The sequence below is a fragment of the Eleginops maclovinus genome, chromosome 16 (assembly GCF_036324505.1).
Source record: "Eleginops maclovinus isolate JMC-PN-2008 ecotype Puerto Natales chromosome 16, JC_Emac_rtc_rv5, whole genome shotgun sequence".
Lineage (NCBI taxonomy): Eukaryota > Metazoa > Chordata > Actinopteri > Perciformes > Eleginopidae > Eleginops > Eleginops maclovinus.
This window is the reverse complement of record NC_086364.1, coordinates 9,349,872-9,410,028: the sequence shown is the minus strand read 5'-3', so window position 1 is coordinate 9,410,028 and position 60,157 is coordinate 9,349,872. Positions and strand designations below refer to the sequence as shown.

Sequence of the window (60,157 nt, the reverse complement as noted above, 5' to 3'; positions counted from 1 at the left end):
TAAAAATGTTGTCAAAGTCATAAATGGTCACTAGACATCTCTAAATTCATTATATAGTATGTAAAAAAATCCACAGTCAAACATTTAATAAGAAATATTGGGGGAAAAAATCACAGAACACTTGCATGTAGTATCACGTATGTGATAGTATAGTCATTTTAAATGTCTTTGTACCATATCCTTAACAGAAGGCTAAATAGAAAACAAGTATCATGTTTGGGCATACAGAGTTCCACAATTTAACAAAGTTAAACTGAAACACTTTTATGCACAATTAAATATGGAGATTAGTCCTTGAACAAGTGTATGTTGAAGGGTCTTAAATGTATTGCCTTTGGGGATTGTAATGTTATAAGCTGTCTTTGGCTCTTTCTGCTTTACAAATGAAAAATTCCCCTCTGTGGGACGGATAAAGGTATTCTGATACTGATCAAATGTACTCGATCTAACGACAAAGTGTTATCAACGTACTCTTAAAAAGTGAAGTCCAACAAAACAATAATACACTTTAAATGGAACCATTTGTTTTACAAAACATCTTTAATTGCAAGTGATGACATTAGCATTTCTTACATCCAATATAAGCACACAATGTCAGAACCATCACATGCGAAGCAAATTACATAGCATATTCCACTTTATATTGCAGTGCTATTTATGTTGGTCATAAAGTGGAAATGAATATCATTTCTGCGCTCTGTAACCTTTATGCTGTGATAAGCGCTGCAAGGACAGCGGGAATCTCTGAATGTCAGTCACAACACATTAATATAACAATCTGGTTAGCTTTGCCTATAAGTCTGATTCTTTTTCAACTTATTTGTAAGACTCTTAGGAGGGTGAGGAGACCACAGAACAACATAGCAGTTCTCTAATATACACCCAACTGTAAGGGAAGAACAATAACAAGGTTCAACATGATATTTAACGTTGGAAACAAATCTGCAGATAATGATAACATGTTATTTTTTCTTCAAAAGACCAATACTTATTGAGTTTGCTGGCCAAAACAAAGCATTTCCATTTTACAATCACCTTGTCTGATAACAAACAAATTAAATAAGTAAAGTCAAAGTGCGGTGGCAACTTAAATCCCTATGCTTCTGTAAGACTTAAACAATTGGATACGAAAAAGTGCAGTTGTAGAGAAGCCCGCACTCGCAAGAAAAATAAACATTTTCAATGTCTTTTTCTTGAGTGAATGAGAACACACTGAGCAATGGATTGCTGAAGTGCAAATGAAAGGAATGATTGTGCCATTGCCAGTGATAGACACCAAATGCAGTGGCTATATATGTTTTTTTAAATGTTAAGATAAATCAAAGGATTTGTTTCATTCAATCTTATCACATTTTTTCAACATCACAGTTCCCTCATACTTTCCCCATGTCAGAAACCATGAGATAAATTACTACTATATTTTCAAATATTAGATGAGCAACAAAAATGAAATTACAAATAAATACACAAAGTACAACTGTTGAAGGGGGAACTGTAATCTAAAAGTAAACTAGTCTATGGGATTTAGACAGCCTTTCTTAAGGATTTCACATGTAGCTGTTGAGGCTGCACTTTATCAAGCAGTTCTAATAAAGCAGTTATGATATACAAGTTAGAGTTAAGACGTTTGGACAGATGATCTACTGGCATGAGGAGATTGTCACAGTGTTAGAATGGAATGAGACTTCATTAAGCGAGTTGGATTGAATGTAGGAATGCAGTTATTGGTAATGTCACAGGCATACAATTAAGGAATGTAAAATATCCATATAAATGTTTACATATACAGCTTTATCGTATTTATGTACAAACAGATAAACAGAATCTATACCAACATTGACAAAGGGATATCCAGTTGTTGGCTGCTATAGTATATAACACTCTTATTCACATGTTTACATTCCCCTTGTCCCTCCCTCACAGACCACCAGACATCTGTCTAAACATTTCATGGCTTTCCACGAATCAGCCATTTACACAACACAGCATGGGAGCTGATGGCAGAGTTCAGTTTAATGTAATCCAGTATGAAAGCCAAACAAGACCCACTGCAGGATGTCATGAATGAGAGGGGGTCAATGAAGATGGCTGTAATGGAGATAATGTTTGCAGTGTAGCCTCGGATAAATTGTGTAGTTTTTAAATTAAGCATTCCCCGACTTGCTCAGCACTCTATCTGCGACTGGAGCTGCCGGCGTAAGGTGAGCGTGCGCCGGTGAAGCTGCTGCATCTGCTGCATGCGATCTCGCTGGCGGGCCAGGTTCTGGGGCATGGGGTAGCGCTGGCAGCCATACAGGAAACGGTAGGGGATGCGAACGTGGCAGGCGGTGGCTCGGCAGCGAGGCTGAGGCATGGGCGGAAGCAGCATCCAGCGTTTCCTCTCAGCACAGTAGCGGTAAGCCTCCTTGCGGTACTGCTTGTCCACATCATCACTGTTCTTCCAGCCTCCGATGATGAAGACGTCTTCATCAAAGTGGCAGATGGCAGCACCCTCGATGCTGGTGACCTCTGGTGGCAGGCTCTCCAGGATCTCATCAGAGATGCGCCCACTGATCTTTTGCTTGGCAACCTCATCCCGCACCGTGTAGCTTTTGGGGCAGCAAGAGGCCGTGTGGTAGAAGTTAGTAGAAGCCACAGCCATCTGGAAGATGCAATAGTTGTCAATAAGTGGCAAGGAGTCAACGTCTTGCCACTGGCGGCTCTCTGTGTCATAGCGAGTGGTCACCGTCTTCAGTCCATCCTCATTATCCGTATCGACAGGTGTGCGTGCCGTAACGTACACATAGCGGTCCTCCACACTCACTGCCTTCACATCCCGCAGGATTTTGGGAGCTGATTCCAGATTGTGCCACTTGTCCTGCTCTGGCTCATATATGCTGACGTCTTTGAAACCTGGACTGAAGTTACCATGGCCACCAATGCTGTACAGTATATCTTTTATACAGGTGAGGCCAAATGAGTGCTTGCGTGTGGTCAGGTTGCTCACTTGCTCCCAGGTGTTGCGATTAGGATTGTACCGCTCTACGGTCTTAGCGAAGCCAGGTTCCATAGAACCAGCTACGTAGACGTGGGACTCTGTGGCAGCGATGGCATGGCCGTCCAAGTGGTTGTGTATGTGCGGCAGGTTGACCCAACGGTCCTCGTAAATGAAGTAGCCGACACACTCACTCAGGTAGTCCCCTCCTTCTGACACACCGCCTACAACCATAATAACATCCATGTTCTGGCCAAAGCGAGGCTGAAAGGAGGCCATGTGGGAAGACCAGAACTCCATATCAGTTGACTTGAGGTTCTCAAAGCGAATAGCGTGGCCCTCCACAGCCTCTGACACCAGCCGTAAGCAAGCCTCATTGGCGGCCACCAGCTGCTCAGTTTTGACTACCCTGGTCAGGTAGGTGGGCTTGATTTGAGGCAGCCTCAGAAGACGGAAGAGCTCCTCAAAATAGCGACTTCGCTCCTCTGTGTTCTTCTGCACCCATTTCACTACAGCCTCAAAAAGCACCTCCTCAGAATCCACTGTGATCTCTGCATCCGACAGCCAGTCCCGGACCAGGTGAAAGGGCAGCGTGTAGAACTCGTCATCCTGGATGACCTTGTGGAAGTTGCGACGGATCATGTCTGCAGCCCGTAGAGCAAGCTGGTCCAAGGTGTACATGTGGGCTAGACTGTGCACCGCCACGCAGTTGGTCAGGCTCAGCTTCTTCTTGAGGAACTCCCCACAGAAGTCCTTCAGCTGCAGCAAAAGGAACCTAATACAGAACCAACAGAGAAAATACAGTATAGGATGTCATCAGAATGAACTGTTCCTGAAACTAGATAATACTACTCTGTTTCAACCAGTTGGGCCAGACAAGTTTTGCTTTCTGCAAGCAGAGCACAAAATAACAATAGTTTGGACAACAGAGTGGCCACAAAAGGCCTCATGCGTTAAGTTTTAAAACCCATCTGTATTATATGTTATCATCTCTATACTTGTCATGACATAACTGACCACAATCCGTATTAGTTTGAATGTGATGATGCTGTGGAGCTCCATCAATGCACCTGACATGTACTGACACTTGAACTGTAAAAACATCATCGTAAACATGTTACCTGTCAGCTAGCTCCAGTACTTCATGTACATTGCAGGTGCTAACGCGTATTTCTCCTGTGTACATGTACTGGATGACACTCTGCACCGTATCCGGGTCCGGCCCCAGCTCTGAGCTCCATTCCTTCATCTCTACCCGTCCGGACAGGGACTCAGAGAACTGTCCTCCCAGCAGGGGGGTGAAATAATCGGTGGCCGCAGCCAGGACGGACCTGTGGGCTGAAAACTCGCAGCTCTGCACGCTCCCGCTAGCCGCCCCGCTGCTGAAGGCCAGCGTCACGTCGCAGAACAAGCCCTGCTTCCTCTGCTCGTTCTGCCGCCGAGACAGCTCTGAGCAGTGGGAGGAGGATGTGAAGTCCTCAGACTCCTCGGCGTCCCCGTCTCCGGCAAGGGCGCTGGGTGTGCTGGTGCCGCCGGTACCGCTGCTCCTGGCTGAGTCCTCCGGGTTCGGGGCCGCCGCTGCCATCGTGCTGCAGGAGCTGGAGGTGAGCAGTGGGGGGAACTGAAGTAAACTAGTGCAGTAGAGGAGGTGACATACGCAGCCACACATACATGTAGTCAAAACAGACAACGACAGTGAAGCGCGTTTCGTATTGGTATCTTCGATTAAGAGAACATGGTTAGTTTAAAAAAAGTCATTCAAATTACACATTTTCCTTACAAACTGCAATATTATGATGGCAATATTATGTTCTTAAATGAAACAAAGGGTTCATTTCATGTCAAACTAGTAGTAGATATTTTAAAAAATAACAAGGATTATGCAACACGTACACAGAGCTCTACATGTAATAATATTGAGATATATATGCACAATGTCTAGGGCATTAAGCTATTTTTACAAAGGCTTTGCCATTCATTCACGAGCTAAAAACATAATTAATTTACCTTTTTTACGTCAAAGTGATTAAAGCTTTGGGAAACGACGAATACTGAACCAACTTCGGTTTGGTAAACACAGCTATAATCCCTGACATGCGCAATGGGTGAAAGGCGTAACCGCGTCGTTGACGTCAGTGGCAGTTCCCTCTGCTGAATGTAGCTTTGATTTGCACATGGCGTAAAACTTGCACTGACACGTATGTTGTTCCCATAGCAAGTAAAGGGAAGGTCGAACCACTCAGGCTTGCAAAAAATGCATATCCACATAAATCTTACTATATTGCAGTGTTTAAATCTCAAGCTATATATTGTGTATGTGTATTGCCTTTTCGTCTGATTTAAAAAACCCATATCAGATACTTTAATTTAAATACTCTAATTGAGACATAACAAGTAGGCATCTAACTGCAGACATTTGGCTTGTTAGGGCAGGAATAGCTCAAGTGTAATTAATAATGGCTCTGTGGTTTGGTGTGCTACCAACTGGGCCTGATGCACAATGGCATTATCCACCTAAGGGCACACCAACATAGATTGCAAACATTAGTATCAAATGATTAGTAATTAAATCTAATAAAGTGCTTATTAAACATAAGTCTTTAACCATGACACATATGCCCACTTGCAAATGGTACATTGTATTTAAAAGATAACACTGAAGACACAATAATTACATTTTATTTTACTCAATTACACAGTTGTCAACTAACCAACAGAGGCACATTCAGTTCACATTGAGACAGTTAAAGACATACGCTTATCAACAACACTGGTGAGGTTATTAGTTGTCAGAAGATTTGTTTCACTGTTATGTTTACATTAGCACAGGTGATGGCTTTCACAGATTTTCTTTTGGACCATGTACATTTTGGGAGAATGTTACATTTTGTCTGTAACTCTAATGGTAATGAGCAGATTGTCCACATAAAGTTTGTTTGCAGATTGCAACATGTTCAATATTTGCCATGTAATGACATTCAAAGTCCCACCCTAACAGAGAAGTTAACAATATTAATGCCAAAAAAGATGTACAGACATAAAATAATGAATAGTATTTAACTGATAACATAATTTGCTGTCCTATTATAGTGCTGACATCAAAGTATTCTAATAACTGACGTTATTGTTATGGCGATAGTGCATTCATGTTAACACGAGTGAATGTATCTTTTCATTCATTTCTCATACAAAATCATACTATAACCACATCCTGGGGCTATTGGCAAATGCCCTAATCCACTTAATAACTTCAGAAAGAAAAACATATTTTCTTTTTGTTATTAAGACTCAACTTCCATTTAAACCATTTTAGAAAGTACTCCCACATTTTTCACCAGCTGAGATATAATTTTGCTTGCAAATGTCAACACGTGCCAGGAGTGACTCATAAAATGGTCCCTTTGTCACTGAACACAGCCGAGGCTTAATATTTTTGACTTCAAATACTTGTAAAAAAACAGACAATAACATAAACTACAACATACTTGTTCCATTTAATTTTCACCAACAATACAGCTATACATAAATAAAACTCTGATCTACAGTATTTTTTCCTATGACGGGCATTATTGCACTACATTTTCACACCGTTGTGGAAAGATCATGATCTAATTGGCACAATGATGAGAGCTGCACAGAGACACAACAGTCTGTGAGACATGCTAGGTTAATACGACAATGATACATATTTGGGGTAAACAAGTAATTAAAAAGCCATGGATTATCCCATTTTACTCCTTCACTTGTTTCTCTGATTTATTTTAAAATCTCCCTCAGTTAGACCCTGACTCTGTTTACTGGAGCTTCACAGTTTAGCAGGTTTTTTAATATTCACAGAACTGCAGCACTGACAGGTTTCCAAAACTCAAACATACTCTTCTTTTTAACATTTTCAATTTACAGCTATAGTAATAGTAACATCTTCCCTATATAACGGCACTGCTTAGCTGTTAGAGATCACAGTGTGGGCGGGGAGTTGAATGTTTGGGTGACACTTTATGGTTTATACCCTCTGATTACATGGACATGTGTTCTGGCAGCACATAGGAGATGTCATCCCAGGGGTGGCGATACAGACCCTGCTTCAGCCTCTTCTGGTCCAGGTAGTGTCCTGAAGAAATACAAAGAGGAAGGGTTATTGTCCTACAGGGTAGAAGTGTTTGCCGCCTTGCGTACTTTGGCGTATCAGTGTGTCTGCACACAGAAGTGACTCACCAATAAATCCCATGCTGCGCCCCAGGACAAAGATACCGTTCAGAGCTCCAATTTCCACAAACTCGTCAGCTTCATCCCTGTGGTGAGCATGACAGATTACATGGATAAGAGTCGATATATGATATAGTGATAATATAAGTGCATTAAAGTGCAGAATGAACCGTTGAATTTAAAGGAATACTTAAAAATTCCAATAAATTGCATATTAATAACCCAGCCAATGAAACCCTGATTTCTTGAAGAAAATTAAAGCACGGCTCCAATTTACTTTTATTATTAAATCTGAGTTTTCTCTAGAATTCAAAGTATTGTTTAGTTGAAGCATGAAAACAAGGATCTCTTCTCCCACTACATGGCTTCATTATAGAAATGAAAGTGGAATGCCTGTTTCTCTAATTTGTCTCAAATATAGTACAATTTTTAATCATGTGTAAACTGTAAGAGACATAAATGTCCAGTATTTATTGAATTACCTTGTAAAACCACCACAAGTCCTGAGCAGGTCCACAAAGGCCACACCAATGAAGCCATCCACATTCAGGATCAGGTTGGGTTTCTAATACAACAAATAAACACACAGGGGGAACATTTCTTTAATTAAAAGATGTATCATGTGACTATTAATAAAGGCTGTGATTGGCAGGATGAAGTGAAAGATCTTACTTTCGAAGTGGTGATCTTCTCCACATCTAGAGCGTAGTCAAGCAGCTGGGTGGAGGGGAAGTGCTGCTTCACAAAGTCCTTCAAGATCTGGACTCTCATGTCTGGATTGTTAATCTGAGGAGAAAACAGATAATTCCATTTAGTCTAAAGCTTTATTCTCCAAATAAATCTGGCTTCCCTCATCCTTTACTTGTCCTTTACATGATATTTTTAGCCCCAACACTGGCAGTGTACTACACCCCTGTTCACTATGTAATACAATAATAAATCTAATTTAAAAGATCATTCTGTGTCTGTTCACATGCTAAAGAGCCATGGGACTCACCGACTTTACTCTGTGTCCAATGCCCATGATCAGCTTGCCATCTTTCTTCATCTTGTTGACAAACTCCATGGGCAGCATGCCGCTGTCAAAAGCTTTGCTGAACTGCTTCGCTGCGGCATCCAAAGCACCCCCAAAGCGATCACCCTGAAAAGTGACAGAGGGATAAAAAAGAAATGGTTAGGCTCGGTTTTTGCAGGTCAGTAAAACAAGTACATGTAACAGAAGAGAGCTACAGATATTGAAAACAGAACTTTTCTGTTTTTGTTGTTGTATAAGTTTGTGACCAAGCTGAACTAAACCAAACATGAAACACAGATGAAAGTGTCTCACAATGGTAAGAAGGCCGGAGGTGAGGCTCGAGATGAGGTCTTTGCCAGCGCGAGCACAGACGATTGTGTTGTGTGCTCCGGAAACAGCAGGGCCGTGATCAGCGGTCACCATCAAACACATCTCTATGAACTGGCAGGCATATCTTGGCAACCTGCACACAAAGGGATAAACAACAATGGTTTATAAGGTTTAAGGATTTCTGAATTACAAAGGGTTAAGGTATAGAGGTTAACAGGCTGACCTCCTCTGGAACCACAGAAGTCCCAGAGTTCCTCCCAAGCCTATTTCTGACTTGAAGACCTCAGTGATGGGCATGCCTGCGTAGATGAGCTCCTGACCTCTCTCATCACAGATGCTGGTCATAAAGGAAGCAGGCTTACGGATCAGTCCCAGCTCCTGCAGGGCAATTTCAGTTTATTTTAGTTTAGTTTTGCCCTCAACTGATCCGACAATGTTCAGATGTGTTCAGAGGCGTACTCACTCGTGCCCAAGAGTAATCCATCGGCACAGTGGGGGGAGGCATCTCTTCGGCTGGCACAATAATTCCTTTGGCAACAAGGTCATCATAAACAGAGCTGCATGGAATAAAAACACAAAGAAGGCCCAGGAATCATAATTAAATATACTAACAAATGTTTTGTCAAACTGAATATTTATGCAAGCACTGAAGGAATAAGAAAGGACAATGTGCACTGACATGATGATCTCTCCCAGCTCATCAAAGCTCTTGGGGACGAAGGCTCCGGCCTCCTTCAGAGCTTTGTTCTTAGCCATTGCTGTCTCAGAGGCCTGGTTAGCACAAGCTCCTGCATGGCCAAACTGAACCTGAGGGAGCAAAAGTTGCAACATGGGTCAGAAATATCTTAAAACCAGACAGTAATCCCCTTGATCTATCATTGTGCAAAGCTCCGAAAGGAACCAGACTCCGCCCTCCCACCTCGGAGGAGAACATGGTAGCACAGGTGCCGATACACCAGCACACCACCGGCTTTGTGATCCTGCCCTCTTTGATAGCCTGGCAGATCTTGTACTCCTCTGTGCCTCCGATCTGTGGAAGGCAGAGATCGATTCAGGATGAAACTAAATCAAATACTGTTTCAAATCTGCAGGCAATAATGTGTGTGGATTTATTCCTCACCTCTCCCAGAACTACGATCATCTTTACTCCTGGAGAATCTTGGTAGCGCAGCACATGATCAGTAAACACCGAGCCTGGGTATCTGGAGAAAAGTCAAAGTGTAAAGACCAATTCAAAGGAACAAGATCACATTCTGCAGATCCAATATGTTACATACCTGTCCCCACCGATGGCTACGCCTTCAAATACACCGTCGGTGGTGCGGGAGATTATGTTGTTGAGTTCATTAGACATGCCACCTGAGCGGGACACATACGCCACACTGCCCGGGCGGTACAGCTTGGACGCCAGGATGTTATCCAGCATTCCTCCGGTGTTCCCAATCTTGAAACAGCCTGGCTTGATTCCTCCCACCTGGGAAACACCACAGACAGAGAGGTTTGCTGGTTTTCTCAGATAGAAACACAAAGAGGGAAATTGTAATAACTCTAATAACAAAAAAAGGGGGGAAAGACTAACCGTTGCTGGTCCAATAATGTTAACACCCTTCTTATCTGCAGTCTTGATGATCTTCCTGGTGTGGGCTTCAGGGATTCCCTCAGCGATGATGGCAATGGTGTGAATCTGAAAACAATCATTAGAAAGGCTTAACTTCAACGGTTTTATTTATCTGTACACAGCTACAGTGTAGTTGTGCAATGACAATCATGGGTAACAGGTTCCTCAACAAAGGCAACATAAATATATATAAGACATTAAACAAATAAAATATCTGAGCTGTTGTGTGCCTTGCAGATGGTTACACTGGTATAATTAAAAGGTTTTGGACCAGTTAAAGAGAGAAACAAAAAATAAAAAACATGCTTAAAGACATGAAATAGAGGATCTCTCTATGACTGACAAACATTTTTAAACTACACAGTTTTTCTATAAAGTCTGTCACATTACAGGTATGAAGGCACTAGTATGATGATAATGTAAACCATAAAAAGTGCACTACTATATAATACTTTATAAGTTTGTAACCTGATGGCCAGGTGGTAAAAACTGTTAAAATAAAGTACGGGATGACGGTGCATTTACCTGAGGGTACTGCATGGTCTCCATCGTGCTATCAAAGGCCGAACGCAATGACGCAAAGTTGATGAGCACGTCCACGTCCGGGTGCTTCTTCATGGCATCACTCATGTTCTTATAGACAGGGAGGAGGATCTCTTTATGGCCCCAATAGTACTTCTGCTTGTGGTCTCCACTGAAAGGCAGCCATGCAGAAAAAGCATTTGTCACACAGTGAAAGGACCCAGTTTCTTAGGAGATTTTTATTATATTAAATAACTTATTAATTTATTACTTCAGGTAATAAGAGCATTCAGACTGCTAACCGAACAAACTATGCATCCACAAACTAAAGAGGAAGGACAGCGCTCACTCACGTGAACGGGTAGACCATGGCGGCAACAGATGGCTCTTCTCTGGAGCAGACATAGTCAAAGTCCAGCATGCCCTGCACCGCCCGAGTCTGCATACCCCACACAATGGACTTGGTGTGTTTGCTGAAGAGGGTAGTTGCCTTGGCTACAGGGAGAGAGAGCTGTTACATATGCAATCTGAATAAGCAGGTCAAAAAATATGTATACACTATCCCGTTCTCTAATTCCAGTTTATGTACACAAAGTTCTGTTGTTTCGTGAAAAAGGTTCAAATAAAAATAAAAACTGTGATTTGGGTTTTTCCAAAGGTCAATGACACGTTTTTGGCCATGAATAAGAATATTAGGCACACAGAAAAAGTGTGTCAGCACCTTAAAGCCCAGCAGAGGGATTTGAGATCTAAAACAAATTGGCTAATTAAATTTTGAATAATCAGCATTTTAAAAATGTACAGGGTTAGATGTGTATGTGTCCTAAACTACAGTATATCAGTACACTGAAGCTCCATTTTAGTGAGTGTGGATTGCACTCCTCTTTCTGTCCAAAGGGGGGGCTAGCATACCTAAACTCTTTCATGCATCACAAAGCTATTCCAGCGGTGGACTCATGCATGATAACTCATCAAAGCCTCAGCATTCCCAGTGTGCATTTCTGTGTGTGTGTGTGTGTGTGTGTGTGTGTGTGTGTGTGTGTGTGTGTGTGTGTGTGTGTGTGTGTGTGTGTGTGTGTGTGTGTGTGTGTGTGTGTGTGTGTGTGTGTGTGGGGGTGTGGGTGTGGGTATGTGTTTTCTCACTGATGGGAGCTCCAGCTTTGGCCTTCTTGGCTGGTGAGTCCTCAACTTTGGCTTTGTTTTCAGAGAAAGACGCTGTTCTGCTGGATGCTGGGGTCTGGAAACGACAAGGAAAATGAATAATTATTTGATCCTGCCCTGCACATTTCAAAAGTATGTGTGCTATTGTGGACAGCTCTGTTGAGAACTGATCTGCTTCTGTGCACAAGTTACACAACAAATCTTGTCATTTGTGTATACCAGCGGCCACTTGAGCTTTAGTGTGGACACTTTTATTTGAATGAAAATCAAACACAAATCTAATTATTAATATTGTAGTACAATGCAATGTTAAATATGCATTTGTTATTTCTGACAATGCGCTCTATGTTTAAATATAGAGAAACTGTAATGTAACCCAATTTCCCCATTCCCCATTTTTGGTTGTTATTCTCATACAGTAAAAATATTAAATCTTCCATTTGTATTTTTCTTTCTACCTCTACATTTGAGGCAAATACGTGCACACATGTGTAGCCGTTTGCAGGAACACACATAACTTCGCTGAAAGCCTACGCACTACACAGTCTTAATGGATGCCTCGGGGCAGTCGCAGTGCGTTACAGACTGCAGTCTCACACTCCCTGAGTGAGAGGAGTCCACAATGCACTTCAATGCTTTTATACAAAAGAGCCGTTGGGCTTCTGAAAATCTGGTTCACTAAAAGGGCAAGACAATAACTGAAACGGAGGCTGAGGCCTTCAAGTATTTTTCTCACTCTGACTTTAAACTCTACCACACTATTTGGGGAGCTGATGATGTTAAAACACTACACAGCGAGCGGACACAACATCACCACTACCAGTTTGTCTCGGTGGAGTCAGTACGTGTCATACCGAGGAGCTGCCGCTGGAGTTGAGAAGGAAGTTGGCAGTGTGGGCAGCAACAGGAGGCTCGTTGGGGATTGGCCGGTGGCCCAGTGCCATGCCAACAATGGCAGTCATGTGAGTTTCTGTGCCAAAGACATGGATGGGGATCCCAGTGGTCTTGCCTGAGGAGAGCAGGCAGAGGAAAATCAATTGAGGTGCATATAAATGAGCAGGTGCTTTCGGATTAAACTGCCCTCACTTAGCATATTTAAATGATGTAAAACTTACCAACTTCTCCCATCACTCTGAGACCTTCCTGGTAGTTGGGGCCTCCCCGGCGGACAAAAATGGTGACCTCATGCTCCTTCAGTGGTACCTGATAGTCTCTGATGGCTCGGACAATCCCCTAGAAGAGACAAGAACATGCCCTGTGAGAAACAATATATTTAAGTAAGATTAGGTTACCATATAACTGACAAGCATGTAATACTGTACCTTAAAAGTTGCTGCGACATTTGTGAAGTTCGCAATGCTTCCCCCAATGATCAAAACCTTTCCTAGAAAACATTATTAAAAACTGTATTTTAGGGGAGAGGACCACTTTGAGTGCACACTGAACGTTTTGGAGGATCTGTTTTCTTACCGTCAGGGTGCTTCTCTCTGGTCATCAGGGACAGGATAGTCTTGGCGTAGTCGTAGGTCTGCTGTTCGCTTGGTGCTCCTGAATACTCCCCATAGTTAGCCAGCTCGTTGACGCCTCCCAGGTCACAGATTGTGTCACTAGGAGATTTATACATTAGTCACCCACACAGAAAGCAACAGCTGTTTGTGTCCAAAGCTGGCAAAGTTATACAGATATTTAGTTAAAATAAGACAGCAACTTCACTTAAGCACTACGCTTAAGATACAGTAAATGCACCTTTTGCATATGTTCATAATTAATACTGTACTGTAAATGATACACACAACTTAACAGTGCTCAGAGGGAATAATTAGTCATGGCTGATGTGTCTGCATGTCACGCTTCACACCTCCGACAGACGGTGGAGTGAAGCAGACACAGCTCATTCCTCCAGACTCTCACCAAAATGTAAACATCTGAGAATCCAATTCATCAGGCAGCTAAAGTCTGATCTGCTGCACCATCAGTCTCACTACTGCAACACTGCCACACACATCTAATGATGGAATCAATTATGCGTAGAGTAATCAATGTAATGAAGATAAAGTCAAGGGACAATTTAAGCAAACAGAGGAAAACATCCAAGTGGATTATTTCAGATAAATTGCTACGGCGTCTTATTTGTTCAGCCTTTGTTTTAAGTAGTGTGGGTACCTGTACACCACTGAGGCGCCTCCTCCTGCCACCATGGTCCAGATCCTGCCTCGGGGGTTGAGCAGGGTCAGTTTGAGGCTGGCACCACTCTTTGCATCAAGGTCGGCAATGTAGGCCTCCTGTAAAAATACAAGAAAAAAAGGTTATCACAATACTACAAAGCCGATTTACTGAAGTACTGTTCTTAAATCTTTTTTTAAGCTAAGCAATTCCATTTTAGGTTGTGTTATTCCTCTGCTCCACCACATCTCAGAGAGCAATATTATGCTTTTACTCAACATTTTTTTAATTGAATTTAAGTTATTGTTTTTTTTCATACAAAAAATATAAAACCAGCAAATATGTTTTTAAAGATGTCTGTATTAATATAAATTAACATATCCAGCTGTCTACAGTCATTTACTTGAGTTCCACCTGTACAAACTAAAACATTAGAGCAATAAATACATCAAAGATTATTACTCCGAAAAGGGCCATTCAACATAACTAGTACACTGTGCTAATCACTTACTAGATGATGATTTTGAACGCAGGACTTTTATTTGTTACATGGTATGTTTACACTGTAGTATTACTACATTTAATTTAGAAAAAGACCAGAATACCTCTTCCACCTCTGGTGATTGCTTCAAAAATAATCAGAGCAGGACTTGCTTAAGTGCTTCTCCATTTAGTTTCCTGTGCCTGCATTGAATTTAAAGAGCTATTACATTAAAATATTGTAAAAATATTAGGAGTGAGAGTAGACGAGATGTGCGTCAGTGGTTGTTTGTGCCAGTCAGGGCCACAGCTGGAGGCTGAGAGTAAAAAAGGCTTCCAATCAAAAGGCACCCGCTGTCCCTCATCTCCACCACAGCCCAATTAGACGAGCCCGTCTGGTACACACCGTCTGTCCCTGAGGAGCTCCTACATACATCCTCCAAACACAGAAAAACAGTCCTGTGTACACAATATTGAGCCCTGTCATGCAGGTGATTCAGATGTTCTTCAAAAGTAGACATTGAGGGCTCTGAAAATCAAATGCCTTCATAAAACAAATCTTTGTTACAATAGGCCTAAATTCAAAAAGCAAAACGAAAAAGATCACCACAAAGCTCTATTCCAACAAAGCAGCCCATACTGTAGATCTCATAACAGTATTGAAACGTGACGCCATTACATTCTACATGTTTCCCCGTCTCCAGAGCTCTACAGAATGAGTCATATTGGCTGATTAATGGCTGTGTGTTGTTACTGCCCTTCCTCATTAATTCCAGCTGGGATAGGGTCACATGTGGCAAGTTACCTCACCTCTCTTTAGACTGACACATAAGAAATGAATCCATTCATCTTAGGGAAGGGTCGTAGTTGCTAAATTATGATGTGCTGGAAGTCTACGTCACAATTTAGCCAATTAATGTATTGTAAATATTGTAAATACTCACATTCAAATATTTTACTCACCCCTAAGATTTGTAATTGTCACAATTTAAAATCCTACTCAAGATCCCATTAAGTTGACTCTCCCTCATTGGAGAACAACAGCAGCTAAATGATGCTGACAGCGATTGTAGAAACAACAATCCTATCAAATCAGCCAAGCCTTTCTTTAGAAATGGTCTATTGACACTTTTTACATTATTTTATTTGCTTATTTTACTGTATTTATAGGTTATTCTATAATAGATATATTTTTAGAATACATTTGTTCACACTACTGTTACTTTTATTCTAGCATTCAATTGTATTTATTGTTTTATTGTCTTGTGTTCATTTGTCTCAAGTAACTGAATTGTTTTTGTCTGTTTGTTTTCTTGGTCCTCACTCCCATGTTATTATTGGCTTATGGGTCATCTGTGAAGCACTTTGAATTGCATTAACCTGTATGAAAAGTACTATACAAATAAGGTTTAATTAATTGATTGACAGCTTCGTATCTCTGTTGCTTCCTCACCTCAGGATAGGCCTCCCTGCCGAAGGGTGGGGGGAACTCCACGTCGCCCCACTTGGCCTTGCAGAGATAGTCCGCTGTGGCATCGATCTTGGCTGCCATGTCCAGCACGTAAACTCCATCTGTTGTTACCACTGAGAGAAGAAGGGGGAAAGGAATAGTGTTGAGATCTATACTCCTACAAGGTTTACAAACCTGCTGAGTTTCATTCTGTTTGCGCCACGCTCGGGTACAGGTGACCACAACCTTCCTGCTGTCCCTGCAGGAGGTGGAAGAAAAGTGAAGATGGGGAGGAGGTAGTGTGAAATCAAAGCAGGCCGGGCTACATCCACAGGAACAGCTGCCAGAGGGCACGTACTGGTGCCCAATTACTCCATTATGAATAAACAGACGCTGCCTTCATCAAACAGGAGGCGCATGCATTATTTACTGGTTTCCTCGCTCAGTGTAAAAAATGTTGGCTTCGAGATAATGTTTTATGATGCATTGATGTTTTCATCTTCAATTTCCATTTGATGTCCCTCTTTCAGTTTCATAATCTGATAACATATTTATAAGTGTGTGTTGGAATGAAATAATTAAGCCATCGTAATAGCTTGTTTATACATCGAACGTCAATGTATTTGGGTGAATAAACAAACAGAACAAAAAAAAACAACGTACCCAGTGGATTGATCTCCAGGTACGTGAAGAACAGATCCTCATACACATTGAAGAGCCCGACGATGAAGCTGGCCAGCAATCTGCAGAAAGACCACAACACATAGCACTCAGCTTTGATTGGTTGCTGCGGCACCAGAATTGACAGTGACTAAATCATGTTACAAAATAAAAAGGAGTTTCTTATCCCACTACATCTGAAGAACTGTCAAAATCGATCTAGAGAGAAAAATTATCTGCAACTGTTATAATACCGGGTTACTCAGTTGAATCAGTTTTAAAGCACAAGGGCAACCATTTACTGGTATCAGCTTAAAAGGTTTAAGAAGTATTATTCTCTCCATTTTATATTATTGTGAATTAAATATGACATTACTTTGGGCTCTGGGATATATATGTAAATCCGACACTTTTGTTTATTTATCAGTACAATCATTTTTAGATGTATGGGCAAAGAATGTAATCAGTAGGTGTAGCCCTTAATGTGTAAGATCACTTTAACTAAGAACAAAAAAAAAGTCCATTTAATTATCTTCTGACATATTTTCTAAACAGTTACAGCTTTGCGATGGGGAAACTTTAAAAATAAATTCACTTTTTTTGCTTTTGAGTTGAGTTCGTCATATGTATAGTACTAATAGTTAATTAAAACATAAAACAAACTGTAAAATTAAGAGTATATATTTTTGTTTTGATGTGTATAGATTTATACCATATGTTTTTAACTATCAGCAAACCACATTTCCCTTAGAACAACTACAGAGTAAAGTGGAAGTCAAAGGTATATTTAATATTTGAATCTTGAATACTGGGCTCTGCAATTAAATGTTCCTGTACAACATATTCCTGGTGAATAAAAAATGTACTAAAAAGGAGCAATTTAATATATAATTTCCACAAAATTCAAACAATGAAAAACTACAGGTAATATCTTTGACAGATTGTTGAGGCCGAGCTCGATAAGAAACAGTCCAACTCTAAAGCAGCTCGCTGCTGGGAAGGAAAAATCTAATTTACTTCCTCTTTCACATGTCAAAACAGAGCAGTGACGAGTGGGGGGTTGCTAAAGGAGGAGGAGGGGGGGAGTGTTTTGCTTTCCGGCCTGTCAGTTGTGGTGGCAACTCTGAGCCTGTGTCAGGACTGTGACTGGCATGTGGGGGACGACTGGGACCAAACCCCGGAGTGACTCAGCTTCCCGTGTCTGCGTCTGATGGGAGGGCAGGGAAACCGCTCGAGTGCCACTCCTGTTTTTATTTCAGAGAGTATGGGGCTGGGGAGGTGAGCGGGGGTTGGCAGAGAGATTTCTGGGCCAGCTTCTTCAATGTCAGCCAAGACAGTGAATCTGTCCACAATCTTCTGGAGAGCTGGATAGGGGTCGGAGGTATCGGGGGGGGGGGGGCCATCACAATAAAAGGGACGTGCTCTGAATGTGACTGTAGCGTAAAGAAGCTGGGGTGGAGGCTGATCGAAGGAAAGGCGAAGCAGAGGGGAGTTTGTCATTTGTCTAATGGAAACCATCAATCCATCTCGTCCTGCACCCCCGCCTTTATTGGCAATATCAAAGTGCTTTCTCTTATTATATCTCCGTGAGGCTTTGTTTTTTTTCTCTGATGGTTCAAATTGATAATGAGAGAATACCACCTTTTGTAGAACTTCTTTAGTTGTTTGGTTTCGATCTATTAAAAAACATCTGTAGTGAACTAGAAGCTTAAACATCATTTCGGTTTTGAGAACAAAGAGTTACTTGAAATGAATTTAACCTGGACTTCAAATTTAAAACAATTTGCAGAAATGAACTTGGTCAATTAACTGCTCATTTTGGAGATGCCTATAGACTAACATGCTTTAAAACATGATTTCGGAGCAATCATTTTCTACAAAAGTCAAATCATTTACCTAAAATTATTTATTATAGCTTATTTTATTAGATATTGAGCTTAGAAAATGTATTTTTGAAATGTTATAATTAGTTATTTGTTTAACTGTAGGGCCTGCTTTTTAAATTACAAGTTGGAGTTAATTATTTTTTAAGAGATCTATGTCAACCTTACCATAACTATAGCATCAAACATTGACGGTGGTGGATAAATACATCTCAGACACTGTGACACTGTCAGCTTCTGGCTTTTGTATTGCACTATATTCCACCATTGTCAACCAATATTTTCTATGACTCTCCATTATTGACACAAGGCAGTGTTGCATATGCACTGCCAACACTGTTTCCATGTAACTCACCCTTTATTGTCATTGGGGACGTGAGTCAGCAGCTCCTTCTTCACAGAGTCTTCACTGATCTTTTCATCTACCCCAATTAGCAGCTTCTTCGCCTTGGCATCCACATCTCCCACGTCCACCCCGCCCTCATGGTGAAACAGGATGTAGTCCCCCTCCCGGCTGGCGTAGATGCACACGTAGAACTCCTCTTCCTGAATAATGAACACAGTCCTCAATAAATCTGTTTTTTTTTACCAGATATCTTGTATAATCACTGCTTCTAGAGTCTAATTGAGGTGTTGACAAAGCCTGAATAAGAAATCAGAAAATTGAGGGGGGATTTGGTAGATGTAGAGAGATGTAATGAGGGCTTTACCTGCTTATGGGCAACAAACGGCTCAATAAGGAAGTTCTTGAGAACGCCCTTGGCTTTTCCCACCTGAGGATCATAAACAAAATAATTGTATTAGGCAATGAAATGCCAAGAAGATAAAAGAAACAGGCGCTAACACAGCATATCATGAACTCCCATGAAATTAAAAGGGTTCACTGATTTTAAGATTGTAACAAATCAGTCGCCACAACTTTTTTCAGACATAGTTCCTGGATAGAAGGGATGAAAGGGGTATTAAAACAAAATGATTTAAGTAAGCCAATTAATGTTTCAGAAGAGAAAAGGAGGCAGGTTGAGAAGGAGAAAGTAAATGTCATGTAATGGTCTCAGCAAAGCCCCGCTGTAAGACGGCTCATTTGGCAGGGCTGTCATCGTTCCTCTGTTAAAGGCCAACGGGCACAAAGTTACCAAGGAGCTGCTGGGAGCAGCCAGCCGGAGAGAACAGAGCAAAATAATAAAAAGGGGCAGAGAGGGAGTTGCTATTAGAAAGTGTCCGAATGAATAGGAATTTGATGATTGGCAGAAAAAAGGAGAAAGACGATCTGATTGAAAAACCCACAAGGGGGTTGAGGCTGATTCAGATAAATAAACCGCCACCTCCGTTACTGCCGCACAAAGGAACAGAAAGCTGTTTATGTTTGTGGATGAAATTTAACCACCTGTGGATGCAAAATATGGATTATTTATAAAGATACAAGTTATGGGCAACTGCAGCATGAAGTGGAAACCTGTGAATGACATATTTAAAGAATGCAGTTATAGGGATATCAATTATAAAGTGGCTCTACTAAATGAAGTCCATTTTCAACTACGTGTTACTAAAGGGACATAACTTTATCTATTTAAGATAAGATCAGAGGCCAGACAAGTGACTTATATGCAAAGGGGAACTTGAAATGAAGATGAATGATTAATTCATAAGGTGAATTACCCTACACACTCTTTATTTCTTTATCCTCTTAAATGAACCTCTTTTAATTGAATAATGTTAAGAAACTCAGCTTTCTTATCTATTATAAGACTAATATGTCTGCAAAAGTTGACCCATTTCTTCAAATTTATTGTACTTCAATACTTTTTTACTAATAACAGTTAACAAAAAACATTTGTTATTTTGATGGTAATGCATCTGCCTAATGACTCTCTTTATATATATGTGTGTATATATATATATATACACTCTTAAGAGCAATGAAGATACAAGCTGAAATACTGCCCGCTTTACAGTTATAGCTTCATTTATTCTTGTTTACTGCCACTAGCAGCAGCTGACAGTCTGATCTCATCTGTGAAGAGACACATCTGCCCAATCTCCATGCTGCAACACACACACACGCACACGCATCCGTGTCTCTCCACAACTTGCTTCTTGGTTCATGAGGCAAAGCGGCAAGTCCTTGGCACAGCAATAAATCTTGTGTATTGTGGTGTGCTGACTGGATAGATAGACTGACTGTTTATTCACAATTGTCTGAATTGATTTAAAACAAGTGGACTGATACAGAACCCCTCATAAAACTGGGCAGCTGTTTAGACAAAAGTACATGAGGCAAAAAAAGGAGACACAGTCACCAAATGCATCAGTTAGAAAGAGGGGAGGGGGTGAAGGAAAGGGCAAGAGGAGGAGGGTCTGAATGAAGCTCAGGGATAATATTGATTGAAGGAGTGTTCAATAAAGTGCACTCTTGGGGGGGAGGGGGTGACGTACTGTCGTCTCTCTCATGAGGCGGGTCTTCAGCCACTCTCTGACGCCGTTCAGGTCGAGGTTCACACCGACCAGCCCCAGCTTCCCTCGACGCTTGATCAGCTGGTCCGGCTTCACCACCAGCCTCTGCAGGAGGAGGATAAATAATGTGCCATTTCAGCAGAACCAACAATGAGCCTTCAAACTGACCAACCACAGTGAATTTGAGGGTTATTTTTTATTTAGACACAGAAGATTTCGTTCACTGAAATACATATTTGGAAGGACTGCATTTGTGTTGAGATATGATCTATCAAGCTGCTCTGTAGCATCTAAACCCTGACAGAATATGGATGTGTTGAAAACAACAAGCTGACATCTAATTAATCTCACAACCTCATAAAACTGTCGATGTATATAATTGACCTTTCACATAGACTGTTCACTGCTCTGGATTAGTTTTCTTTGTATTCAACTAGCTGAAATGAGTAGTCAAATTTAAAATCTGCAAATATTTGTGATTCATGGTTCTAATCCTGAATCTTGAAGTCAAATTTAAAAATGTCTTAAATGTGAACTGATGCATTTTCTATAATAGTCAATTAGGATTTTTAAGTTTTGGAATGTTGTCACAATGAACCTACTATTTAAAAGTTGACCACTTTGGCTTTAGGAAATTGTGATGGTTATTTGTAATAGTTTTTAAAAAAAAGCAATGAATTACAGCTAGTAATTGGAGTTGGATTAGTTGGAGCCTTAGATCCAACAACAGACACATAAAAAACACAAAACAGGAATCTAGCATGGAAATGTGTTCCATAACCAAAAAAACGTAACTCTCTATATCTTAAACTCAAACATGTGACCGGAGATGTTTACTGATTTAGTGATGCATCAGCAAAATCGAAATTCAACATTTGTTATGTCACCTGAAGGATGAGGTGGGATCTCTCCCTTCTGACGTAAATGCAAAATGTAACCCCCACCGACTGAGCCCTCTTCCTCTCACTTGCGAGACAGATAAAGAGAATGACTTATGACAGCGGACCATTAGTATCTGGGTGCTCGCCAGTGAGCAAAGTAAGAGGGCCCAGGGTGAGAGTTAATGCGATTTCCTAATCAATCCTCCTGCAGCGCATATCTCCGTGTATCTGCCCTGCAAATCCTCCACCTTGCAGATAAAAAACCCTTCAGCCAGTATGGAGACACAAGGGGAGAATGTCCTCCTGCAAGATGAGTCACGACGAAATTCAATTAACTCCTATTAGAGCCCGTCTATCTGCTAGTGCTTTGCTATGAGGAACAGAGAGTTGATCTGAAAGCAGGGCAACCTGGAGTGCAATTTTCGCAAGAAATTATACCCTTGTTGTACTTTGACCTCCCTGTTCTCAGCCAGTGAGAAATATTGTTTACCTATACAGAATGTGAGCAGTTTTCTGTAGTGTCTACTTCTGTTAAATGCTTCATTTCCACCAAGAATGTAACACAGCTGCTGGGTCGCTCTTCTGTCTGAGACGTCAGCTAACAAGCACCAGGAGAGCACTCAGCTGCAGCCTAAGTAATAGTCTCCATAAAGAGAAACTCATTTTCCACAAGATTGCAAGATGAAGCGGCTGTAATTAAAGCTTTTTTTTAAAAGCCTATAAATATGTGATATAACAGCCTGTGTGCTCACTCAGCTTAAGAAAATCTTATGTCGTCATCCACCTTTTTTTTTTGTCAAACTGGTTCTTCTGCCTCACCTCTGTGAGCAGCCATGGGTGTTCCTGCGCCAGTCGGTCGAGGTCGGTCTCTGCCGTCACGTTGGCATATCGAAATCTGTTCTGGACAGCTGCTGATGTGCAGATGTGTTTGTAGAGGAACTCCTTTCCCGTCTGCTCGGAGATGGCTTTTGCCGACATGACTGCTGAGGCTAGACTGGCTTGAGAGGAGGGTAGAAGGACACGGAGAGATAGATTGGGAGATATACATATTAGCATTAAGATGGATGATTACAGAGTAGATAGAATGACGTGGGGACATGGAGGGAAACAGAAAAGCAGACAAACAAATTGGAGAGTAAAATTTGAAAGAGAAGATTTGTACTTTTTGTTTTTGGCTTTCTGAATGAACGCAATATCTCCTGTATGAATGAGGAAAATAAGCTTGTTTGACATCCTCTGCTGTCAGATCAGAAATAGTCTGGTAAGCATGTGAAAGACTGCATTGTTATTTGTATTTTCGATGAACATCCTTCCGTTATGCTGTTTAACTGCACCCAAATTAAGAGAGACTGCTTGAAAATCCGACTACATACTAAGTGCAAATGCAGGCCTCCTGTCTTTTTGCATAGTCACATTGTTTATTAAGTGTGCTGAACGCAGCAAGACACAGACAGTGAAGCCGGGGAAGCTGAACACAGCACGATATGCCTTGGTTTGTTTGACCTGCACACTTAAGAGGTAATGGGCAATTATTTGCTACTTAAACAATCAGGCTCCTACTGGAGAGATTATACAGAGGAGGACTCTCAGCACTAACATAGTCCTGCAGGGGGAAATAATCTATACAAGTAACAGGCTGATGAGATGCGAACGTTTATAAGCAGCACTGGAAAGCAGCATATACCACATTTATTGTACCGGAAGTAAAGTAAGAAATTCAATAACTTGTAATAGCATCCATAAATGTTATGACGAAAGGGAGGAGTTGTGACCTTTATACTTTTGCCTCAAGGTTCTCTTAATGAGGTAATCTCAAGAATGGGTGAAACACACGGTTCACTACAGGACACAAACAGGGATTTTAAATCATTTCTTCCTACACCAATACAACAAATATTAATATCAGATTAACGTCACGAAAAAGGTGAAGAATTCTACCAATGGCAACTCCCATTAAACAGTAATATAGATTCAAAACATGATAAAAATCGTATCTCTCTAGAGGAAACACATATGACGCAGCATGGGATCATTTTTCTTCAATGACTAGACCAGGGGAAAAAAGGAAAATCTATTTTTGTTTTTTATTTAGAATGAAATCACAACAATATGGTGTTGCCAGAAGGATTGCTATGTCACTGAATCTATTCCAGATGTTTACTGTTGCCTTTCAACATCAATCTTTACATAAATTCATCAGTTTCTACCTGACACAACACGTTTAGGTTTCTAATGGCAAACCCAAACTGATATGTTGTGAGAGTTTAGAAAAGGTTTTTTGGTTGGGGAAATTGAATGCAAAAGTGTCTGGTTTTTGCTGCAACACCTGCTGTTACCTACACCAACTGACTCCTCAAAAGGCAAATATTATATATCACTTCTTGCATCTAAAGTGCATCAGTATTGGAGAAATTTGCACAGGCTATAACACACAGAGGCTTTATTACAATCTCTCCTAAATCAAAGCTTAACTCTAACGTGTAACCTTGGCAGGATGGCTCCCTGCTCTATCTGTTTCTCCTGCGTGGTTCATTAGGCTGAAAGCTCTGTCCCAAACACTGCGGCCCTGGCAGCTATTCCTGGATTAATGGGAATATCCTAGTCCTTACTATTGATCTTCCTTGTGTCCCCGAGTCGCCAAAACGCAGAAGAACATGGTTTATCCGGGGACAATATATATCATCCACTTTCTCTGTGCAACTGACCTGTCAAATATACTAAATGTTACTGTGCTTCGCATCAGCAATAATAACTGATTCAGATGACACACAATTAAATTGAAAAAGATGAAGGGGGTGATGGATGGGGTGGGTGGGCTATATCAAGGCACAGCTCTAAATCAGGACATGTGCACACTAAAGCAAAACAGACAGTGAGGTAAGAACATTAGTGAAGCTTTATATTCACTTTTTACATACTCACTTGATAAAACAAATGTACTTTTTAAAGGTTTAAGGTCCCCGATAGAGGACTCAGAAAACTCTTTCATTCATTTACGAATCGGCCAGACAGCAATGCAATTATTCAATTTTTTTTGGCAAAGATCCACATCACCATTCAAAGAAAACGTGTAGAGGTGATGACTAAAACTTCTTCATAATCTGATAAAGAAGGAGGGCTTCTGGGTTGACAGAGCAGTTCAACTTGTTTTAGAGAAAACAGAAAGATACAGAGAAACACAGACAGGACAGGTAATGAAAAAAAACCTAAATAAATAGTTATTTTCAAAACAATAAGTGATTTACCTTGTCTTTTTCTTCCTTTTGACGACTCTGGAAGTAAGTTGAGGTTGAAAGGGAGGATTTATCTGCAGTGCTGATTCACTGTGGATACCAGAGGTGCCGGAGAGCAGGGCTTCCTGGGAGTTTTGTCTCCATCGCCCATCTGCCGATAGGCTTGGCTGATGTTTCCTGGCTTCTGATTGGTTTATTCCACACCATGCTCTATTGATGCATTCAGGGACACTAGGAAATAAAACAACAACACGGTCGAACTTGCGGAATAAGTATTCAAATCATTGATTTGAATAAACGTAGGCTATTAACACATACTGTAGAAAATACTACATTGAAAGCGGAACTCCTGCATTAAAAACCTTGCTTGGGCAAAATAATTATCAGCATTAATGTTCAATTTCAACTGCTCAGAAAAACACAAAGTCTTTCAGTTTATCAGAAACATTAAAACACTAATTCACCATATTTTTAGACAGGAAGGAACATAAGCACATGATCTGAATACGTTTGATCAAAAGCACTTGAATTTTCCACAAACTTCATATAAGATTATTGGACGAAATCAACATCAGTGATTCCGGGGAGTACTTGAAGCTATCAATTGTTTTCTTCTCATTGCACTCTCACACACACCCCAGTCTTTGAGAAAAGTGGGCTGAGGTTGATTGGTTGACATTGTTCATTATCTACACAGCAACCAATGAGGCAATTGCTCCATCTTGCACACAACCAACATATCAGAGTCCTGCACACACAGTCCTGCACTGTGAGGGGCCAAAGTGAAGAGGGCACCAGTTCATGCTCTTTTACCTGTCCTTGACCTAAAGCCATCACCAGTTATTTTTAGTTTCAAGGTTGTGTAGCAAACGCACTTGCACTTGTACTTATATATATATATATATATATATATATATATATATATATATATATATATTGAATACCCTGTAAGTTCCAATTAACTGAAATATGTATTTATATATAAATAAAGAGTTGATATATATATATCAACATATGTTTATATTAAAAATGTGTTTTAATTGTGGTTATTAGCAGCAACAAGCTTCAATTAAATGTATGCCAATTTGTGCACGATAAAACAAGTTTGAATGGCATTTTTTGTTGGAAGGTTGGAAAGTAAGTAATTACATTTACTCAATTACTGTACAATTAACTTACACTTTTAATATACAAAAAACATTTAGTTACTTTATGGATTGAAACTCAATCCAAAACTAATCATCAAAAAATGATGTATCAATAAAAAGATAAGACTTCATTGATCCCTCTATGAAATTCACAAGCTATCAGGAACTAAATATAGTTACACACAAGCTCCACTTTCAACAGCTGCAACATTAAAGTGATTTTTAAGTCAAAAGTTGTGATAAATAAACAATATTTTGAAACAAGCCACTTCACAAAATTAGAACGTTTACTTTGTGTATGCTAGTTGATTCTAATACCTTTGTACTTGAGCCAAGTCAAATGCTGAATGCATCCCCCCTTTAAACTGTTCATATAAGTATACATTTACAAATAGTATAAACATTTCCAGAAATCAGTATTTATTGTAGTCTTCATTGTTTGGCAACTGTGGCTGTCACTTTAACAATATGCAAATATAACCTAAGAGATTTATAGCCATTTACATTTAGCACATTTGCTACATCATGGACATTTACCATGTTTTGGCAGTAATGCTGTTTAGGATATGTTTTGTATTAATTTCACTGCCAGATTAAGCAAGGGCAAACACAGAGATAAGACAATGGTGCAATGCAGTCTGGGTCAATGTTTGAAGATACAGTATTTGTTTAGTTCTCTTCTGCAAGCACATTCTGACACAATGCATCAGAAGCTAATACAGATTTATCTGTAAAACATTTTACAACATGTCAACACACACGGCACAAAGAATGGGAGCCCTCTGCTGGTTTATATGGTTAACTACAGATGGATACCATTTCGAAAATGACCAGGTGCAATTAAACTTGCAGTCATCAGCCTGCATGTTAATCCCCAAACGGTGGTACTGAACATACAACAAACTGCATAACTGGAGCAAAGCATGTTCTTTTTTATTAAGTGTACAAAACAAGTGCAAAAATAGTGATTCATAAGAGCTACACGAAGTAGGAATTGTCCTTCAAAAATTAGTCACAAAGGATACAAATTGAAATGCAATACATGGAAGTGCTGTTCAAAGAGAATAAAACAGATCAATGATGCAGTCTTGAACAGTAGAAAACATTGCAAAACATGAACTTGGATTCACAGCATTTGATAAGAACTAAGTGCAAGCTGTTAAAACAAACACAATTCATCAGCATTCTCCCTTTAAACTATGCACTGTGCAAAGATTTTACAAGGAACGACCTCAATTAATGACATTCATTTTAATACACTTAATCAATTGGATAACTTTGGCCCATATGCTGTTGTAACAATTATTTCATAGGCAGCACACAGAGACACACTTGAACGGAAATGAGAGCTAATCTTTTTCACTTACAACTAAGCCAAAAGGAAGCGGCAAAGTGTCTCTTAGAAAAGGCAGACAGTTGCTACTATGCTGATACTGGGATGCATGCAATGAAAGTACCTAATTTTTAACATCTGAATACTGAGAGACAATGACATATACAGAGCAGGAGATCTAAGTTGTCAATAACTGTGGCGCTGTAGCGGGATGCTATACTACATTAGTCTAAAACTGCAGCTACCGCCTCATCAAATAGCCAGGAAATTCAACAGATCTGTGAAACAAGATACTGAAAAGCGTTTGTCAACAAGCCTATCTGTATTAAAGGCATCTTGGGTTGTGGTGCAAATCAACAGTACTAAAGGCACACAGCTTGTGGATTTAGGGTGGCTATAACTGAAACCCTAAACACTGCACAAACACACAAACCTTGCACAGAGTAAGCCCAACTTTAATTCCCCAGTCATCCCGGCCACACATCCCCATGTTTGCCATTTACAGTATGGTGCACTTTTGCTTCTTCTTCTTCTCTGGTTCTTTTTTGGTTGGCTCTACCTTTTTGCGCCCGTAGAAGCTGGAGAAGCGGGCTGGGGTGCAGATAGGCTCTCTGAGGGTGAGCAGCCACCTTCCTTCGCCGTAATAGGTCAGCGAGCCAAGCTCCATCTCCTCGATGGGCTCCCCCTGTTGGCCATCCTGCTGCAGGGTCAGGATCTCAAGCAGATCCAGACCCGTTTGAACTGGCTCAACATTCTCGGCACATCCCAGGGTGATATGTGCACGGCTTCCCAGAGGCAGGGAGGCAGACCCAGCCTCCTCTATGGCATCAGCTGGCCACAGCAAAAGCTGCTCCTCGGTGAGGGACACTCTGGCACCAACAGTGCGAGGAGTCACAAAGAGGGCACTCAGGGACAGCTCGAATGCAGAACCGTAGTAATCTTTGACCGCCTGAAGAGCAGAGGAAAGAATAGGATGAGGGAACTCTTTTAAATGAGCAGTAACAATGCAGGAAAGCAAACATTTAAAGCTATTAAATAACAGCCTTTAAACTAAGGTTGTAAAAAGGGGCGGAAGATTTTTGAACAATTTCAAAATCGTACCTTTAATAGTTAACTTATTTGGGGGTAGAAGATAGAATTGGAGGATGAAACCCTCTTTATTTGTCACATACATGCACACAGCAGAGCACACACAGTGAAATGTGTCCTCTGCATTTAACCCATCCTAGTGCTAGGAGCAGTGGAAGTGAACTGGGCCCTGTAGCAGTCCACTTTCCATATCTCATGTCTGTTTGGGGACTTGAACCTGAGACCCTACGATTCCCAGTCCAAGCCCCTACTGACTGAGCCACTGCTGGAGATATAGTACTAGATATAATACTATGACATATGGTATTTTTTAGTACATTTGCTCACTTATTTGTAACTAGCTAGCTATTAACATGTGAGAAGTAGCGGAAATGTACTGGTAACACTTATTAATTAAGTATAAAATGACAGATCTTACTGTATTCTGAGCATATTCTTTGGCACCAGGTGCTTTTCCGTAGTCACAGAATTTCGTAGTGCAATGGAGTGTGCCTTTGGCCTGAAAGTACTGCTCCAAATCCACCTCCTTCTCAGCTTTCCCAGTAACTGTAAACACAAAACGATATTGGTTGCATTTTAGTCATGCCAAACATTTTAGATTCTTATCCGCTTTGAGACCTAAAGGTTGCCTTTGCTATAAATGAACACAGCGTGATACACTCACAGTCACTCAGGTGTTTCTTGAAGGCCTCCAATGTGTCCAGCGTCTTCAGGAAGTCCATTGATGTGCATCGGACCTTGTCCTGGACGGAGGAGAGAAGAAACCAGCCAAAGAAGAGAGGAAGGGATATTTCCTCTAGTGGACCTCTCATGGTTTCCAGTTGGGCCTCCTCCAGTCCACGCTTGGTCTTCTTGATTAGCTGAGTTGGATCTCTGCTCCATTCAGTAAGTGGCTCCAGAAAGACAGTGACAAGGTGGTGTTGCTCTGCAATTTCCCCCATGCGAGCCAGCCGATCCTGGGTGTGGTTGGTGTCATCCACCACTATCAGCACAGAGGAGGTTGTTCCTGCATTGCAGCAGGCCACCACAGCCTCATCCAGAGCCTTGTACCCATCCACAGAAGATTCCGGATTCTCTGGCTTTATACCATGGTCATCAGCACAGATCAGAGTGCAGTGGTCTTCATAGGCGTCGGCTATGGCACGCGCCAGGAAGCTTTTACCGCTTCCTGGAAGGCCTCTGAGGACGACAAGTGTACGAGAGGTTCGCATGGAGTCTTTGGTTTGCTGTCTTTCCAGGAGGGCAAAGGACAGGGAGCCAGACACAGGGACTGCATCCTCTTCCTTTTGAACCTCAGCCTCGTTCTTCTCAGATGTTTCACCTGCTGCTGCTGCTGCTGCCGGTGCTGCATCTGGTGCTGCATCTGGTGCTGCATCTGGTGCTGCATCTGGTGCTGCAGCTCCTTTTAGAGTATCAGCAGTTTTTTCCGGTTTAACTTCATTCTCAGCCTCTGAAGTTTTCACAGATCCTATTTCAGCTGATGACTTTTCTTTCAATGGAACCACTTCTGTTGGCTTTTCAGAGGGAACCTCTGCCACTAGCACATTCTCGGCTGCTTTTTCTTCTTCCACAACCTTGGTAGGCTCAGCTACCTTCATCAGTGTCACAGCTTCTGTTGGCTTTTCTGGGGAAACCTCTGCCACCATCACAGTCTCCGCCACTTTTTCTTCTGCCACCTCCTTTGTCGGCTCAGCTACGACATCTTTTTCCACAACCTCCTCTTCTGCAACTTCTTCCTCCCCATTAGTTGTTGTCATCTGCAATTCTGTCTCAGTTTCCACTTGTTCTGACATGTTCTCCTCTTTGCTAGGAGACTGCTTATGTACTGGTGGCAGCAGCAGCGCAGTTGGTTCAGATAATGTTTGCTCTTGTGGTTCAGCTTGTGAAACTGATTCTGCCAATTTCTCTGGCTCTAGTTCAGGGACACTCTCGGCCAGAGGTGTTTGCACAGGCACAGGCACAGGTTCTGGGTCGTTCTCTGGCAAGAGCTGGATGTTTTCTGGTTCTGCGTCTAAAGCTACATGTGGTTCAGAGACTATTTCAGATGACTCATCTGGGTCTGGTGGGGCGACCAAATTGGCCACGGACTCCATTTCAGATTTTTCTCTGGGCATGCTGTCCTCAGTCGCCATTTCTTTTTTTTCCTCAGACAGCGCAACATTTTCTGTCACAATCAACTCTTCTGTTTCTGTCAAGTTTATGACTTCTTTATCATGGCCATTCACCGCCAGCTGCTCGGTCACTTCATCAGCAGCTGGAGGGTTCTCAGGCTCTGTGAATTCTTCTGTGGTCTCCAACTTTGACACAATCTCTTTCTCCATTTCAGTGTCCTCTTGCTTTGAACTTTCTGACGCAGTTAAAACGTCTCCACTCATTTCAGTGTCCATGTCGAGCCTAAAGTCAGACTTCACACAGAACCATGTACCTTAAGTATAAAATTAGAGAAGAGAGAAAGGATATATTTAGATCAATGAAGAATTTGCAAAAACTTTAAATAAATACAGGCTTCAGAAACGTTTGCCCTGTGGTACAGCATAACTCTAATTAAATCTGCCTGAAACAGGTTTATTTGTAATAAGAAATAGGTTATTTTTCCAGCACCGTTTAAATATTCAGATGTGAAGGCTTATTTTTCATGAAAAAGGATTTCTAAAAAAGAACTCTTTCACTTCTGATTACATTTTTTCACGACTGTGTTTTTTTTGTCTCAAACAGGAAGTCAACCAATACCAATGATTTTGGAAAGAGGGGAATTATAGAAGAAGGTGGATATTTTCTTATAATATAATATACATTACACATTTTAAATGTGCAAGACGTGGACATGATATAATACATAAGCTGATGCAATCCAATACAAAGACTCTGCAATAATGTCCACTTGGGTTCAGTAGAGGGGTTTTTACCCTTGGGCATACAGTGGGAGTGGTGAGCAACATTTGGGCACCAGAGCTCATCCAAATTCTAATTTCTATTTGTGAAAGACAGACAGACAAGCATGACTGCAACAATACTAACCCTTACCATTGCTATATTACCTCCGCAATAACATCTATAGTAATAGACAAAGAGCAGTTTAAAAAAAAGGTGCAACGCTGAAAACTGATTACTTCAAGGTAATGTGACCTCCAGGTTACTTTACATTTTAACGAAATATTTGGTAATAAAGGATGGAATAAACCGATGTGGGAAACCACATTGTGTCATGAGACAGAAGGGGAAGCTTTCACAACAACCCAATGTGTCAACAAAGACAAAGATTGAACAGTATTGTTCCAGTTATAGAACACAAAGTAACCGAAACTAAAAAGAAATAAATGAGAAAACAAGGACACTTTCACATATATTTAACGTTATTTCTGTCGATATGCAAGCAGGGTACAGTATCTGTAAATGTCGCATCGACGGATTATGATAGCAAGTTTGGATTAAATTCAAAATGTAATTAAGAATATTGCTTTTTGAAACAAGTTTCGAATACGAAATAGTGAGTTCAAATATTGTTTTACACAAAGAAAATAGAACGCCTTGCTTTTAATAACTGCACAATGTGGCCAGGCGGGGAGTGGCGTGCACCTAGCACGCTAGACAAAAACAATTTAGCCTGTTAGTCAGTAAGGCTCGCTATATCATCACCAGCCACAGCGCCACGTCCTAACATCATGATGTCTTTCTGGCGTAAACAAATCCCTCTATGTTAATGGTGAAACTTTTTGTAGGCTGTTCGTGCAATTATCAACTAACTATTACATGAAGGAAAAGCTGTAGCATTCTGTATGAAAGGCTTTTGTTTGCTGAAATGCCAGCTTACCAGTAACGCTGCAGTGAAGCTGTCGGTGGTGTCGCTGACCACGCGTTTCTCTCAGGATACAATGACAAGGCAAACCCTGGCACACACATGCACCCGCTTCGGTCTTCAAGAGGAAAACGGAAATTCCCGGTAACGCGCAACTGGGCGTGGTCACGGGAACGCCCCTGAGGACCGGAAGGACTGCACTGGAGAAGATTCAATATGAACTAATATTAAATAACATAAAGTGTAAAATAATAAACTAGTATTTTGTTCCAATTTCAATTATTTAGTTTTTAATTACCTTATGCTACACATCGTTTTAATATTAAGGCAACGTTCGTTGCTTATTAAGTAATCTTGTTTTTTTTATTTGATTGAGGAAATGTTTTTTTCATTAACCGAAAAACCAACAGGTTTTAACAATATAGGAAAAAAATATTTGACTTAACACACTAAAGTTGACTTAATTTTTCAAACGGTATTCTTTTTAATAAAACGGTTCATAATTCAATATTTTTGTGTTACCATTATTGAATTCTCCCCTTATTTAGAATATGTATTTGTCTCTTGTTGCATTGTTGTTGTTTTTTGAATCCTTTATTTTTGTTGTTGTTATCAGTTCTCTCATACTGTGTTTGTGCCTTACGTTGTCTTTAGGTACAAAAATACTAAAAAAATCTTAACACAGCTTTGTAACATTTCTCAAACTTCATTTAACTGTTTTTGATTAGCACATATTTAAAACATTATTTGTATAGTTTAGAAAACAACAAACAAAGTGATTTAAATGAAGTGACAAAGTTCACATGAAAAGTGGTTGGTGAACTCTTAGGGCTACACAACTTTCAAGCTTGCAAACTAACAAAAAAAAAGTATGGTTTTTTATCTTCTTTCTCATGTGCTCCAAACCTGACCTTAATAAATACAAATTAAAACATACTTTACGTTACCAAACCCTTTAAATTGTTTAACACTTTACTATGTTAACAATACACATATACTGCATAAGTGTGAACGTACAGGAAGCAGTCATCCCTATGTGAATAGAACCGTGCTTGCCTGGAGACAGCTGTAGAGGTAACAACAAGGGGAAGTTCCCTGCAGCAAGTAGAACTCTGCATGGGGAACATATGTTATCAAATGGCAAACAAAGTTTATGGTTGGTAGGTTGCGGTGTGCATGTAAAGTTACCTCTGTATTTGTATATTGAGATAACTGAAAATAAGGATGTAGACCAGATATTGAGCATTGAAACACTTCCCCATGTACATATCTTTTACTTCAGAGAACAGAATGCACAATCACTACTCTATGGCGTTGTGAGCCCAATGTTTGCAAAAATAAATTAACAGTATGATAGAATTACAGTAGTAGTACAACCCTGGGATCCAGCACCTGATTAAAATTTGTGTTTAAACAAGACGCTTTGTTTTAAGACCTTTAAGAAGTTACTACTTAAATCAAACTGGGACTTGCTTATAAATGAGTGTCTTAAAACAGTTCTATTGAAAAATGTGTTTCTAAGGCTCCGATCAAAATGCATCATGGATTTTAAGAAGTAAAAACCCAAATATCTCAGTTGCCAGTTTCCTTTTATCTGTGTCTTTTTATTGAACCATTTTTCATTTGATTATTTTTGTTTTTGGTATGCCCTCAGAGTCATCCTCAGTGTGAAAGATGTTGCTTGGCTTCATCAAGGCTCTGAAAGCAGAATGATAAATGTCAGCAATCAAAAATTGTCCTGAAATGGAACTACAAAAGATGGTGAAGACAAGCATAGATAACAAAGAGGAAACCTTCTGAATGACAATTTTGGCAGAGTTGTCTCCTTGCAATCTGGCCTGGGTCAAGGCTCTCTCAAAGTGAAGGACACCTGATTCAAAGTTTCCAAGTTTCACTGTGAGAAAAGAAGGGAATTGATTGATCAGACTGATAAATAATTGACAACAGCTCCCTGACACTAATTAGCTAAATATCGAGTAATAAGATAATGTCACAGTTTCTCAATTTATAAATATTAGAAAATGTTGTGTTGTATTAAATAAAAAACAGATAAATAATTACATTCTGCTTGTGCCACCAAAACATTGCCATTCATCTGCCATTTCTCATCAGCAATTTCATCAGCAGCAGCCACTGAGCGGAAGCCATAGTCTCGAGCTTCTTTGTGACGATTGAGCTCCAGGTAACACCTACCGATCTCATGAAACAACCAGGTCTTTTCCAAACCACCACAGACCAAGGGAATCTTCTTCTCCCAGCTGAATTTGAAACAGACACAGAAAACCAAATTAAACGTATCTTCTACAAAAGATACTAATCTTCAGTTGTCATACCGCAATGCATGTTGAGAGGAGTGATTACAAGATAACCATCAAAAAAACATGCTTTGCAAAGGACGGCAGCAGGGTAGCAGGTTATTTTTAGAATTCACTTACAACTCGATGGCCTGTGCGAACTGTCCAATTTGGGCGTAAACCCGCCCAATGTTGTCCAGAGCCCTGGACGTTGCATCTGGGAGTTTGCTGCTGACCCAAAAACATTACTAGAAATGTGATGTTCTGTTGTAAAATATATTCACTTCTGTTGTGTATAACTGTACATTCTCACCACTGCTTAGCCAACTCCAAGTCTTTTTGATGATGCTCCAAAGCCTTGTCCATATTTCCAAGGTCGATCAAGGCATTCCCAATACAACTGTGCAGGCTGCCAATAACCTCTTTCTTATTAGGCACCTCTTTCTCTGGCCAGCCCTGCACTACCTTCATGACTTCTTCTGCCTTCTTCAGACTACCTTCTGCATTTCCTGATGTCAACTCTATGACAAAAACACACAGAAAGCCTTTTTTTGTAGACTTTTTGTAAGAAACAAGTGACAAAATCAGCCAGAAGCCTGCCTTACCTGCATCAATGTCATCCAGGCTCTTCAGCAGAAACTGAGAAGGCTCAGAGGGTGCTTTAGTAGAATGTTTCTGCTTGACCTGACGCTCCTTTTTTTGTGTACCGATAGGTCTCTCCTGGTTCCAGAACTCAGTGCAGGAGTCAAGGTATGTGAGGCAGCCCTGAATGACGTCCTGTAGTCGCTCCCCACTTTTTGTCTTGCCTCTTACCAAATCTGCAGATCATTGTGAAACACTTTTAAATAGTAGTCTTGAAAAAGTGAAAATAAACTATTGAAGATAGGTCGTTTTCAATGTGTTTGCTGCCAGCAAATGAAATACACACAGAAAAAAAGTCACAGCAGTAAGCAAAATCCCCAAGTACCTTCATCTTTGAGCAGGGTTTCTAGATACTTCTTATCACTGTAAAACTCTCCAAGAAGTTTTTTGGTTGTCTTCTCACTTTTGGGCGCCTTCTTTGTCTGCTGTTTTTTCTCTGTTGTGAGATTCAGAATGGCAGCTATTGGTTGGGCTCTCTTAACGCGGCATGAAAGAAAATAGTATGTGCATCAGAGTTTAATTTTGCATACAAATAAATGTACAGTCTAGGAATGTACTCCTTTGTTAACAGGCTTGTATGTGTACAAGTATTCTTACAGTCACTATACCTCCACCTTTCCTGTTAAATATTGGATTTTTAAAGGGGAACACAAAAAATACTTACCTCTTCATCTTTTTGTAGAAATGATAGGTCACCTTTTATCTCCAATTTTGCAGAAGAAGGGCCTAGAAAATGTCAGATAAGAACAAATATTTGTGTGTGAGGAGGATTGTTTGTAGTTGTGTTTTTTGAGGATATGTTGTAACTACAGTTTGGTGTTAGTCTCCAATTACTTACTTGCAACAGAGTTTTCTATGGCCTCCTGTGCTTTCTGGATACCTAGTCTGAACTCCTGTATTTGTGGACGTAGCTTTTGTCCTCGGTGGTAAAACACCAGCCCAAATTCAAATTCACCCATGTAGTATAATGCCTCAGCTTTTTGGTATAATCCCTAAAGAAATCAGAGTAAAAATAAATGGGTATTAGCTTCACTTTTCATAACTGATTCCATATTTACACTGGGTATAGGTTTGTTGGCTCTCTGTGATGACATTCAACATTAAGGATTAACATTTCTGTAACCTGAAGGTTACCTCAAAAAATGAAATGTCTTCTTTGAGTGAAGCCTCTGCATCCTTCAAAGCGTTTTCAGATTGCCCCATCTTCAGGTAACATTTGGATCGGCCAACGTAGCATGTCTTATCATCAGGCTTTAAAGTCAGTGCCTAGAACATTTTTAAAAAGTTAGGTAATCAAATAATGCTCTCAGGAAACAAGAAACGTTTATATACATGTTAAAAAGGTCCACCGTAATGTAGGGAAAATGGACCAATCAGGGGGCAGTATGCACGTAGGGGAATTCCAGCAGGCTCGCGTAGTCAGTGGGGAGTAAGAGTTTAATGCGAACTGCGAGGAGTTCTGGTTGCCGCATTATTGTGCCTGTTTCTAGTTGACAGTTGACAGTTGAAGCCTACTTGACAGTTGAATGTGTGCGTGACAACTAAAAGTAAGTGCAAACTCTATTGGAACCGTTAGTTTGATAATGTCATGCTGTTCTTTACACTGTAAAGGGAAAATGCTAATTCTCCGCTTAGCAGGCTAGTCTGTGGTAGTTAGTTTAATGAACAATTTGTAGCGTCTGTTAAGTGCTATTTCAGGTTTGGAAATATGTGTGTAATTGTATGTATATAACCTGATAACTATGATATGGTATAAAAGTGGTTGTAGTGCCCTCCTGTTAATTTAGCAAGCTGCTAGTAAGCTGCATAGGGCAAAACGTGTGTGCATGTGAGCCGTTAATGGCCACGAGGGTTCTGCATGCGCAGTCATACCAGGCCACATGCTGTAGCAGCTACACAGGATTGATTCATCAACGTGAGATAACATACTGTATTTAATGTATACTTTATTCATTTCCTGTTTGTATGGGTTTATTTCAGAACCACACAACTAAGTATGTCATCGAATCTTCAATAAAGAAGACCATTGGAAACTGGTGGTGCTCATCTCATTTGAGTTTAGTTTAGCAGTCCTGACCGACTGGCTGTAGCGCTTCAAACCACATCCGGATCAGAATATTTATACAGTCCTTTAAAATTAGTTTTCCTCCATTTCAATTTGGTCCTTCGAGCCGGATTCAGTGAATCACTACAGACTGATGGCCGACCCTAATCCAGAGGGAACTCGTCCCAAGCGCCAGGTGAAGCAGCCCGCACATCTGCAAGACTTTGTGTTCCAAGGATTAGGCCCGGCAAAGGAGCATCCACCACCACCTCCACGTGAAGATCCTGAAGTAGACGAAGCAGCACAGGCATCAGAGGACATAATCAGTAATTCCTCTCCTATAAGCCAGGCATCAGAAAGGGACCAATTGTTAAAGGAAGAGTGGCAGCTCACTATGGACGGATTAAAGAAAGACAATGATGAGCTTCGCGAGCAACTTGATCAGGTACCTCAGCTGACCTCCTTCTGGAAAGATATGAGAAGGGAGAATGAGGAGCTGCGCAACCACGTGCGCCATGTTCCAGAAATCATGGAGATGCTGAAGAGCCTGTCACAGGAGAACGCTGCTCTCAAGCAAGGATTCCAGCAGCTGGCAGCACCGCCAACACAGCCAGTGACACAATCTCTTCCAGCATATGCCTCTCAGTTACAAGGAGCATCTGGCCATTCCCCTCATGTTCCAATCAGACCAGAATCGCTGTATGCTCATCACCAGTTCAGTGCCATGTCGTCCCAACAACAACAGTATCCAGTGTCGCCTGTTCCGCAGTACCAGCATCAAGCAATGCCCACCCCACAGTTGGCTGGGCAATTAAGAGGCCTCAGTTTGTCAGATGAGCCACCAAATAGTTCATCACGTTACGGCTTCCAGGTACCAGGGCAGAGAACAAGTCAGCGGCAGTATGCTGAACCTTGGCTCCAGTCATCTGCAGCTCATCATCTGCACCAAGGCCCTGGGCTCTATGAAGAGAGTAGCAGGTTTCAGCCACTGCACCCTGCCAGTCGCTATCAGAGCGTGCATCAAGTTGAGGAAAGAGAGAGTGGTCAATACGGGCGGCCTTCTCCATCATATGGCCCCAGTGGATACTCATACACTGACAATGTGAGTTTCAGACCACCTCACAGACCGGTTCCGCCACATCAAGGTTTACCTACCGGCCCACAAGAGCGGGTGTATAGAGGTCCAAAGCCAAGCATCCCTCGCTTCTCATCCCCAGATCCACGAGAGTTCTACAGGCTGAGGATGGCGCTGGAGAATCTGCTCCCTGATGACGCCACCGAACTGTTCAAATTTCAGATTCTCTGTGACCATTTGAAGTTGGACGAGGCACTATTAATTGCAGATTCTTATTGCAATTCAAGGCACCCCTACACAGACACGATGCATGCCCTGACAAGGATGTATGGACAACCTCATAAGCTGGTCCTCAGCCACATCGCTGAGGTCATGGATGGCCCGAACATCAGCAATGATGATGAGAAGAACTTCCGCCTGTTTGCTCTTCGTGTCCGCTCGCTGGTCAGTATGCTGGGGCAGCTGGGGGCAGAGGGGCGTGCAGAGCTAGATTGTGGGTCACATGTATCAAGGCTACAGAGTAAGTTACCACATGACCTGAAGATCAGCTTTAGGAGATTTCTTCATCCCATGAGAGTAGCCATACCCACACTCTGTGAGTTCTCGACTTGGCTGGAATATGAGCTGCAAGTGCATGAAGACAGCATGAAGTTGCCCAGCTCTTCAAGGCAGGATTCTTCAGCAAAGAAGAAAGAGAACCGTAAAGACACAAGGCCTACAGGTAGATCCACTACCATTCTTCTGAGCACAGAGAAGGTGGACAGCAGTAATACACCCATACCCCAGACATCAGCTTGTCCTCCTCCACAGAAAGGTAAATTCAAGACCTACTGCCCTTACTGTGATAATGAGAGCCACTTTCTCAATGGGTGTAACAAGTTCAAGGAGCTCACCAGGGAGCAGAAAGAGTCGTGGATCAAGCAGAACAACAGATGCTGGCGGTGTGGCCGTAACCATTATGCATCCAAGTGTACACTGAAAGCCTTGTGCAAGACCTGTAACCGGAAACACCTTCTCATCCTCCATGATGTGAATGACCGAGGGAAAGAGAAGGAGGCTGAGGCCAGCACAGCAGAGAACTGTCTGGTAAGCACCACCAACGAAGTGCTTTATGCAGATCGACCCGTGTGCAGCCGTAAAGTCTTACTGAAAGTCAGTAAAGTCCTACTAAGAAATGGAGACAAGGTACTTGAGGCGTATGCAGTTTTGGATGACGGGTCAGAGAGGACCATTATCCTTCATGATGCTGCACAACGTTTAGGCCTCAAGGGGGCGCCAGAGGACTTAATTCTCAGGACAGTGAAACAGGACCAACAGGTGCTTCATGGGGCGGCGGTGTCCTTCACAGTAGCTTCAGTCACAGAACCCCAAAAGGACTACAGCATCCGTGGTGCTTTCACAGCAGAACTACTTAGCCTGGCAGAGCACACCCACAATACCAGCACACTGCAGCAGAAGTACAAACACCTGGCAGGATTGCCTCTTCAGCCACTTCACAAGGTACAACCAGTTCTCTTAATTGGATCTGACTGCCCACATCTCATCACACCCATAGAACCTGTCCGTCTGGGTCCCCCTGGTGGTCCGGCAGCGGTGAAGACCCGTCTGGGGTGGACGCTGCAGGGTCCAGCTCATGAACTCAGACGAGGGTTGAATCAGCAACACTGGCCGGAACAGCCACCGCTGGACAAGCAAGCTGAACAAGATGGTGAGTTGAAGCAGTCAGTCATCTGCGGTCTGACAACCACTAATCCATCATTGCCAGACCCACAGAAAGCTGACTCCCTCTGTGAGTTCATCACTGCTTGTGTACACCAGTTGTACGGGGCGGCTGACCTCACAGAGGCTTTACCCCCGGACGCTCACCAGAGAGCTGAAGAAGCAGCCCTTCTTCAAGCACAGAGAGACTCCTTCCCAACAGAGATGTCCCAGTTGAGGTCAGGGAAGCCTATTTCAGGGAGTAGCAAGCTGAGTTCTCTTTGTCCAGAAATAGACAGTGCTACTGGACTGCTCCGCGTGGGAGGCCGCCTTAGGCGATGCAGTGAGCTAGAACCCGACGCAGTCCACCCAATCATCCTCGAACCTAAGCACCCTCTGACCCGGCTGATCATCAAGGATTATGATGAGCAACTGTTCCATCCAGGCACAGAGAGGGTTTTCGCTGAGGTGAGGAGAAAGTACTGGGTGTTAAGAGGGCGTGAAGCAGTACGGCGACACCAGTTCAAGTGCACTGAATGCAGGAAATGGAGAGGGCGTCCTGAACCCCCTCAGATGGCTGACTTACCATCAGCTCGACAGCGTGTTTTCAAGCCAGCATTCTACTCAACTGGCGTGGACTGCTTTGGGCCCTATCTAATTAAAATTGGACGGCGGAATGAGAAAAGATGGGGACTGCTGTTCAAGTGCATGACTACCAGGGCAGTGCACATTGACCTCCTCGCCAGCTTAGAGTCAGACTCTTTCCTCATGGCAATGAGACGCTTCATCTCAAGACGTGGGAAGCCTCATGAGATTTTGTGTGACCAGGGCACAAACTTCAAAGGAGGAGATCGCGAGTTGCAGGAGTCCTTCAGAGCACTTCAACCAGAGCTCCAGGCCCACCTTTCCAGTCAGCAGGTTCGATTTCGTTTCAATCCGCCAGGAGCACCACACTTTGGTGGGTGCTGGGAGAGAGAAATCCGCTCTATCAAGACTTCACTGCAAGTCATCATTGGAGCGCAGAACGTCACCGAGGAAGTCCTGCGGACTGTCCTTGTTGAGATTGAGGGGATCCTCAACTCAAAGCCGCTGGGCTACACGTCCGCAGACGCGGCGGACCCCGACCCAATTACCCCCAACTGCTTTCTCTTAGGACGACGAGATGCTTCGTTGCCTCAAGTGGTCTACCAGGACTCAGAACAGCTGAGTCGACGACGCTGGCGGCACAGCCAGCTTCTGGCAGATCATTTTTGGAGGCGTTTCATCAAGTACTACTTGCCAGGCCTTCAAGCCCGCCAGAAGTGGAAGACAGATGCCTCAGATCTTCAACTTGAGGATGTCGTGATGATCGTCGATCCCCAGCTTCCACGGGCTCTCTGGCCTGTAGGGAGAGTCACACAGGTGTTCCCAGGGACAGATGGGAAAGTGAGAGCTGCCAAGGTGGAAGTCAAGGGCAGGACTTACACCCGGCCAGTTGCCCGTCTTGTCCGGCTTCCTGCTTTACCTGATGATAGCTGACCTTTTGTGTGACTTGTCTATTTGATGTTGATTGTTGATACAAGTGTGGATGTTGACCTTTTTTGATGTACAAATTAATGTTGTTAATTTGGGGGCGGCTGTTAAAAAGGTCCACCGTAATGTAGGGAAAATGGACCAATCAGGGGGCAGTATGCACGTAGGGGAATTCCAGCAGGCTCGCGTAGTCAGTGGGGAGTAAGAGTTTAATGCGAACTGCGAGGAGTTCTGGTTGCCGCATTATTGTGCCTGTTTCTAGTTGACAGTTGACAGTTGAAGCCTACTTGACAGTTGAATGTGTGCGTGACAACTAAAAGTAAGTGCAAACTCTATTGGAACCGTTAGTTTGATAATGTCATGCTGTTCTTTACACTGTAAAGGGAAAATGCTAATTCTCCGCTTAGCAGGCTAGTCTGTGGTAGTTAGTTTAATGAACAATTTGTAGCGTCTGTTAAGTGCTATTTCAGGTTTGGAAATATGTGTGTAATTGTATGTATATAACCTGATAACTATGATATGGTATAAAAGTGGTTGTAGTGCCCTCCTGTTAATTTAGCAAGCTGCTAGTAAGCTGCATAGGGCAAAACGTGTGTGCATGTGAGCCGTTAATGGCCACGAGGGTTCTGCATGCGCAGTCATACCAGGCCACATGCTGTAGCAGCTACACAGGATTGATTCATCAACGTGAGATAACATACTGTATTTAATGTATACTTTATTCATTTCCTGTTTGTATGGGTTTATTTCAGAACCACACAACTAAGTATGTCATCGAATCTTCAATAAAGAAGACCATTGGAAACTGGTGGTGCTCATCTCATTTGAGTTTAGTTTAGCAGTCCTGACCGACTGGCTGTAGCGCTTCAAACCACATCCGGATCAGAATATTTATACAGTCCTTTAAAATTAGTTTTCCTCCATTTCAATACATATAAAGCACGTTACTCTGTTAACTGTTAAAATAATAATGAATTAAAACACTAAAACATCAGCTTACTTCCGAAATGTTTATTTATATCTGCAGTATGTTGCCTACATTGCAGCTGCTTTTGTCAGGAGCTAGACAAATAACAAATGACAGTTTAATTAGATAATATCTATTTTAAATTAAAAAAGGTGAATAGATGTTTTGGACAAACTCCAATCAAATCATCTGGCGCCCTATCACATGATCTAATCTTTAAAAACTAATGGGCTCCTGTCTGACTTTAAGATGCCTTAATGTAGAGTGGATTGCAGTGGTTTGAGCCAAGATAAAGTTAGTCTATATTTTCTTTACCAATAGAAGGATATGCAGCCTCTTTTCCTTTGCTCCCTAACACACATATTTCGATCCACCATTTGTGTTGTGTACAGGTTACAGAGACACTTACCTTGTATATAAAACTTTTATTTATATTGTTGGTCAATGGTATACCCTTTTCCAGTACACATAGGCCTACTTGTTTCCCTTAAATCACTTCTATTCCTTACCTTTTTATATCTGAATGAGTTGTTTTTGTCTACGTCTGTTTAATGTTGAGTAAATTGAGAGCAATTCAATATAAACTAAGTCTATGTTGGACACATGGCCAAAAAACCTGATTTCAAATGTGCATTGACAACCTTAAATAACGTATTTTAACTTTAAAATGTTTTGTAGTTATCACCATAACATGATAAACTTCAGAGTGTTGTTGTAGGCTACTCACCATAAATAGGAAGCCAAAGTTACCTAGTATCAACGTTACTAGCTACTTACCGTTGTGTAGCTCTGTATTGCCTTTTTATACTCTCCTTTAATGTACAGCCAATCCCCATCGGCCATTAAAGTAGAGAATACGCCTTTTGGTTTTTGTCCATCTTGGTCTACGTCTGTGTCCGACATTTTTAGGCCAACAGTTGTGTTCTAACTCCTGCAGACATCAACTTTTAGCGTGTATTTAACACATTAGCGTTTCGGCTTCTGGGCAACTTGTGTCCTAGCAACCACAAAAACAAACCGAGTGGGAAACAGTGCCACCTTCTGCACGACCCGCGTATTACAAAGAGAAAAAAAACATGACGTAAACACATTTTTTAAAACAACTGTATATTTGTTGTTAATAATCTTAAACAAATACTAATAATACTAATGTTTTTCTTGGCACAAATACTCAATATTTAAATATGTGCATACAATGCAACTGAAACAAAGAAAACAGTTTAGAGGAAACCCAGAGGCGGCCAACTTTATTGACTTGGCTGGTACTTTTTTAAGGATAAAGAGGATGGTTTCACCATAAGGGCAAAAACAATGAGTAAAGATGAGATCACTTTTCTTTTCTTTATAAGTGCTCCAATAGAACAACACTCTTCAGGAAGTAATTGAACTTTACCAGGTATCCACCATCGCACACTGTCTGACTTAAACAATAGATAGGCATTATACTGGTTATTTTCTTATGGTCATCTGTTGAATTGAGTATAATAAGATACCTTGCTTCACAGTCAATGAATACAAGGAGCAAAATGTCAGCATAATATGTGTAGACCAAGCAAAACAATTATGTTCCTGAATTTGTGTCAAAGGGATGCTCATAAACTCTTTCAAACCTTACGAGAAAAGTGTCCTAATCTTACACCAAATGTTCTGCCAGACAGCAAATTTACAATAAATATACAAATCAAAATTAAAAAAAATCACAAATAAACACTTTACATTCCAGTAAAATGTACAATGCAGCAATCTGTGAATGGCAACATCAAACATAAAACTTATGGTAACGAAGGGAGGGGGACTTTGCTGTCAACAAAGGCAAGCACAGCTGTCTCTGCTGCCATCTCTCTAATGTGCTTCAGCTGTATTGCAAGGGGGGGTCTAGAAACCAGCTGTGAATTCAAAACAAAACGCGCAAGAACTTCTATTGGCTTATGACAAGGAGGCAGTTTTCAGTGCAAATTTGTAGCAGCCAACTGTCTGTCTTTACAGATTTTCCAAAAAGGGAAGGTGCTGTTAGTGATTTTCTTCAGAAATCATTAAACAAGTTATAACGTTCATGCAGAGAGCCCCCTCAGCAGTAAGGTGAGCTGGGTAATAGCTGGTTCAATGCTCAGTTGCATCTCCAAAGTTGCATCTCTAAAGGATGTCACTTCCTGTATGGATCCCTAAAAGCTCTGATATCATAGCTGCACAATCTCTGCTATCAGAAAGTATTTGGACCATCTTCGACAGCCATTACTAACTTTAAAGTGTATTTCATTCTGAAAAGAATTCAAAACAATTAAAAACCAGTAACGCTATCAACTCATCCTGTGCACTGTTGGTCTCATTGCAATACGGTCAGTAAATCGCTTGTGGCATGTGGTCATTGGGTTGCATTCATTCAGTCAATGGCATAGACAGGACACTGACTTGCAATTAGCCAGTCATTAAATATGCATGGGGGGGTCGGGGGTTGATATTGTTGAAAAGTCCTGATGTAGCAACTCTTTAGGTAGACAAAACCTCCAATTAACCAAACTGGAAGAAGAAATTTCCTGGTCCAGATGCTGAAACATAAAACAGATAAGTCAATCTCTGATATCATTCCAAATGGTTGACAAATTGAAAAACATAACCTCACACATTTCTCACCTTCAAAACTAAAACCTCCTGGGCCTCCAAAGAATGCCTTGAAAATGTTGTTGGCATCAAAGTCTGGTGGAGACAAAAAGTAATAATTAACATCACCGCAGAGAACTTTCATGCCATATTCTCACCATGGAGACTGCTTCTTAAAAATAATAAAAAGGTGGTTCATCAGCTCAGACTTTCCCTTAAACCCGTCCCTACCACACCCCAGAGCTTGCCCAGAACTGACCTCCCATGTTCATGCCTTCATCCTCCAGATCCTGACCACTGTCATAGCGTGTCTTCTTCTTTGGGTCTGACAGCACACTGAATGCCTCGCCCACCTCCTTGAACTTCTTCTCCTCTTCCTTCTGCAACTCAGGAGTAGCTCCGCTGTGCCGGTCTGACAGGAAGGAGAAGAATAAAAATACAGACCGAGCACAACTTTATACAGCATATGCTGAATGAATTGCACAATGATTGCTTCGTTTTACATGAAATTCCTGTTCACTTAAGTACCTGGGTGATGTAAAAGTGCTCTTTTGCGGTATGCTTTCTTGATTTCCTCCTCTGTGGCGTTCTTATTCACTCCAAGCACTTTGTAGTAATCTTTCCGCTTGCTTTTCTTCAACTCCAGTTGGGCTTGTTTCAGGAAGTGCTTATGTTCTAGAGGATAAAATAAAAGAAACAATAAGCAGAAAAAGGAGACATTTGTAATCAGCTCTGTCAAAAAAGAGGATTTGGATTCTCACCTTTTGTCTTCTCTGTCTGGTAAACCTTCTCATAATCTCGCACTGCTTCTTCGTACTGCTCTGTGTCCATGTAGCTGCAGCACAGAGTGCACAAGTGTGTAAATGTTTCTCAGTCCAGTTTGAACAACACAATAAGAGAAGTGCAGATAATGAAAATGTCCTCCGTTTGTCCAGATTTGAAGAACAAACACTACAAAACATAATCTCTCGATTAACAATCAAGTCAGAAAAACTGGGACATACCACTGTGCTCTCCGTAAATAGGCCTTGATGTACGTCTCATCCAGTTTTATGGCCTTTGTGCAGTCTTCAATGGCCTGTTCTAGTTTATTTAGCTTTAAAGAAAAAGAGAGAAGTGTTACAATGCAAGAAAGGGGCAGAGAGAAAAATATAATGGCCTACTTCTCCCTTTATGTGACAGAAGAACGTAAACTATGGCGACGATAACACTTAATACTGATATTAAAAATATGCCTGTGCTTACATATGAATAACTATATTAGGGTGTGAATTTGTGTGTTATCCACGGAGTATAACTTGTTTGCTTATCTTTATCTGACAAAGCTTGTGTCTCTTTTCCCTATTCCTCTTGTCAGTCTCATATGCAATATTTACAAATCTAATGCTTAATTTGCAATTACAAGTATCCTAGCTACAATACTCCCTTTGCAACACATTTGCTTGCAGCGGCTTTAGCCAAATAGACACAGAGGATGCTGAGATTACCTGTACGGTTGTTTTACACACTAAACACCTTGTCAGATGTAAATGAGTAGCATCTCTCCTGTGCATGTTCCTCACCTTCGATCCAACGGTGGCCCTGTTACAGTACAGCTTGGCATTAGTCTTGATGTTGTTAGGATCTATTGTGAGAGCCTTGGAGTAAAGCTCACAGGCTGCCTCAAAGTTTCCCTCCTTGAACGCCTTGTTCCCCTCTTCCTTCTTAGCTTTTAGTGCTTTTGCATTCTGGAAAGACAACACATAGGACAACCTTAAGCGTGACTATGGGCCACCTTACAGGAATATCAAAAGGACTTAATTAGATATGAAGAAACCACAATGTTGTATTTTATTGGGTCTTTTTCCGGGTGTAAGGCCTCCAAATAGGAAATACATAGGCTTTGTTTTAATGTGTTTGATTAACAATACTCTTATCTACTGAATTACTTACTCTGCATGCGAGCCGAGCCTTGTCGTGGTCGGGTGCCATGCGCAGGGCTTGTACAAAGAACTGGACAGCCTTGTCAATGCAGTCCTCATAGTACAGACAGAGACCTCGAACGTACAGCGCATCGGCATTAGTGGAGTCCATTCGAAGTATATCACTAAACAGGAACAAAAAAAACATTATTGTAAAAAGAATAAATACAAAAATGAGACCAAAAGAGAAATCACAAACAATATAGCATTTTGTGTCATCATGTTTAAAGGGGTTGGTTTACATCTGGAAACTGCAGTAATATTTTGAATATATGCTCCCCAGCAGTGATGAGACTGTTAGCAACTGATACAAAAATGTCATCCATAATGACAGCAGGGCCAAACGAAAACTGTTCATTTTTACCTTTTAATGTGAGAATGAAATATTTTTTAATTAAATCATTCTGCTCTACCTGGCCACAGATTGAGCTTCAGGGTAGCGTCCCAGCAGTGCTAAGCACTCTGCCTTCAGTATCTTAAACCGGTGACAGGCTGCAGCTGACTCCAAGGCACGGTCCATACAAAATACCACCTGGACAAAAACACATATTATGTTACTGGTGACATACCAACCACACAACCGACATCATTCGATTGTAAATAATGTGTGGCTTACCATCCTGAAGTCTCTCTTCTCAAATCCAATCTCTGCCATTCTCTCATATTCAAGGATGGACTCTGCATTCTTGAGCTGTGAGGAATTTGTGATGTTCAGATAAAACTCAATACCTGTACAGTAGTTGATGTATTGCTAAACAGCCACAAATGACTCTTCTGTGCCATGCTTAGCATCTGTAAAACCAGGTCAGTGCAAGCAGCGGTATCGTGGAAATAACTTAAAACTTGCCTCATGGCTTTCTCATTGAGAATTAACACTAACTCTAGTTGATCATGTCTTAAGTCGCTAAGTATCAGCCTTTTTCCACTTTATTTGCACTAGCTCTGCCAAAGCTTGTCTGAGAGTGGATAATCATGTCCAAGTTGTCAGTTCATGCCCTGACAAACTGAGTCAGCCTCACCTCTTGCTGAGCCTGGCCGTTGTCAGGCTCCAGCTCCTGAACTCTCTGGAAACAGCGGCTGGCAGCCATAGCATTGCCGAGCGTCAGGTGGCACTTGCCCTCCCTCAGGTGGCCCTGTGGGGAAAAGATTTACAGTTTACAAACAAAGGTGATAACTTTACTCAGTTCCCTGGTTCAAAGAAGAAATACTAAACCATGACTAGCTTTATCTTACTTTGTAATGTCACACTTTGCAGAAAATAACCTCAAACATAGGTATATGATAATTACTCATATTGTTCAGCAAGAAGATCCCCAGAAGAAAAAGAGCTAATGTTGGGCTGTAAACAAACCACGGAAGCAGGTTTCCAACGTGATGACGCCTAATGTCCCTGACATCCTCTGTGGTCACATTAAGTAATTTGTTGGCAACAACCCTTCTAAGACAGCTTTAACATTAACATGTGCAATATTTTCTCCAGTAGAACAGAAATCTTGAAATGTTAAAATCTCCAAAGCTTATTTTACCACATACCTTAATTTGGGCATACAGTGCTCCATAGGGGTGTGGTTTTATAACAACTCAATTTAGGAGCCACATAGCATGATAATGAACATTGTATAGATGAAAAAAAAAACATTGAAAAAGGCCCAATGTACGGGCTATACCACCGTACACTTTCATTTCACTCTACAGTGAGGCAAATGTTACTTACACAACATATTACTGCTATGTCAAACAGCGGTGATGCTCTTTTCTATGCATTGTATACAGCATTTAGGACAAATGTAAGAAATCATTTACCAAAGAATTAGTAGGGAGTAGGGATGGGCGTGATTAATCGACGATCGATTAATTGATCATTAAGAATTTCGTCGATGACATACATTTTTTAGCGATAAAACTAATGCAGGTTCTGTTACGTAGTGTGAGTCTTGAAGGAATGCAATGAATTTTGCTATGTGGCAGCAATCAAACATTTACCACATGGGGGCAATGTTTGAAAAAAACACCACAGGCCTACTCAGATACCTGGGAGTTTCCGTGTATTTCAAAAGTAATCATGAAGAGGTCACGGCGAAGTGTGGCGTGGGACCATTTTGATTTAAAAAATGACTCGGTTCACTGCCAACACTGCGAAGCTGTGTATAAGTACAACTCGTCCACGACTCAAATGATGTACCACTTGAAAAACGCGCATCCGACCCTGGTTAGTGGCGGTGCGTCCTGCTCTCGGTCTCAACCTAGCATCAACTCGGTGTTAGCACAGAGGAGCTGCGATGCACAACAAGCAGAGAAAATTACCCAAGGGATCTGCAAGTTCATTGAGATGGATATGCTGCCCTTAAGTATTGTTGAGGGCGAAGGTTTTCGAAAACTGATAAACTTATTGGAACCAGCATATCACATTCCGTCACGACGTACCATCACCAGCCTGATAGAAACTCACTACGAAGAACGGAAGCAGGAGCTGTTAAAAGAATTGAGCACAGCTGAAAGAGTTGCTCTAACCACAGACTGCTGGACCGCTTTAACAGCTGAGAGCTACATCACGATCACCTGTCACTACATCAGTGATGACTGGCAAATGAACTCAGCAGTCCTGCTCACAGAAAGCCTGCCAGGTCGGCATACAGCTGACCACCTCGCTGAGAAAATGAATGAAGCTGTAGAGCAATGGGGACTTGAAGACCGAGTTATTGCATGCGTTCATGACAACGTGGCCAATACTGTTGCTGCCAACAGTCCCACCTCAGTGAACTGGATTTCCGTTGCCTGCTTTGCACACACACTCCAGTTGGCCATAAATGACGGATTTGCACTGTATCGATATCGGGTAAAATCAGCGGCTAGTAAACTTGTTAGCCACTTCAATCACAGCACTGCAGCAACCAATGCACTGCAAAAGAAACAGGAGCAAATGGGCCTCGCAACTCACCGACGCATCCAGTTGTGTAAAACACAGTGGAACTCCGTGTGCGAGATGTTTGATAGGCTGGTGGAGCAGCGGTGGGCTGTTGCTGCTGTGCTGTCGGACCGAACCGTGACCAAGCGTCAAGATGCCAGGATCCCGGAGTTGAAGGATGAGTACTGGCAGATGATGGAGGACACACAGCCTGTGCTGTCAGCACTTAAATGTTCCACCACGGTTATGTCTGCAGAGAAAGACGTCTCCATCTCGAACACTTATCCCGTCACCTTCGGCCTCATCAATATCCACCTCATGCCCAGTGAAGAAGACGGGCCCAGACTCATCGAATTCAAGACAAAAGTGCGGTCCTCGCTCATCAAGCGAATGAATGTAAGCTAAACTTTTTATCTTACTTTAAATGATTTCCATAATAAATAGCCAATTGGAGTAGGCCTAATTACATGCATACTTGCCTCTTATCTGCGTTGTGTTGCCTATTTAGATATAGCATTTTTTCTTATTGATTTCCCCCATCATTTACAGATTCAGTCTGATGAGTTTGTGTCATCCGCCCCCATGATCTCATCAATGCTGGACTCTCGTCACAAGCACCTGGGCTTTCTCACACCAACACAGAAAATGGCTGCTAATGTGAAACTGGTATAAGAGGCAGTGGACATCGGTAGGGTGGCTATCCCAATGGCTGGGGGAGACGAGGAGCCTGCGTTGTCTTGACACGGACGAAGGGAGCGCAAACACTGGAGTCATGGCCTCCCAGTCCCAAGTCTCTGCTATGACACAACTCCTTGGGGAGCACTATACCACTCAATGCGAGTCTGGCATCGAAGGAGCAGAACTTCATAACTTTCTGAGGGAGGCTCCCCCACCCCTGGATTGCAATCCTACAGACTGGTGGAAAGTGAATGGAAGTATTATATATTTTTGGTTAAGTTATTGTTTAACATGATTGTTTTTTATATTATTATTATTATTTTGGGGGAAACCGAGGGTCAGTTGTGTTCATTAGCACCGGCTTCTAGCTGCAAGCTCCGCTGCTTAAGAGCACAGCAGCGCATATTTTCAAGTTCAACCATTGAACGGATCCGGTTGAACTGCCTCAAGAGTTGTCCATCTTGTAAGTTTAACTGCCACAAGAGTTGTTCATATTGTAATAAATCTCTCAATGAGGAAAACATGCTGTTTTTTGTATGTTCATTGCATTTTTAATAAAGCCTATAAATAGTGAATTTTAAAAAATATTAATGATTAATCAAAAATCGATCGTTAATTCTCCTGACGATCGTTTTAGACAATTTAATCGAGTGCCCATCCCTAGTAGGGAGGGTTAGGAAAAGTGTATGTAAGCAAAACACAAATGACACTCGAAACAAATTGCCTTTTGCAAGCTGTGATTACATAACAAGGAAAGACATCAGATTTTCCCTTTAATACACTGTTGTCCATAAAGTTGGAATACAATATTTTTTACCTGTTCCCATGAAATAAGTGTCACAATGTGATTTACTCTTGATAGATGATCTTTAAAAAAAAGGGTAACAGTGTAGCCTATAATGTAACCTACCTTCATGAATTCGTCATCTAGTCGTACTGCTTGCTGGGAATCCTCTAAAGCCTCTCTGTACCGACACAACATCATTAGCGTGGCTGCCCGGTTTCCATAGTAACTTGCATTCTTTGGGCACATGTCTGTATAACAAATAAGTTATTGACATCCTATCAAGGACAGACAGAATTCAAACTTTTATTTCTTATTCAAACAGGAATTCAGAATAATCCCATTGACTAACAGGAGGACAGACCCAGATTGTTTTATTTACCTATGGCCTTGGTGTAATAATTGAAGGCTTCTGCGTAATCCTTCTTGATGTAAAAGGAATTGCCTTGCTCTTTGAAGACCTCTGCTTCCCTGTGTTAAATTAGGCAGAAAGACAGAAAATAAAGCAATTTAAAGAAACCTGTTGGAACATTGGAAAGAATAAACTAAATGTAGATCATACAGTTATCTGGCCCTAAAAGAGATCACGATTTTAAAGAATCTCTCTAATGTCAGAGATAGAAAGCAGAGACAGATCCCAAACCAATACAGGCCCAGTAACCAGAAAATATCTAAAAAGGAAGACACAAAAAATCCTGGAAACCAAAAGAGTACAATTTATGCATATGTGGTTTATGTTGGACAGGAGATTCCGAGACAGACATGCACCTCATTCTACATTGGAAAACGATTAATAAAATAAGGACTGCATTTACTTTACCATGGTGAACTTTCAGACAGCTTAATGGCCTTTCAACATGTTAAATACTCCCATGAGAGAGTGACATGTCATATCTTGCTGACAATATTGTACATAATTTATATCTGTACGTGATGTTAATTAACACAACACTGATCACTGTCATTGTGTAGTCTCCAAATATTTGGACATATAGGCCTATACTTAATGTTATGATGCTTTGGCAACATTGATCTTGACCTCCCCATGCCAAAAAAAGGTCCCTTGAATTCAAAGTTGTATGCATCACCTTCATAAGCATGTGTCAAGGGAGCATAAGGTTTGTGACTGACAGTGTGCATTAGAAAGCTTGCTGGAAAGTTAGCTAAACATAGAAAGAGCCAAACAAGCAGGCAGAGCAGAAATGTCTACACGTAGTCTATTTTATGAAGCTGACAGGGAGCAAAGCCAGCAACATCTGACACCATGCTGTGGGCCACGGCCGTTACTTTTTTTGGAAGTCTTGTCATGTTTTACATCACGACCACACTGAGTGGAGAGGTCATTAAACAGTTATTCTGGAAGTGTATTACTGGGAATACTGCATAAGAGTGCACTATTGCAATCTTTGTGAACGTCGATAAAAAATGCATGGATCGAACAATGTGCTTGGCTGTAAAAATTAAATCCAGTACAGGAGCTAGCTAAAAGAGCAGGACAGCCAAGCTAAACGCGAACCAGAATTCAGCAGCACAGCGGTGGCGCGCTAGTTAGCTTTCATAGTGCGAAATGCGAAGAAAATGAGTGCTCGAAGGACATCTTATTACACATGTCAGTAAGACGCTTCGATAAATGTGTTTTTCTGCCGCTGACAACACGGCTGTAAATTGTTTTACCTTTCTAATTCTTCGTCACTGAGCAGATCCATATCAGGGTCCATGTTCACTTCATCACAGCTCTCCTTCGCCATTTTGCCGTCAATGGGGAGGGGCGGGGCCACTTACTGCAGTCGTTACGTACACTGTAAACAGGAAGTAGCCCGTTAGGAAAGAAGAGCAGTTTCCTTGTAAGTAAAACATTAAATCAATATTTATACATGGCTCCTTGCATGTAGCCAACAGCCGTGTGTATATACTTTTGAAGACATGACATTGAGGTGTGTTAGTTTATCGTTACATCAATTGCACGGAGTATGAAATCATGTTCCTGGATCTCACAGAAAGCTAATGCTAAGCTAATTTTTCATTTCATACAAAAAAACGTTAGCATACTCAATCCTTATTTACTCACAGCCAGTAAATGATTAACACCATCAGATGCTAGCAATGTTGCTACCCAAAACGCATGTTTTTGATCCACTAACACCGTAACGCTGATAAAGTATTTAGACATTTCTCCATCTGTGTGTCTTCTCCAAAATACAGATATTCCAACCAGAGAGTAAGTCATGGGCAAAAGCTGCAAGGTGGTTGTTTGTGGCCAGGCCGCAGTGGGTAAAACGGCTGTACTGGAGCAACTATTGTATGCCAATCATGTTGCAGGTATTCATTTTGCGTTGTTTTAAGAATGAATTTGTGATGTATTCGTTACATGTATCCCTATATTGACACGTCTTTGATGCAATGTACATGCAGTGATTGTCAACACTATATTGTAAGTCCATTAATATTGATTCATATTACTGCTATACTGGTACTTTTATGGTTAGGTTATCTAACATGTAGCCTAATTAGTCATTATTAGGGAACAGGCATTAAACAAGAATATATAATAGGTAAATTATAGGTAAATGACAGTACAAAGTCAACTCGTTCATGAAGGTTAATTACTTATTAGTTATTTTTTTGCAGGTGGTTATCTTTCAAGTTTCTGAAATTCAGCACCTGTGTTTTTTTATGTTAGGTTCAGAGCCCATGGAGACCCTGGAGGATATCTACATTGGTTCAATAGAAACTGATCGTGGCACACGAGAGCAGGTGCGATTCTATGACACCCGTGGACTCAGGGATGGGATGGAGTTTCCTCGACATTACTACACTTTTGCAGATGGCTTTGTACTGGTCTACAGCATTGACAGTAAAGAGTCCTTTAAGCGGATGGAGGCCCTCAAGAAGGACATTGACCGCCACAGAGACAAGAAAGAGGTAAAGAATGAACACAGTTAAATGTAATTTATTCCTAATTATGTTATAGTCCCAATAGAAACACTGCCTGATGTCGACAGTAGATTACACTGAAATGGGACTAACCTGATGACCCTTATCCACAGGTGACCATTGTTGTGCTGGGTAACAAGCTGGACAAGCAGGATGAGAGGAGAGTGGACCCTAATGTGGTTCAGAACTGGGCAAAAAATGAAAAGGTGCGTCTATGGGAGGTGTCGGTGGTTGATCGGCGAACACTGATTGAACCGTTCGTCTATCTTGCCAGCAAAATGACCCAGCCTCAGAGCAAGTCCACTTTCCCGCTCAGTCGCAATAAGAACAAGGGCAGTGGTTCCACAGACAGCTGAGTTATCAGACACTGCTACATCATGTTACGGAGAAGGAAACAAGGGAGAGGAAGAGGGTTAAAGGGATTTTAGTTTGGCTAACTATTTTGATATTATGAAGGATTATTAAATCAGGAGACTGGAGATGACAAAAAGGCAGGGTGATTGTATAAATATTTATATTCAGCGAGCACTGTGGATATTTTGGTGAAACTGTTTTATTATAAATTAGAGAAAAATGCTGATCTTTTATCAGCTAGGAATTTTAAGAAAGCAAATTGCTTTTGTCTTTCAACCCTGATTCATGTTTCTGACCCACAGTATTTAGTTCCTAAAGTACTGACAATCAACATCTCATTTATACTCTACCAGTCAAGCTCGGAGAATCATGGTGCCCACTGTATAGATACCGTAGGATCTAGCACACAAGTTCACTGGCTACTACACAGATTTAATCAAAAAGGGCAGCAGTTGCTCACCGTGTTGTCTAATTATGGCATCACACAATTGCTGAATTTCACATGTTGTAAAATTAAAGATGACTGATTATTGATACGGGATTGATGTACAGTAACTGTGCTGTTTGTTGATCTGGAGATTTGTTACACTATATTTGTTATTTGCTGAAATTCACTGTTGGATGCAGTACATTGAATGTTTGACATTCCTCACCACATATTGCCTTCTGTACAGGCTTTGGAACTGTATATACATGATAACAATTATTTGAATGAAAGGTTTCTGCAGGCCCAGGTGCTATTTTTTTTGTGCTTGTGACACATGAAAGACATAGGCAATCTATAAAGTAAAACGTCAAAGCATAAACAACATGACTCATATAATCAATTACAGTTACTACTGGTATATGGTTATCTAAGATGTAGAATAAAACTCCTGTTAATTTCTCAACCATTGAGCTGTTTGTTTGGGGTGCAACGCGAGTGAAAGTATGAGCAGCTTTTATTGTTTGTATTATTTGAAATAGGAAAATTGTTATTGTAGTATTTCTTTCATGTGTTTGTGCCTCAGGTCATTAACACTATGTATCAAACATGCAATCTTTGTGTGATTTTCAAGCTTTTATGTGTTGATATCCATAAAAATGTGTTCAGATTTGTTTGCACGATTTTGTAAGCAAAATAAAATCTGTGCCGAACCAGAATCTGTGGTTGTTTTTAGACACAGCACAACTGTTTTAGACATTTTTTTTATATTCCTCTGAAACAACTTTCTAATGTCTCATGTGAAATTAAATGACAAGAAAACTCATATCCACTCAAAAATCCAATAAACCCAATCCCAGTCACTGGCTTTTAGTTAATTAGGGCCAGAGCACTTAAAGAGTTGGAGCGGAGCGCCTATTGTAATCTGTCGGGTTTTTCTTATTATTTTTCCTAAGAGTAAATCACTAATTCAAAGACTTAACGTTTGCAGATCATTAAAAAAAAATGTTCTCAAACTTGTCAGGTCTGGTAAAAAAAGTGATATTTATATATTTATAATTACCACAACGTGAATGGATGTGCAAAGGCCCGTTCATCAGTGCTTGCAGCTTTAATTTATGTAGTATTTTTTTATGGCCAGTAGATGTCTCTGGTCATCCAGTAAAACAATGTCTATCTACTCAAAAGGGCTATTCATTTATTTTAAGGGAAATAAATAATAAATATCCATGCGTATACAATGGATTCATTGTAGGATCTCTGCATTATACTGTATCTAATCTGCAGTTACAACAATCTTTAAATAAATGCACCGATTTGATCATTAAACTGCATCATGTCAGTAAAAATTGGTTTGTCGTCGTCACTGTTGGGGAATATTTTGCTTAGGTATTTAACCTTTGAACGTATGGTTCCCTGGCGCACTTTCTTTTCTATGAACGACAGCTTTAATTAGATTTAAGATCCATACTTGTTTAGTCTCGCTAATGACGAATGTTGATTATACACTCTGAACTAGTTTAAACCTCTGACTGCAGAAGAGATCTTCAGAATTGGTCGGGCAACCGCTGTGTCAACTCGTGGCTGCAGCACGTCTTGTTAATTCTCTGGCCGTTAACTTCATAATAAACCTTCAGTGTTTGCCATCAAGTTCCAGCTCTCCCGTGTTGTTATTGTGTTTCGACTCAATTGCTCCAGAAGTTTCCATCACAGTCACAATACTTGACAATATTGTTTGTATAAGGACTCTTTTTAAATGTCTTAAAGTGTTAATACATCAACGATAGTACATTGTAAATTATATCTATTTGTCTGTCAAATGTAAAATATTCATGAAAAACATTCAGGAGAAAATGTATCAGATTTGTCTCAATTTGTGTTGACAACTAATTATCATTTACAACGAAAAGCTTCCTCCCTAAACACAAAAACAGCAATGCATTCCCATGAAACAACTAGATTTGGTCATCCATATTGATCAGTGCACTGCAGCTTGTCACATTTTGCAATGCACTAAAGAAAAGAAAATAAACATTTTCTGTATCATTAATTAGTTTGGCTTTATATATATATCTATAAACTAAAGACCAATGTCTTTGTTGGAGCCTTGGCTTTATTCAAACCAGTTTGGGAGTGGCAGGGAAAACACTGAAGGTCAGAGGATGTCAAAGATTTTCAGCCAAAGTAAATGATCTGCTAGTTCCGCACAGCCATATCGACTGGATAGGTTAATGCAAGATAATGAGAAAACCTCAAGTGGAACGTTTATGAAATGATGGTACACTCACCTGAGTTCCCCCCTAGGCTGTTATCATGTACCATCTCATTTCAATCATGTTCTTTTTAATGACTAGACTAGAGCCAGTGTGCTGCTATTCACTCAAAATGGCTTAGGTTTTGTACCACACATTTGGACTATATCAGTACACAGTTGTGGTCATTTTATGTCCCAAAGCTCTAACAGCAAGGAAGAGAAGTTGTCAATACATGTCAAAGCCTTTCGGTGTAATGACTCTACATTTGTACTGACCCAAATAAAGAAAAAAAGATTCACAACAACACAAAAACATGGAACACTGCAGTGTGCCAGAGCGAGGGATCGATTTGTCACTTGCCTGTGTGATTTATGAACCTTCCTTCTGACTACACTGACCACAAAAGAGAAATACACACTTGCTTGCCACAGTCGCAACAAGGCAAGGCCCTTACCAGTAATACCCTTTTACCGTTGCATGACAGTGTGTCTTATGACTGCAGACGAAGATACTGCTCCCCCAGGGGCATCCATGAAATAGATAACATTTTACCCATGACTTGTTTCAGTTTTTTTCTAAGAAGAGAAACTAGTCGTAATCTTCCTGGAAGATGTTGCATTGAACCTTTTTACACTGTCCCCATTATGACGAGGCACCGGAATAACAAAACAATTCCACACAGGAGTAAACACATACGGTCTTAATGGCAGTGCCACCTTTATTCTCTGTGCTATCCGGCTTTTTATTCTGTGGGCAGGAAATACCAGCAGCCCTGGAGCCATCAGTTATGTCAAATGTTAGTTGTCATGCCCACGAGCCTCTGAGACTGATCATTTGTCCTAAAAGCACAGGGGGATTTAATGTGGGATAAGTCTGAACTGTGCAATAATTGGATCTTAGTTATTGCTTGATAGTTTGTGCAGTGAGTATGATGAAAGAGTTTGACACCTGTGACATTATCCATGGGGACATGTTGACACATTTTCTCTCACAAGTCAATAAAAAGACAACTTAAGCTCAATAAAGGAATAAATAAAGACAAAGTGGGATTTGAAAAACAAAGTGATTTATTCCAACCATCTGTCTCCTTGTCCCTGATGTGCAAATTTGCAGCAACAATGCAGAAGTATTAATATTGAACGTAAGTTCATGATAATAAACAAAATGACCTTAGCGTCACTGAAAAAAATATTACTGTTGTATTTACTCAACATATATAATTTTTCCCTAGAAATAATGTTACATTATTTTTTGATAATAATTAAGTGTGGCACCAAAAGGACTGGCCATGTCTTTTTGATTTATTTGATAAATGTTGACTCTAGAGCGGAGGGGCGACCAGAACAACAGGAGATAAGGGTGTCACTCCCTCTATGGAGAGGAGTCAGATAAGATAATGGATCAATACAGCAGATACACACCAGTCACAGTTCAACAAGGTCATGATGTCCTTCTTCCATATCACTTTAGTGGATCCCTTTGATTGGCGCCAGACATAGACGCTGTGATTATCCACGGTTTCCACAAAGAACTGCCTGGAGTGACGACCTGAGGCGTATAGAGGACAACTACATAGCTTAAGGGCTCTCCTTTAAATAAACAAGCAACACTGTAAAATTACTACAGAGCTCAATACACGATTAGATGTTTAGATGCTTCTCTGCTCAGTTTCACTGCATAAATTTGGCTTTAGGGATGAGCAGAGATGGACAACATTGTATCATGTTGGTAAACGAACAGCTGCGGTTCAAAAATCCAGGACGATTCATCGTTAAGTACCAGATCTTCCTGCAGTCGCTAAAGCCATCCCAGAATACAATTCACTCTGCGATGGCCATCTGTGGAGAATCATCTGTAGATAAAGGAGATTAGCCAGGCTCTAAACCACATCAGCCACTCAGGTATATTATTTTATCACTCCTCTGTCTGCCACAGATGCAACAGAGCTCAGACACTTGTTTCCATTTGCTTTCACCATTGTATCTTGGCCAAACACCAGCCCTGCTGTCACAATTTGTGTCTATGAAACGACTGGAAAATGAGTAGTTGTGGGTTGCCACATGAACAGATGCTGTGAGGGTGTTGCACACTTCCGTAGAAGCAAGCACAAATTCAGGATCACACACAAAATCTGTTTTATTTCCTGAGAGCTGGATATACTCAGTTTTGACTTTCTGGTTGTTATTTTTGAAACAGTCATTTTATTTCGGCATCTTTGCAAGTCTGCGCATTCATGTTGATTCATTATCAATACTCCGCCTGTGTCTTCTCTGGGTTTTTTTCTTTACACACCCACACAAATATTGTAACCGCTTAAATATCAATGAGTCAAAGTACAGCCTATTTTTCATTTTTACCCATGATGCGCACACGCACACACACACACACACACACACACACACACACACACACACACACACACACACACACACACACACACACACACACACACACACACACACACACACATAATCATTCAAACCATTTTTTTGTACAAGTTCTAAAAGCTTTATTGTCCAAAATCCATCCCTTGTCCTCTCTATGGTACAGCACTGTAAGGTTGTTTTTTTTTGTCACTCCATCCATGCGTACAGTGTTTCCTGCTCCCTAGAGCTATTGAGGGATACCCTGAATGG

At 41.1% G+C, this 60,157-nt stretch overlaps 6 protein-coding genes across 10 annotated transcripts; 1 reads left to right on the top strand and 5 right to left on the bottom strand.

Annotated features, from left to right (window-relative positions):
* Positions 1-521: 521 nt before the first annotated feature.
* On the bottom strand, positions 522-4,643 carry LOC134878507 (kelch-like protein 11). Its single transcript, XM_063904576.1, has 2 exons — positions 4,096-4,643; positions 522-3,749 (listed from the first exon to the last, which is right to left on the bottom strand). Exons 1-2 carry the CDS (start codon positions 4,641-4,643, stop codon positions 2,165-2,167), a joined length of 2,133 nt encoding a protein of 710 aa, XP_063760646.1. The 3' UTR covers positions 522-2,164.
* Positions 4,644-5,637: 994 nt separating this feature from the next.
* Positions 5,638-25,188, bottom strand: aclya (ATP citrate lyase a). 2 transcript variants are annotated; one of them, XM_063904658.1, is made up of 28 exons: positions 25,043-25,188; positions 22,617-22,791; positions 20,899-21,021; positions 19,173-19,235; positions 18,818-19,008; positions 16,583-16,662; positions 15,923-16,053; positions 13,990-14,108; positions 13,297-13,433; positions 13,149-13,210; positions 12,942-13,059; positions 12,681-12,835; positions 11,809-11,902; positions 11,019-11,160; positions 10,669-10,837; positions 10,105-10,209; positions 9,803-9,999; positions 9,646-9,727; positions 9,445-9,555; positions 9,205-9,332; positions 8,989-9,082; positions 8,749-8,903; positions 8,508-8,658; positions 8,178-8,321; positions 7,853-7,966; positions 7,663-7,745; positions 7,190-7,266; positions 5,638-7,085 (listed from the first exon to the last, which is right to left on the bottom strand). In XM_063904658.1, the coding sequence occupies exons 2-28, from the start codon at positions 22,773-22,775 to the stop codon at positions 6,991-6,993; spliced, it is 3,279 nt and encodes a 1,092-aa protein (XP_063760728.1). In that variant the 5' UTR covers positions 22,776-22,791; positions 25,043-25,188; the 3' UTR covers positions 5,638-6,990. The 2 variants fall into 2 exon arrangements, with proteins under 2 accessions (XP_063760728.1, XP_063760730.1); XM_063904660.1 differs by having other exon boundaries at positions 22,617-22,795; positions 25,043-25,187.
* Positions 25,189-27,090: 1,902 nt separating this feature from the next.
* Positions 27,091-32,542, bottom strand: cnp (2',3'-cyclic nucleotide 3' phosphodiesterase). The gene is made up of 4 exons (XM_063904286.1): positions 32,412-32,542; positions 29,265-31,025; positions 29,019-29,146; positions 27,091-28,460 (listed from the first exon to the last, which is right to left on the bottom strand). Exons 2-4 carry the CDS (start codon positions 30,985-30,987, stop codon positions 28,011-28,013), a joined length of 2,301 nt encoding a protein of 766 aa, XP_063760356.1. The 5' UTR covers positions 30,988-31,025; positions 32,412-32,542; the 3' UTR covers positions 27,091-28,010.
* A 1,395-nt stretch (positions 32,543-33,937) lies between these two features.
* On the bottom strand, positions 33,938-43,726 carry odad4 (outer dynein arm docking complex subunit 4). 2 transcript variants are annotated; one of them, XM_063903718.1, is made up of 11 exons: positions 43,406-43,726; positions 36,467-36,598; positions 36,171-36,324; positions 35,997-36,058; positions 35,658-35,808; positions 35,296-35,508; positions 35,004-35,211; positions 34,832-34,918; positions 34,590-34,654; positions 34,190-34,290; positions 33,938-34,094 (listed from the first exon to the last, which is right to left on the bottom strand). In XM_063903718.1, the coding sequence occupies exons 1-11, from the start codon at positions 43,529-43,531 to the stop codon at positions 34,059-34,061; spliced, it is 1,335 nt and encodes a 444-aa protein (XP_063759788.1). In that variant the 5' UTR covers positions 43,532-43,726; the 3' UTR covers positions 33,938-34,058. The 2 variants fall into 2 exon arrangements, with proteins under 2 accessions (XP_063759788.1, XP_063759787.1); XM_063903717.1 differs by having other exon boundaries at positions 34,458-34,654; positions 43,406-43,723.
* A 121-nt stretch (positions 43,727-43,847) lies between these two features.
* dnajc7 (DnaJ (Hsp40) homolog, subfamily C, member 7) lies at positions 43,848-53,353 on the bottom strand. Of its 2 annotated transcripts, none has more exons than XM_063903715.1 (14): positions 53,229-53,353; positions 51,937-52,025; positions 51,681-51,805; positions 48,207-48,320; positions 47,804-47,878; positions 47,601-47,719; positions 47,159-47,312; positions 46,789-46,953; positions 46,231-46,322; positions 45,988-46,061; positions 45,755-45,901; positions 45,486-45,638; positions 45,260-45,322; positions 43,848-45,174 (listed from the first exon to the last, which is right to left on the bottom strand). In XM_063903715.1, exons 1-14 carry the CDS (start codon positions 53,300-53,302, stop codon positions 45,137-45,139), a joined length of 1,482 nt encoding a protein of 493 aa, XP_063759785.1. In that variant the 5' UTR covers positions 53,303-53,353; the 3' UTR covers positions 43,848-45,136. The 2 variants fall into 2 exon arrangements, with proteins under 2 accessions (XP_063759785.1, XP_063759786.1); XM_063903716.1 differs by having other exon boundaries at positions 51,681-51,832; positions 53,229-53,249.
* nkiras2 (NFKB inhibitor interacting Ras-like 2) lies at positions 53,262-55,985 on the top strand. Of its 2 annotated transcripts, none has more exons than XM_063903719.1 (4): positions 53,262-53,398; positions 53,757-53,873; positions 54,235-54,476; positions 54,602-55,985. In XM_063903719.1, the coding sequence occupies exons 2-4, from the start codon at positions 53,780-53,782 to the stop codon at positions 54,842-54,844; spliced, it is 579 nt and encodes a 192-aa protein (XP_063759789.1). In that variant the 5' UTR covers positions 53,262-53,398; positions 53,757-53,779; the 3' UTR covers positions 54,845-55,985. The 2 variants fall into 2 exon arrangements, with proteins under 2 accessions (XP_063759789.1, XP_063759790.1); XM_063903720.1 differs by lacking the exon at positions 53,262-53,398 and adding an exon at positions 53,470-53,488.
* The last annotated feature ends 4,172 nt before the right edge of the window (positions 55,986-60,157 follow it).

Excerpts from the sequence above, each read along its gene's own strand:
- LOC134878507 (XM_063904576.1), bottom strand. The coding sequence starts at position 4,643 with ATGTGTGGCTGCGTATGTCACCTCCTCTACTGCACTAGTTTACTTCAG. Across the intron at positions 3,750-4,095 it reads GTACTGGAGCTAGCTGACAG|GTTCCTTTTGCTGCAGCTGA; the intron begins GTAACATGTTTA and ends GTTCTGTATTAG.
- aclya (XM_063904658.1), bottom strand. The coding sequence starts at position 22,775 with ATGTCGGCAAAAGCCATCTCCGAGCAGACGGGAAAGGAGTTCCTCTAC. Across the intron at positions 14,109-15,922 it reads GCAGGGAGGCCTATCCTGAG|GAGGCCTACATTGCCGACCT; the intron begins GTGAGGAAGCAA and ends GTATTTTTACAG. Across the intron at positions 13,434-13,989 it reads GGCGCCTCAGTGGTGTACAG|TGACACAATCTGTGACCTGG; the intron begins GTACCCACACTA and ends TAAATCTCCTAG.
- cnp (XM_063904286.1), bottom strand. The coding sequence starts at position 30,987 with ATGGACACTGAAATGAGTGGAGACGTTTTAACTGCGTCAGAAAGTTCA. Across the intron at positions 29,147-29,264 it reads CAAGAAACACCTGAGTGACT|TTACTGGGAAAGCTGAGAAG; the intron begins GTGAGTGTATCA and ends TTGTGTTTACAG. Across the intron at positions 28,461-29,018 it reads AAGAATATGCTCAGAATACA|GCGGTCAAAGATTACTACGG; the intron begins GTAAGATCTGTC and ends TCTGCTCTTCAG.
- odad4 (XM_063903717.1), bottom strand. The coding sequence starts at position 43,531 with ATGTCGGACACAGACGTAGACCAAGATGGACAAAAACCAAAAGGCGTA. Across the intron at positions 36,059-36,170 it reads CATAGAAAACTCTGTTGCAA|GCCCTTCTTCTGCAAAATTG; the intron begins GTAAGTAATTGG and ends GACATTTTCTAG. Across the intron at positions 34,919-35,003 it reads TTGGAGTTGGCTAAGCAGTG|CAAACTCCCAGATGCAACGT; the intron begins GTGAGAATGTAC and ends TTGGGTCAGCAG.
- dnajc7 (XM_063903715.1), bottom strand. The coding sequence starts at position 53,302 with ATGGCGAAGGAGAGCTGTGATGAAGTGAACATGGACCCTGATATGGAT. Across the intron at positions 52,026-53,228 it reads AGTGACGAAGAATTAGAAAG|GGAAGCAGAGGTCTTCAAAG; the intron begins GTAAAACAATTT and ends AATTTAACACAG. Across the intron at positions 45,639-45,754 it reads AGCACTTTTACATCACCCAG|ACCGGCACAGCGGAGCTACT; the intron begins GTACTTAAGTGA and ends CCTTCCTGTCAG.
- nkiras2 (XM_063903719.1), top strand. The coding sequence starts at position 53,780 with ATGGGCAAAAGCTGCAAGGTGGTTGTTTGTGGCCAGGCCGCAGTGGGT. Across the intron at positions 53,874-54,234 it reads GTATGCCAATCATGTTGCAG|GTTCAGAGCCCATGGAGACC; the intron begins GTATTCATTTTG and ends TTTTTATGTTAG. Across the intron at positions 54,477-54,601 it reads GCCACAGAGACAAGAAAGAG|GTGACCATTGTTGTGCTGGG; the intron begins GTAAAGAATGAA and ends CCTTATCCACAG.